This window comes from Diachasma alloeum, unplaced genomic scaffold, assembly GCF_001412515.2.
Source record: "Diachasma alloeum isolate Michigan unplaced genomic scaffold, Dall2.0 Dall_scaffold_00180, whole genome shotgun sequence".
NCBI lineage: Eukaryota > Metazoa > Arthropoda > Insecta > Hymenoptera > Braconidae > Diachasma > Diachasma alloeum.
In genome coordinates this window covers 3,673,613-3,745,701 of record NW_021680346.1, presented here as the reverse complement: position 1 = coordinate 3,745,701, position 72,089 = coordinate 3,673,613, and the positions used below count along the sequence as shown (strand labels likewise).

The following is a 72,089-nucleotide window of genomic DNA, read 5'->3' as shown; positions in this document are numbered from 1 at the left end:
GGGTCAAATGGGGCTCGAATGAAAGCTCTGATGCTCGATTATAAAAGTAAAAAACTATTTTACCGAAGAACAAGTAGGAAATTGCTCTTGTATTGCATATAGTATAGTTATTTTTGTTACTAAGTTAGCAATATACTGTTGAATGTTTATTTTGCACATAATTCCCTTTTATCATATATAATTCATTATTTATTTCATTTTATTAAATTGAATAAGATTTCTTTTCGTGAGAAGACCCGGTAAACCGGGATTCCAACCTCGCTTCACTCGGTTTGATCGCGGTTTACGGGTCTTCTGACGAAAAATTGCATTCATCACACGGTCCAAAAGTATTTTCTGACGAATGTGGCTTTGTAGGCCGAGCCGAAGGCGAGGCCTATAATCACATTCGTCAGAAAATATTTTGTGGACCTTGTGATGAAAATAACTATTTTAACTAATTTTGTCAGATTTTCAACTGAGTTGAATGATATCATCATCATTATTCTTATTATTCTTTTCTTCGATACAACCGATTGTCTTTTTTACGGTTCGATCTCCCCCCTTAGCCCTTCGATAAAATGTTAATATAAAAATTCGAAATTTTCAATAATGATCGTAAAAATCACATTAGTCAATATTGCTATCGTAATCATCTTTCACCTTCGACTTAATAGCATTAAAACAAACATTTTAAGCTATGATTGAATTCATTTGAAGCACGATATTCAACAAAGATATCCCCGGAATTCTGATTTAAAAAAAAACAAAATTTTGGCAAATTTTCAAATAAATCAAAATAACGATCATTACTATCGCATTCATCTTTAAACTCGGTCAAAAGGACATCCAAACCAATTTTTTAAGCCGTCATTCAATCAATCCCGAATATTTTTTCTAGTTATCGTGGGACAATCGATTTTCAAAAAAATTCGAAAATAGAAAACCAATCGATGAATTAAATTTTAATTAATGGAGATTGATAGGACTCAACAATACCTACATTTGAAAAAAAGATTCAATTCCATCCATTCATTAGCGAATAGGTGAAGAAGAACTTTGGTACATACGTACGCACAAACACACACGTACGGAGATCTAAACATTGCATTTTCGATCTGTTTGAATTATACTGGGTCGATATAACCCAAAAAATCCAAAACTTAAATTTGAGCGATTACGAAGCTTCCATTCGGAAGCAAGTTTCGGATTTTTCGTTATAACAACCTATTATGATCCAAAAAGTCCGAATATGCCATTTCCACTCAACTGAATGGAAAATTATTCTCATCAGTACTCCCAAGAATAAAAAAAAGTTAATAAACAAAAATTAAAAAAAAACTATTTAGTGATAAAAAATTTTGTTGCTTGAATTGCGTCAAGCAGTCGTTTTTTGACTGTTTCATTGTGCCCCACTCTCCCCTATATTAATATAAAAGCAATTTCCCACTTGTTTTCCTATCATTAGCGCGAGCATTCCCCATTCATGAAACTCCAAAAAATCGACTTACGAAAACCAAGTCCTCACTACCACTTCCATAACCCTCTGATTTTCTCCTTCAGGGTCAGCCCTCGGGTGAAGCCTTCATCCAAATGGACAGTGAGAATTCAGCGTTCGCATGTGCCTCCCAGCGTCACCACCGCTACATGATATTCGGCAAGAAGCAGCGTTACATCGAGGTATTCCAGTGCAGTGGTGACGACATGCACTTGGTGTTGACTGGTGCTGCACCACTGCCCGCTAAATCGCTACTCTCATCCGGTACGTTGAGCACACACACACCCCCGGCAATAGCAGCGGCACCAGCCGCCCAACCCCCCCAAATACCCGTACAACAGACCCAACAGGCCCCACTATGGGACATACACGCATTAGTCCAGGCACAGGCACAGGCTCAGGCACAAGCGGCTCAAGCACAGGCTCAGGCACAGGTTCAAGCAATGAGAAATCAGGATTTGTGGTTGATGGCTATTGCCAGTAATCAGACTAATAATTCGCCTAGCAATGCTGGATCATCACCAGGTGGTGCTGGTGGTGTTGCTACGAGTAAAGCACTTGCATTACCACCACCTGGTCAGCATCAAATATCAACTTACACAATGTCACCTCATGCTGCATTGCATCAGCAACAGCCACATCCACCATTACTATTTTTCAATGTGCCACAGAGAATACCGATTATGCGCACACCCCAGCCACATCCCACTATCTTGCCACCTATTATTCAAACACCTCCTATCAATCATGCTGCTCTCATGGGACTCAAGAGACCCTGGGATAATGCATTTCCTGCTGATGCTGTTGGCAGTGTCCCTAAACGTCCTGCTTGGCAGACATCTGCTGCTGCTGCTGCTGCTGCTGCTGCATTCCACACTGCTGGACCCACTGTTCCTGGGCTTTATCCTGCTCAATTTTATCCACAGATTTAGGGGGCAATGAATTGGGGGCGGAGAGGGAGTGCTATGGGTTCAAGGGTTTTTGGGGGTCGAATTTTCTACAGGTCTTTATTGAGATAGTTCCATGATGGAGATGATGGGGAAATTAGTTCAGTTACGAAGCGGTAAAACGGTCCAAGTCGATTTTGACTATTGGCCTGTTTTCAATAAATATCTGGGAATCTAAGGGAGGTAGCAAAATTTTTGGCATAACCTTTTTTGTAGAGCGAATTGAAAGTTACAAAAAAAGCTATTACGAAAATTTTGCTATCCCTTTTGGATTCGGAGATATTCTTTAAAAATTCAGCTAAGAGCTAAATCGACGTAAACATTTTACATTTTACTGCTACTGAATGGGGAGATTAGATTCATGGAGTGGGGGTTTTAATTGGGAAGTATCTGGTTTTAAGAGAAAATGTCATGAGACAATTTTTAATGTTTAGTTTTGAAGATTTATCCCCTAGCTTGAGTTCATTACTGAGATAATTCAGTGATGGAGGGAGGGAAATTGACTTCTGGAAATTGTATTTTTGGATTTATAGTTCTTTAGTGTGAATTATCTGGGGAATGAGTGGTTTTAAGAGAAAATTTCACAAGAAAATTTATAGATTAGGAACTATGAATTTCAGACGAAAATGTCAAAAGAAAATTGGCAATATAGAATTTGGAGAAATTATTACTTAGCTTGAGTTCATTATTAAGATAGTTTAGTGATGGAAATTGTCAAATTGACTTGCGCACGGACGAAAAAATTTAATAGAAAAACCTATTGAATTCGTTAGAAAATTCTATTGAATTTCTATTGAACTGTTCTATTAGTTTTTGGCCGATTCTATTGAAATGTTCAATAGAAAATATTCAGTAGAAAAAGTCAATGAATTCAATTTTTGTATATAACTTATTCTATTGAGATATTTTCTATAGAATTTCCTCGGCTCAAATTTTCGAAGTTTTTTCGTTTGATTTCCTTGATGAGAAGAAAAGAAAAATATAATGAAAAAAACAGAAAATTCGAGTCGAGCAAATTCTATAGAAAATATATGAAAAGAATAAGTTATATAGAAAAATCGAATTCTGTTGACTTTTTCTATTGAATGTTTTCTATTCAACATGTCAATAGAATCAGCCAAAAACTAATAGAAAGTTTAATAGAAATTCAATAGAATTTTTTAACGAATTCGATAGGTTTTTCTATTAAATTTTTTCGTGCGTGCAGCGATTGGATTCATGGATTTATATTTTTTTAATTGTGAATTATCTGGGGAATGAGTGGTTTTAGCAGACAATGTCGCAGGAAAATTTGCAGATCAGGAAATTTTGCAATAAGAATTTTTGCAACTTTCTTCTGGAAAATTACTTGTTATCGAGACAATTCATTATTTCACCAGAAGTGAAATAGTGAAGAAGCACAGAGGAAAATTAATTTATCAATTGATTTCCCTCCACTTTTCTAACCCAGTAAATTTTCTCATACAGATTCTCTTATAGAATGATTGTAAAAGTAAATGTTTAAAAACATTTTCTTCAGATCAGGCAATTTCCCCAAAACCAAATTTGTTGACATTTTCTCTTAAAACCCTTTATTATCGGGATAATTAGCCATTCATGGAGATGTGAAACGTCAACTTATTACATTCCACCATTTCAACATTGACCAAACTCCCCTCCAATTTGTAATTTCTCAATCATTGTTTCCTCTCCGGACAGGGAGTACTCCCCAGACCATATACCCCTCGACTTTATTCCCCATGCGACGTACTGTTGACGTTCCTCGATTGATTAATTAACTAAGGCGATCGTGATAAGTTAAAGTTCAGATAGCTGACATTGATAACATTTTTTGCACAAATTTACTTCTATTTTTATACGCACACGTGCCTTAATGAGAACACCTCAATGAAAAAAAGTACTTAGGTCTTCCTGTTGAGACTTAAACTCGAGACGATATCCATGTGGTACTATAATTCCTTTGAATATATATCCCGGAGACTTAATTAGTCTTTAATCTTTTTTAATCTAAAAGAATTTGCAATATAGAATTTTGGAAATTTATTTTCTAGTTTAAGTTTATTATCGAGTGCCTTAAAATTGCACATATCATGAGTGATGTAAATAATCTATTTTTCACCGAGACAAAAAGCACAAAAATTAAGACAATCGAGAAGAAAAAATTAATTATCGGTGTATATTTTGATAAAACATTTTTCTCCAACGAATTATAGAATATTTTCTATTTATTAGGATTAGAGTTTAGAATAAATATTTACTGATTCGACAGTTCAATAGTGGAAATGTTAATCAGAATGAATTGATTTCATTTAATGATCAGTTTATTACCAATATCTCTGAATCTGCATTAGATAGGGAAATTTCAGAGGAATAAAATTTTACCATCTTCCGTAGATTCTGAGGTATTTGGCAAAACTGATCTGTTCTAAATTGAAATTGACTCTTTCTATTTACAATTTTTCTACTGAATAATGCCACAAATATTTAATACCCACTTTCTATAATTCTCTCTTACTTTCCGATCGACATTGAATAAAAATGTCGACAGTAAAACCGTCCTGCAATGCATTAATACGACTTTAACGTCCAGTGCTCTTGGGAATACGATAAGTTTTATTGTGCAGCTAAAACGTGTTCCTTATAATTTCCGTTGCATTCCCATCGATTCATTCCAGTAGAAAGCTGAGTCTCCCATAATTACGTCTTGCATTCCCCAGTAAATATAATATTAGTGTATTGCTATTAAAAAATCTGTTGAAGTGGAAATAACATGAAAAATCACGAATTCAGTAGCAAAACGAAAAACATCGTTTCATTATCATCAAATATCTTGGAATTGAAGAGAGTAAGCGAAATTTTTGTGAAGACCTTTTATGCAGCTCTAGATTTTTCCTACAATAAAGCTTTTTACAAAAATTTGTCCATCTCCTCTAGATTCCGAGATATTCCCCAAGAACTTGTGAATGAAATTAGATTTTTTTTGTTGTTCACTATTACCTTACTTCACAAATATCTGCGGAAGTATTAGATTTAGCGGAAAATGTCAAAAAATCTTTTGTGGAAAGAATTAAGTTCTACACAAAAAATATATTTTGCCATTTTCTCTTAAATCTGTCAGATCGCGAGATATTTCGATATTTCGCCACTTCATCCTCGAAATTCTCACGACGCATGTCCTCTGCCTGATTCCATTATAATTCTCAATTCCGTGTCAATCGACTAAGTGTCAGAGTTATAAATCATCTTAATTAAGATGCAATTACACTTGTCCCTTCAGCCTTGCCCAAATGCCTGACAATTGACTGCCTATGTAAGCTCACTGAATAATGCGACAGTACATTAATTAAGATTCTAAATGATAGAATTATCTCATCTCGAGGCAGGAGAAATTAAAGGCTATTCTGGCAAAAAATTGTATTTTCAGATACGAAACGTGTGACAAAAATCCATGAAAAACCGTTTTTTCTAAGAAATTCTATTGAAATCATATTCTTTTCATTTTTCCTATTTCCATTGCTTGTTCTCTATAGAAAATTGATTTTCAAAATTGAATCGATGTTGATTTTTCTTTTCTGCATCATTTTTCTATAGACATTCTTTGCTTATTTCTCATATCAAAATACAAGAAAAAAAATTAAATTCATGGGCACGAATTCTTACAAAAAATGTATAATTTCAATAGAATTTTTTAGTAAATGTTTTCTATTATTTGACATTAGTTGACCCCAAGGTGAACAATTTTACAAGCTCTTGCCAATGGAAAAATTAACAATAATGCAATGTTATTTCTTCAGCTTCGAGGTAAGACTTGATGAATTATCAGATTTTTGCATGGAGTGGTGTTTTGGCGGATAATGCATTATTATTGTTATTATTGTTGTTAAACCTAATGTAACATCGAGTCTCGTCTCGTTGTGATCACTGGGCTTGTCCGATTTCGTACAAATACTAAACATAAAATGCGTTTTGCACTATTTTTTTACAAATCAAAAATACATTTTTTTGTATCAAATTCAAGTAGAAATGGGTGTTTTCTCATGACCAGTTGAGTAACAAAATTTTGACTATTATCTGCAAATTCCACGGTGGATTATTAATATTTTCTCTATTAATTGATTAAGTGAATAATCGACGAATGCAAGTCTTCCAACTGTGATGGGAAAAAATTTACTATTATTGATTTAATTAGACCAGACACTATTCAACATATTAAAGGATGCAAAATGTCGATTGATCATCCATCGACCTTTTTGATGTTGCTTATAGCATACTAGACGTACAACGAACATTGCAAGAGTTTCAATGTTTTCATGAAAATCCATTGACTCAACAGAAGAGCTAAAAATAGAATTACTCCTCAAGTAATTAGAAACGTACTCTTGCAGTGTTGGAGAAACAATTCTCATTGTACGTTCACATAATTTTTTATGTAATTAATATCAACAAAATCGTATTACTGTTGGCTTTCGCTGGGATTATCTGAGACTTCATCTCGTGGTATTTAATACTGAGAAACAGAAAATGAAAGGGAAATAAATAAAACTAACTCAGTTATCTTCATTAACACTTGAATAACAACGAAATTAGAATATTTTATAACTTAATTTTGCCATTCGTTCGTAATTAATGGGATGAATTGCCCTCTGCCATTAGTTTCAACGAATGAAATTCCCGAAATCATCAGTTTCTGTTCTTTATCCATACACGAGCAAAGAAGCTAGTGGAAGAATACATCTCGAGTTATTCATTCACCTGGTATCGTTGACTGCTAACATGGTGACTGTCAGTGTTGTTTCTACATCCACAAATACATATAATAATTAAGTAGTTTTAATTAACTAGTGGAGTGGTGAAAGGAGACAAACCTCAACATTAATCTTCTTACATTTCCACGAATATCTCGGGAACTACTGGGTTTTGAGAGAAACACCTCGGAAACTTTTTGCGCGGAATTTAATTCTCTGGAAAAAAAGTCTTTTGCCATTTTTCTCTAAACCCCTTTCTTCACGAGATTTTCGCAGTTTTATGCCTCTCACTTCACCAATTCACTGATTCCATTGAACACGTGATTAATTAGCTTTCCATTTGCTTTTGTCCATTCTCTTCACGATTAAAATTTTTTTTGGGGGTATGAAATGGGTTATTGAAGCCTCGGGATGGATTTCAGAAAGGATCAATGAATATTCTTGCTTTTCCACTGCCTCTGCCCCGAGCGAAAGCTAATCAGTTCGTCACGTTCATTCGTGGAATGAACTTGACTCTGCGAACACTTTTTTTTCCCTTTTTCATTATAAATAATGAACTTATGGCAATTGAATGGGACCATAGGCTGTATTGCCGTCTCACAGCAGTGCAAGAAAAAACACTGAAACAAGAAACACAATGACGTAATGCTCTCACACGAAACACACACCTGGAACACATTTTTTTTATTTGCTGTATACTCTCTGTATATCGATGATTATATTAATATGCAAATAATCATGTTTAATAAATGTAATCGTGTCTCGTGGATATCTATGCGCTTGCCGGGTTTTGGTGGACTCTTATCCTTGTTATACCTCGTGGGACGTACTTTTATTTTATTTTTTTCATCATTATTTTTGGTATCAATTCCTCTCTATTTGTGGACTCTTGTGGGGCTTTCCGGACATCGTTTTATTTTTTTTTAGGTCAGTATTTTTTCGTTCGTGTGGAGGTGCATGGGGTTTTCAGAGTGATTTTTATAGTTTTGTGGAAATGGGGGAGAACAGGGGGTGAGGTGGTAAATGGTGATGCAGGTACTTTTGGGAATAATCTCTGGAAAGAGTGCGTTTTGGAGAGAACGTCGAAAGAACTTATTTGGAGATGATTTTTTCACAATCAGGTGCTAAAATGCTTTTATAGTATTTTTGGAATGCAATTGTGGAAAAAGAAATAATGCTTCCTATGCTTTTGGAAATATCTTTGAAAGCAATGAGACTTTTTTGTCGGAAATTTTGTGAACTGCAAAGTAAGTCTTTTGACTTTTTTTGCTGCAACTGATGGTTTGAGAGATATTTGCAAAATTCGCTGAATGGAATTGTGGAAAAAGAATAAAACGATTTTCCTATTATTTTTAAAATATTTTTGAAACCAAGTGTTTCGGTATAAATGTTATGCGACTTTTTTATAGGAAATTTTAGGAATTACAAAAACGATCTGTCGACTTCTTTTGCTGAAATTAATGATTTGAGAGATATTTGCAAAATTGGCTGAACGGAATTATGGAGAAAAAATTAAAGATTTTTCTTTTTTTTGGAAATGTCTTCGAGAGCAAGGGGTTTAGGTAAAAATGCTATACGACTTTTTTGCAGGAAATTCTGTGAACTATAAAAAAGGTCCTTTGACTTCTTTTCTGAAACTGGTGGTTCGAGGGCTATTTTCAAATCAGTTTGGATGGAATACTAAAAAAAAGAAAAATGTATTTTCCATTTGTTTAAAAATCTTTGAAGCCAACAGGTTTAGGAAAAAATTTCATAAGACATTTTTTACATGAAACTTTGTAGACTTCAAGAAGATCATTGATATTTTCATCTGAGCCCAATAGTTCCAGTGGTATTTGCGAGAAACTTTAGACAACACGGTGTTTCTCATTAGTAAAAAAATCAAAACCTAATTTTTTCTCATTTTTTGCATTAAAACTGAACTAGTTAACTCTAATTGAAATTGTTTACACTTTCGGAAATTTTATTTTTTTGGCATGAAATCGATTGTTTTCCATGTTTTAATTTTAAAAAATTGAAATTTTCTAATTATTCCATTAATCTTTCACCAAAAGTAAACTTTCCAATTTTTTCTCAGATTTTTAAATGTTTTCCAACGGTTCAATATCAAGATTCAAATTCAGATCGGCAATGTTTAAATAATAAAATCATTGTAAAATGTCCGGAAAATTAGGGTCAAATGGGGCCTCAATGAAAGCACGGATGTTCGACTGCTAAAGAAGGAAACCATTTCACTGGAACGAAAATAGCCGCAGTACTTGGATATCGTTAATTTGCGAATATTTTCAAATCAAATATCAAGAAATTTTTTTTTAATTCTCAGGATTATCCACGAAAAGAGTCCACATTTCTATCTAAAAAACTCAAAATTCCGAACAATGCAAAAAAATCTCATGTTTAAAAACCGATGTTAAAAATATTTTCAGGGAGAAGTAATTTAGACAAAAATATCAAACAATTTTTTCGTGTTAAGACCCGGGTGTACTATCTTTCGAACGTTATCTCGATGTTTTTTTTTCATCTTTCGTCATCTGAAATTGTCAATTAAGTCCTGTAGCATGCAGAACTTTTGAAAAATTATGAATGAATAATCAAAAAAAAGTAGAAGAAATTCTTAATTTTTTCAAAGAGCATTTTTAATTGATATTCAGACTAAGTTGAATAATAAGAAATTGAAAAATGTATCTGATTTACAGTGACAAATGGCGGTCTGTCACCCAATATCATGGAGGGGAAAGACTGATTTCGTAAATCTTTTCCCACACTGCACAGAGACATTTATTACGGAAAAGGCTCTTTGAAAAAAGTTGTAATATTTTGGAGAATTTTTTAATCACACTTTTATCACATAAAAATGGCAGATGACTACATACCACTGTTTTGAAAATTGAGATACCTAGCTGTCACTTACCATGAGGAGTTAGTGTTTTGTTAACCACTATGGAAAATGACAGCTAATAGATAATTTGCCACAGCGAAATCAGATATTTTTTATTTCTACTTTTTTCAACTCATTCTGAATCTCAATTAAAAACGCTCTTTGAAAAAGTTCAGAATTTTTTCTATTTTTTTTTATCATTCTATCATAATTTTTGGGAATTTCTACATGGTGTATCACTCAATTGACTTGATTTTGGATTACGAAAGATGAAAAAAATCCAGATAACATTTGAAAGATAGTACACCCGGGCCTTAAACTCTTCCTTTCGATGATATTCATTAAAAAAATTATTAAAAAATCTCTTCATCTCTCTTCATAATCCCCTTTATCTCAGCCAACAAACCCCTGTTAATTATCTACACTCATTTCACCTCAGATATGCCCGGAAAGTTCGACATAACTCCCAGAGGAGTTGGTAAAAGTACGTCTAACGCTCCTATCACATTATCTAAACCAATAAAATATAGATAATAAGCGATAAATACTTTACTTGGGTTTGCAGGTTTTTTACGAAGTTTATTGAGAGGATTGTGTCGTAACACTGGTTTTTACTTCTACTCTCCATTCTCCATTATTTATTCATTCATCAGTACTTCTATTTTCATAATTGTCCATTGTGTTTTAAAATATTCAGGCCTAGCTTGTTCCGTCTCGGTGAGAGAGACGGTGGAAATAAACAGGCTTATCACGGAGGTTCCATCATCTCTAACTACATTCCATTATCATCAGCTCTGAGTACTATAGCCACCTACCATTGTCTCACCTCTACACTCTCTATTTTGTTCTTACTAGCGGTTTTTTATTTATTTTTGCCTTGCAAATTAATTTCTGGTGGGTTGGATTGTTTCGTTCAATTATTATTCGTCCAACAGATGAGGGAAATGTATATCAATTTCATATTTTCAATGTTGAACCCCTTTTTTTTTATTTAAGTGGTGAATTAGAAGAGATTCCTTCTATTTTTTCAAATTTTCCAAGTTTTTTCGTTTGATTTTCTTGAAAAGAAAGTAATAGTAGAATGAGAAAAACTTGGAAAATTTCAGCCGAGAAAATTCTGCAGAAAATATCTCAATAGAATGAGTAATTAATAGAAAATTCAGTAGAAATCCTATAGAATTTTCCTATCGAAGCGGATTCGCTAGGTTTTTTTTAAATTTTTTTTGTGTATTTATGGTCATTTGCTAAAAGAATATGATGACATGATGAATTAGGAGAGATTCCTTATATTTTTGTGTATTTATTCAATGCTTGATAAGTTTAATATTAAGATGTGGACTGCATCTCATAGTCAATCGGTTTCTATTATTTTTTGGCCTTTTCTATTGAAATGTTTAGTTGAAAATATTCTATAGAAAAAGTCAATAGAGTTCGATTTTTCTGTACAACTTATTCTATTGAGACATTTTCTATAGAATTTCCTCGACTCATATTTTCCAAGTTTTTTCGTTTCATTTTCTTGAAAAGAAAGTAATAGTAGAATGAGAAAAACTTGGAAAATTTTATCTGAGAAAATTTTTAATTCGAGAACTCTAAAATTTTTAATTCCAGGCCAATTTTTCCCTCAAAATAAGGCAAAATATCTCTTAATTCGAGTAGAATTATACTTGATTTGAGTAAAAATGACCGAGAATGGCAACTTTTCCTTCTCATTTTCCCAAAAAATGTTCTCAAAAAAGTGAAAATTTCAGTTATTTCCAGGATTTTTTGCTCAATAAATTTCAGTACCACAGTTATAAAATTGAGAGATTTTACTGAAAAATAGACGCTTTTAACTTTGTGATGTGCAGTTCAGCATAAATTTTTTTAATTGAATATAGATATTAGAAGGAAAATATTAGATACATATCGTTTTATTTAGATGAATAATGAAGTATAAATCTGTATTATGACATTTTTTTCCGGATTGATTTCCGTTTTTATTATGCCTCGAAATAAACATCTAATATTTTCAATTCAATGTTCCTATTCTCTCATTCTGGTCGGGCTAAAAATCTGACGCATCAACCGAATTGAACGAATTAACAATGGACGAATAATATTTAACGAAAAGAGTCAGAACCCACTTCTCATCCGTTCCAGCTGACCACAAATGGCACGATGGATTTTTTAACGGATAAAATTGTTTTCCACACAAAGAAAACACGACTATTTCATTCATTCAATAATAAAAGAGGGTTTTTCAATATAAAAATGAGGATTTTATCTGGCAACACAGTGCGTGGCGTTTCGTCTGTCTGTTTTTAAAAATAATTTTTAATTGGCAAAAACAAGGCTTACTGTGGTTGTAGAAGGTACGATGGAGTGTTTTCTGGCCAAAAAAAGGATATGCGGATTCAACGGGGAGACACAAATTGGGGGAATGAACTTGGAGAATGTGATTTTTGGGTGAATCTGAGATTGAATGCCTTGTGGAGTGAATGAGGGGGTGTTTTTTTTCTCCTTATTTTGGTGGTTTGGCAGAGGGGCAAGAAATCGCTGGTGCGGTCCTACCTACATACTACGTATTTTATTGTCACAATAAAGCAAAATACACGGTGAAGTGTCGATCGGTATGGTAGCGGGGGATCTACGTACAAATACTAACTTCTGTGCTTACAGGTAGGCCAAGTCCATTCATTATTCCATTAGCGATCAAGGTGTACTGTGATTAATTCATTAATTGATGCAAGAAGGTGAGTGATGGAACATGGTGAGGGAGTTGGCTTGGAGATTGCTCGATTTTTTGTGAATGTCTTATTTTTCTTTCTAAAGCTCGGATAGACTGTCTTTCGAACGTTATTTCGACTGTTTTCCAACCTTACGAAAGAATTGAATAGAAAAATCCAGTGTTTTCTCTGAGGAATTCTATTGAATTTTTATTGGAACTCTATAAGAATTCTGCTGGAATTCTATTAGAATTCTATTGAAAGATTGTATTTGTTTTTTACGGTAATTCTGTTAAAAATTATGCAACCCATATATGACCTCCATGTTCTAACCCTTGTGACCCTTAATCTGACCCTCGTGATCCTCATTACACCCCATGTGACTCTTATTTGGACCCTTGCTCTGACTCTTAATCTAATCCTGTGACCCTTGATCTAACCCTTATTTCGACCTTTAATCTGATTCTTGTGACCTTTATTATGACCCTCATGACCCTTATTTTGAACGTTGTGACACTTAAATTTTATAGTCTTAATTTCGAGTACCAAATTTCCATCACCAGAAGTCAATTTGGATTGTTATAATATAGAGAGATTTTTTTTTGCATAACTTCTTATATTGGAATGGTTTTTATACGAATTCTTGGGTATAATTTTTCTAAGTTTTTTTTCTTGAACTGTATTATAAAAAACAAATAAAAATACAGCGGAAAAAACTTGGAAAATTTACGCCCAAGAATTTTTATAGAAAAACAATCAAAATCTATTGACTTTTTTCTATCAAATATCTTTTAGCCAAATGACACGGTAAAGTTACAAAAAAGGCGTAAAAAACAAATAGAACTTTTCAATAGAATTCTAATAAAACTTTAAGGGAATTCGTGCAGATTTCTAATAGAAATCTAGGTTTTTCTATTAAATTTTTTCATATGTGTGAAAAATTGCGTATTTTCACATAAATTAATTCGAAATAAGTTGAGTTGATTTCACTTCAAATGTCATTTGTGTATAAATATCTCGAAAACTATAAGCACTAACGAAAATTTCCATTCTTACAAAAAAATACGTATGAAAAAAGTTTATAGAAAAATCTAGCAAATTCGCCAGACAATTCTATTGAATTTCTATTTAACTTTCTATTAGTTTTGGCCGATTCTACTGAAATGTTCAATAAAAAATATTCTGCAGAAAAAGTCTGTAGAATTTGATTTTTCTATACAACTTATTCTATTGAGATATTTTCTATAGAATTCAGACATAAGTTGAATGAGTTGTATAGAAAACTCGAATTCCATTGAATTTTTCTATTGAATATTCTATCAAACATTTCAATAGAATCATCCAAAAACTAATAGAAAGTTCAATAAAAATACAATAGAATTCTAGCGATTTCGTTACGCTTTTCTATTAAAGTTTTTCTTGCGTGAAAATTCGCAAAAACTCATCGTTCCCCTCAGACTCGCCAAGATATTCACGAAAAATTGCTCCAACAAATCAACTGTCTGTCTGCCTGTTCCACCTCTTCGCCACTGAATTAATTCTCAATTAACATTTTCTCCTTCATACTTCTTCAAATTACAATCGGTAAATGAATAATACACCTTGATCGTACTCGAGACGTCGTGCAGGACAATTTCGAATGGAAATTTTCTGTCTTTATTCAATTGTTGGTATACCTGCACGAGGTCCAGCCATGGTGGCTTAGCAAGTAGTGATTTTTTATTTTTTTTTTATTTTTTTTTTTCGTACTGTATATAGATGAATCATTGGGTCCATCGGTTAATTGGTTATTGGTGTTTTGTTTTCATGTATGCAAACGTTTAACTTTACATTTTTTTTTATTTAATTTCAATCTATCGGTCCACGGACGAAAAAATTTAATAGAAAAACCTATCGAATTCGTTAGAAAATTCTATTGAATTTCTATTGAACTGTTCTGTTAGTTTTGATCGATTCTATTGAAATGTTCAATAGAAAATATTCAGTCGAAAAAGTCAATAGAATTCAATTTTTCTATATAATGTATTCTATTGAGATATTTTCTATAGAATTTCCTCGGCTCAAATTTTCTAAGTTTTGTCGTTTGATTTTCTTGATGAGAAGGGAAAGAAGGGAGAAGAAAAATAGAATGAAAAAAACTTAGAAAATTTGAGTCGAGCAGATTCTATAGAAAATATATGAAAAGAATAAGTTATATAGAAAAATCGAATTCTGTTGACTTTTTCTATTAAATGTTTTCTATTGAACATGTCAATAGAATCAGCCAAAAACTAATAGAAAGTTTAATAGAAATTCAATAGAATTTTCCAACGAATTCGATAGATTTTTCTATTAAATTTTTTCGTGTGTGTCACATTACCTTGGCGCGTTCTCAATTATTGTCACAAACTAATTGGTGCGATTGAAATTTTCTTTTCTTTTTTTTTCAACTCCGATATATTTCTAAACATAATATTTTGGTATATTTTTTTCATTCATCAAAACTCGTTCTGGAATCGTGCAACTTGAATTGTGAACGATGGAAATTCGTTTATTTGGATTTGTGGGCGAATTATGTGGGGAAATTTTTAGTAATTGTTGTTTCTATCGCAGATGAGATAATGATGCAGCCGCCGGCGTATCCACCACCGGGTATATTTCCACCTCAGACGGCGATGATGCCCCAGGGGCTGCCCCTTCTGGCGCCATCGCCATTTCCAACGGTCGTCTGCTTTCCATATGCATCACTTTCACCGCCAATGGATCCATGGCATCACCGAGTCCACGGACCCACTAGTTGCATAGGTAAATAATCATTTCAATTATTGAATTTATATGAATGAAGGACTATCGATATATTTTATACGCCTTTTCATTTGAGAATCTAGGTGAAAGATTTATTTCATCCACCAAACTATAGTTAAACATTTTCGTCTGAATTTCCCGTGCCAAATTCCGGAAAGTTTTATCGTGTTCAAGTTCCACTGAAATTTCAGGAAATCTTGTCATTGAAAAATCAAATATTCCATTGATCTTCTGCTCAAATGATCTGGAAATCAATAAAATTGTTGATTTTTCAGTTCAATTATTCTGTGGAAATTCAGGGAAAAATTGAACATTCATTTCATTTTCCACTGAAAATTCAATCAAGTTGTGAAATTTCGATCGCACTCCCATACGTTTATGAGTAAACGAAATTGCAAAAAGCGAATCTCTTCGCTCGACGATTTACTTTACGTGCGTCGTGCGGAAAATAAACACTTTACGCCCGCTGTCACGTCTTCACTGTAATTTTTACTAAAATTTAGAAGAAACTAAGACAACCAAGCTACCGTATTTTCACTTGGTGCGTTATGAATTTATAAATGGGGGTTTAAATGTTTGTAATGTTGATAAATGAATATAATGCGTTGAGTCACTTAAACAATCACTATAATTTCACTAAAATTGACTTTATACACACTAGTCTTAAAAGTACTTGGAACTTATTCTGAGAATGACTTGAATTGAACTCAATTGAACACAAGACTTGGCTAGGTCGATTAAAAGGTTTGATTTGAAGCGCGAAATGAATCGGTGAATTGTCACGAGTAGACTGACGTGTTTGGGTTTCTGAATGAGTGACTTGCCCTCAGAACAGTGAGGGTGGGAGAAAATTTCTAAAATTTCATTGGTTAAAATAAGTGTGGGAAAATCCTGGAGTTTAAGGAAAGGGATAGCGAAAAGTATACATTAAAAAAAAGGGAAAGCGCATCTAGGAAGGATGCGCTCTCGGTACGCCTTGAGTGTCGCGCACGTGTTGACCACTGGTGCCGTCCGGTGACCAGAGAGCGGGTAAAATAGAGTAATAAAGTTTGGGGATTTTAGAATTGAGTATTTCAACTCTATGTAAAAGAAAAAGTTATTGTCTAAAATTTTCCCCAGTACGTGATTTTCGTGAAACCCGTCAGATTTGAATTTCTCACGACGGTCACAATATAATTTACAACTAAAATTATGCCTAGCCAAAGTCTGTTTCTTAGTTTTTGAAAGTTGAAAGTGAATGATTTTAAAAGATTTAAAAAATTGTTTGAAATTCTATTTTTCTTGTTTTCAAAATATAGCAAAAAATAAATAATAAATATGATGGTACGCAACACCCGCTAAAACACCCTGAAAAATGAATTTTTCAAACAGGTAGGAGAGGTTGGGGTAAAACGGACACTGTTGACGTTTTTTAAATGTTAACGAGGGGTTGAAATGTTGATGAAATTTAATTTTTTTACAATAGAAAGAACAATTCTTCCCCTTTGTGATGAGCCTAAACTGAGCTCAATTGATAAATTTGTTTCTGAGTTATGAATAATTTTAAAAAAGTCTTAAGTGTCCATTTTACCCCACCCTCCACTATTCTAAAAAATAGTGTTTACATCCGAATGCATAGATTTGGACTTAGGAATCAGAGCATGATGTTTTGAGACCCGTATGTATGCATATATATGTGGGTGTATACATGTGCCCATTTTTAAAATAACAAATTCATCATATTTTACCCTTTTTTTCTACCAATTTAATTGTAATTACTGATGTAGTTTTCCAAATTTTAATATTTTTCGAAATTCAGTTTTGCCATCAGAACTCAAAATATAATTATTCAATTCCATTCAATTAAGGCTTAAAATATTCACTTCGCTGTCATTTCCTATTCTATTCTATTGATTTCTTCTACAAAATTTTCTCAATTGACAATTAAAAAAAACTTTGGAAAAACAGGGATTTTTTTTCAGCATAATTGGCGAAAAACTAATAGATGTTTCAATAGAAATCTCAACAAAATTTTTGTTCTCCGTCTTGATTCATCCCATTTGACTACCCCCAATTATTTCTTAATAATCCACACCCTCACGTTTCAAACAGAAACATTTTTCTAGCTGACGTAGGAGTGCACGCAACAGCGACGTTTGGGCTGCTGGACAGACCCATGGAGTCCCTCCTGATAAATCGTGAAGACATGGATCAGCGGCAACAGATGCTGACGCTCCAGGCCGCCAACATCTAGAATTCTCCCATCATCTAACATTGAATGCTCCAAAGATTCAGTTCGATTAATCCTCCTCTGCCCTCACCCATCTTCAACCACACTCCCAGTCTCCACTCGAGTAATGAACACTAACGAATTATTAATGAGTAATCAACGAAGGGAGAAAGTGACAGAATAATCGACGGATCGAATCCTGCCCCGTAGTTCCTGACGTGTTCAAGCGACACGCTCTTTCTAGTCTAGAGACGAAACCAAACTGTCGCACTTTCCCCTCAATCTATTGTCTTGAGGGAAAATAAATGAACAGATTGTTCAAAAGCTCCTCTCAATTTATGAGTTGAAATCAGTAATGAAGGGGTAAAACGAGGTAATTCAGTTGAATTTGAGATGATTTTTTGATAAATAACTTCGAATCTACGAAAAGTGGACGCACGAAAAAATTTAATAGAAAAACCTAGCGAATCCTCTAGCCAATTCTGTTAAAATATTCAATAAAAAATATTCTACAGAAAGAGTCAACAGAATTTTTCTACACAACTGATTCTATTGTGATATTTTCTGTAGAATTTCCTCGACTCAAATTTTACAATTTTTTAAATTCTATTTTTGGGTTTTTGCAAAAAAAATAAAACAAAAAATCTTAAATAATTTGAGCCGAGGAAATTCTATTGAAAATATGTCAATGGAATAAGTTGCATAGAGATATTGAATTGTACTGAACATTTCAGTAGAATCGACCAAAAACTAATGGAAAGTTGAAGAAAAATCTAATAGAATTTCCTAGCGAATTCTCTAGGTTTTTCTATTAAATTTTTTCATACGTGTGTTGAACAAAATATTTGGAGAAATGATTTTCAATGGAATTAATTGGACTTGAATTCTATTTTTTGATGTGAATAGTTTCATGAGAGATGCCTAGGCAGATATCACATACGGGAATATCTAGTGGAAAATTTTTTCACTTTCTCTGGGAAATTTGATTGATTTTTTATTGCAATTCTATGTGAATTTTATTCAAGTTATGTTGAAATTCCATTAAAAATTATGCAACTTCATCATGTCATTCAATAATGACATGATGGACATAAATTTTCTCATCCTTTCCACTATATTTTTTTTTGTTGCTCGTAATGAAATCCAAGAAAAAAACTTCAACTAAAACTTTTGGGAAAATTTACACCCAAGAATTTTTACAGGAAAAAACCCCAACGACTTGAAAAAAATGTCTATTGCAAAAATTTTCAATAGAATTGGCGTAAAAATAGATATAATTCTGTAACAGAATTTGAATAGAACTTCAATAAAAATGAAGTACAATTTTTTGGAAAAAGTGTAAAAATTTTCTATTGAATCTTTTCCATCTCGTCTTAGGACCTTTTTATTAATCTCCTAAGGCGCGAGATATTATAGATTTTTTATGAATATCTTCAGGCAAAAATCAGATGAAAAAATTCAATCCCAATTGAATTCCAAGATATTTATCAACAGAATTATCAAAGAACTTATCCTCAATTGAAATCAACTCATCCATTTTTCCCATTTATTCCTGAAAAAAAAATCAATGAAACACTGAGCATAATTTTACTTATAGATTTTTTATTTAATATATAAAAAGATAAACTCCAAGTTTAATATATTCGAATCATACCCTCTCATACCCCCGAATAATTCTCCCACCCCCAAATTGATTAAATGATTAAGTGAAACAACAAATATTACAAGAGTCTTCCCTTCAGAATCGACAGTAACAAATATTCATAATGTTTATTTTATTAATGGAAGAACAATCATGTACATAGACGCAACCCACGCTATTGCCATTTGTCTTAAAGTACTGCTACTTTACAATAATTACCGAAGTGCAATGAATCAATGATGGTGAATGTCGAGATAATTCACTGAACCACGACACGAAAACACAAAAAAATGAACAAAAAAGAGACGTTTCGTTAATTAAGATCCCGTGATTTTTAGTATTTAAGTCTTCATATAATTGAATCAATGTTAATAATCGTGATTACAATTGCACAAATATTTTATTGTTTGAGAACAACGAATGCTTTACATATCGGAAAACGATTGCAATGTGCAAACTATTGGTGCAGAAGCCTCAATGTACCTCGTGCAATATTTAAATATGGCCGTTTCATGTTTAAAAATCATTATTGATATTTTATATTATTCACTGTCATTTCATTGGTGGCCCGTGTTTTCAACTGGACGACATTTCGACTGCTCCATTTTGAGTACGATATATCAACTAATTTTATTTCGATTGCTACATTTTGTTTGCAATGTTGAGACAAAATTTTTCATGAATGCTGCGATTTAAGGATATCCAAGTACATAAACGTAACTCAATTTAACAAGTCAATGAATGAAACTATTTTTTCCATTCACTACTTGAATTTTTAAAAAACAATGATTAATTCATTCTATTTTTAATTACTTCTATATTCAATTTTCAGAACTCAACTTGAGGATATCCAAGTACTTTGGCTATTTTTTCTCCGGTGAAATGCTTTTCTACTTTTGTAGTCGAACATCAGAGCTTTCATTTGAATTCCATTTTACCTCAAGTTTGCGGACAGTTCACAATGATTTTATTATTCAAATTTTGCACATCTGAATTTGAATCTCGATATTGTACCGAAGACATTAAAAAATCTTTGAAAAAATTAGCGAGTTGACTTTTGGAGAAAGATTGATGAAATAATTGAAAAATTGCAATTTTTGAAAATTACGAGCATTTTCTGTAAATTATTTATAAACAATCAATTTTTTACCATGTAAGTTATTTGTTCGGAGTCGTGATAAATTTGTTCACATTCAGAATTTTACACAGAAATCGACTCCATGATTAAAAAAATAAGGTTTAATAATTTCAATTATTTATTTTTAAACAAAGAATGGTGAAAAAAAATGGTAATATTCATGATTGAAAAAATAGCTGAATATTCGTAATTTTTTTCAAATTTTTCGCACGCAATTTAATTGACAAATTTGATGATTGAAAATGGTTGAATCTATAGGGTAGTCTGTACTAAAGTTGTGAAATATATTTGGATATTCTTAATAGATAAACGTATCTCAACTGAATTTGACAAGTCAACTCACACGTCAATAATTCATATGTTACAATGACTGAAACTATTTTTTCCATTCACTACTTGAATTTGAAAAAACAACAGCTCAGTCCTTCTATTTTTAAATACTTCAATATTTAATTTCCTGAACTCAACATAAGGGGAGACTGCGGTGGAATTGGAAACCAAATTGCACGGCTGCAAGGCTGTCTCTATAATGCAGATGACTTTGGTACTTATTTTTTATACTCAAAAAATGAGAAAAAATCGAGTTTCAATTTTTTTCTTCTTCATCAAAATCTTCGAAATAGTTCCCTTCCCAGAATTTTCAACGGATTGACTTCAATTTTAGTTTCCATAGATAATATAGTAATGAAAAAAAATCTGAATTTTTTTGAAAATTTCAATTTTTTGATTTTTTTTCTCAGAGTTGATAGAGACAATCGTATTTCAGTATGGTGCAAATTGAAGGCTATTACATACCAATGAACTACAATTTAAAAAAAGGTTTATCATTAATATAGCAGTTTAGCAAGACGAATGGGCAAAAAAAAATTTTTCAATTCTCTTAAAAATGCCTCCCCTCAATTTAAATGTTATAGTTGAAATGCCGTTAGTTGAAAAGACACGTATCCACTTCATTATTCTCGAAAAATTCGAATTAAAAATTAAGTTATGATGGAAAATGCTCAAGAACAACATAAGAACAACGATGGATAGAACACAAAGTGTCATGACATCATTATCTTTATTGATATATCATCAATTTCATATTTTATCATCTAAATCACGTGATCGGCTTGAATATATGTAATGAAACCACTTATTTATATGAAAAAAAACGAAATTATATATAGAGTTGTATATCATATTAATATATTTTATAGAGAATATAGTTAGCCAAATAAAAATGACAATATTGTTCATGATTGAGTTATCAGAATCGACGTAATGAGGATTTTATAGTGGAACTGAAACGAGTTTGAGTGCATGATGAGTCATTGCTATGTAGAAATTTATTTTATGTATTTTTTAAGGAAAGAATATTAATATATGATGGATGAAGCAGTAGTGGAGTGGTAGTCGTAAATGAACCGTTGAGAATGAGAAAAACATAATCAAATTTTTAGGGGAAAATACCAAGACATTTCTTTGTTAAAAATTCATCGAGTACAAAAACTTGGAATTTTGTTCTCAAATCATTTGTTATCGAGACGATTCGAATTAATAAAAATTATTGACGAATTGATTCCGTGGAAATTGATTTTTAATTTCAAAGTCAATCGTTGTAGAGATGTTTACGAAAAATGAATTTGAGGATTGATTCGAAATGAATCAATGTTTCGAATCTTGTTTCGAATCTTGTTAAAATCAATAAATCAATAAATATATAAATTGAAAAAATAAAAAAAATGATTCAATTGAGTAAATGAATAAATCAAATTAATTAAATTATTTTCATAATGAATAAATTTACTGTAGAATTTTAAGACGTTTGATGAACTGCTTCAGCAAAAATCGACTTTTCATTTCTTGCTAAGGTGTCTCGATCATGTTCCCGGGAAAAATGTTGAGAGATAATTTTTGTCTTTTGACATTTCCCTCAAAAATCAGTGGTTATCGAGTTGATTTGTTACATTTTGTGAAATATCATTTTTGGAGAAAATAACATCCTTTTTTTCTACAAAAGAGGTTTTTTGACATTTCTTCCTGAAATTACGAAATTTCAATTTACTCAATTGAATTAATCAACTCATTTTCCAAAGTTTATTTTTCTCATCTTAATCAGTACTGAATTAGTTCAATAACGAGGTAATTTAGTATTGATTGGTTTTAGAAAAAAAATCATGAAACATTTTTGTTGGACATTTGTGGACGTCCGCATGAAAAGGGACCACTTTGTCGATTCTAGTTTCCGAGATATTCACGTTTTTGTCTCAGCAACTCCCATTTACACTAATGTTAAAGTGTTTTTTTCATCTGCTCCGGCGACGTCATTTTTCACCCTATGAGGATCATTTTGGGCTCAAAATGTGCGGAATGTTATAAATATTATCAGAGTATACCTAACTCCATATCGACAAAGTGGTCCCTTTTCATGCGGACGTTCACATTTATCGATCTGCGAAATAGTTTTTTTACCTTGTTCTCCAAATCTCTTTTCTTAAAGATACTTAGAAATTAATGTAAATGCATTGAAGACTTAAATCTGCACAAATTGATAATTCGCATAAAATTAAAAATTCAATGGTCTCAATAACGATTGGTTTCAAGAGAAAATTTCAGAAATTACATGGGAAAATGTCCTACAAACGTTAAATATTATATTCGGTGAAAATGACATTCTCTTATCCACAAAAGAGATCTTTTGACATTTTTTCCTAAAATTACGAAATTTCAATTTACAAAATTGAATTAATTCACTCATTTTTTCTGAAAGTTTATTTTTCTCATCTGCATCAATATTGAATTATCTCAATAATGAGTGGTTTTTGAAAAAAGATGACGAGACATTTTTGTTGAATATTTATCGATCTGCGAAAAAGGTTTCTTGACATTTTTTCCCAAATCCCTGCTCTCTGAGATACAGTCAAGGCTTTATATAAGATACCTTAAGGGTAATAGGAGAGTGGAATTCCGGGAATCCCTATACCCTCACCACGCGCGCTTGTAGCGCGGAGACAAATAGGGATCAGCGGTTTGAAATAAGATACCTCGCTCGTTGAGCCCGAATTCTACGGAATATTCATTTTACTGAATGGATATTCATAACTAATCAATTTATACGAGTTTAATGTTTTGAATTCTTATAGCCCGTGGTCCCTTTTCTCTCTAAACATAACTCTGCTTGATAGAATGGCAGTTGACGTTGGGGGATTGTTGGGGGGACTTGAGAATAATCACTTCTGGACAGCTGAAGTACAAATTATTGAAAGGACGTAAATTAATTGAATTTTAATTAGGCTTTATTCTGTTAAGATAATTCTGCGTCATCATTTTAATAATTATAGCGTCGAAGAAAAGAGGTGACCCTTGGGATCGTTTAAACCCTTCTGATTACTTCACTTGACTCTCACGTTTGAACTTTTGACCCTGAAGGTCATTTGACCCTGATGATCACTTCGTTCGTCCCTCCTGTTTGACCCTTAACTCCGTTTGATCTTTATAATCACTCTTTTTCTGTTGAAAAATGATCGAGGCCACAGGTATCTTATAGAAGCCCACGGCACTGAACATTCGGGAGGCGATAAAAGTGCCGAGAGTGGGGGGTAGGCCTCGAGCGCTCGGAGCTCGAGGTATCTTATAGAGAGGTATCTTATATGAAGCCTCGACTGTAATTCACAATTCATGTAAATAATAAAAATTAACCCCTCAAGAACGGTGCCCTATTTTGACACTAACTTCCAATATACTAAGAAAAGATATAAGGTACACAGTAAAAAATCCGGTGTGGTCTTCTTGGGACTCCGATTGGTATTGAATTAACACCAGATTTTACATGCGATGTCCTATGGTGCAGTGTAATTTTAACACCGCAACGCCACACCAAAAACGGTGTGGACTCATTGGGACACCGATCTGTGTCAATTTAACACCAAATTTTTTACAGTGTTGAAGTATTCAAACACGCCCGAAAAAATTTAATAAAAAAATCTATCGAATTCGTTAGAAAATTCTATGGAATTTCTATTGAACTTTCTATTAGTTTTTGGCTGATTCTATTGACATGTTCAATAGAAAACATTCAATAGAAATGTCAACAGAATTAGATTTTTCTATATGACTTATTCTTTTCATATATTTTCTATAGAATTTGCTCGACTCAAATTTTCTACGTTTTTTTCATTCTATTTTTCCTTTCTTCTCATCAAGGCAATCAAACGAAAAAACTTCGAAAATTTGAGCCGAGGAAATTCTATAAAAAATATCTCAATAGAATAAGTTATATAGAATAGAATAGAATTGAATTCTATTGACTTTTTCTACTGAATATTTTCTATTGAACATTCAATAGAATCGGCCGAAAACTAATAGAAGAGTTCAATAGAAATTCAATAGAATTTTCTAACGAATTCGATAAGTTTTTCTATGAAATTTTTTCGTCCGTGAAGTCAAGCGATTAGTCTTTACAACAGAGTTTTCACACATTTGTAAAGTTCTATATTTTCGTAAATAGTCAATTTTGAAATCAGACGTGCATTCACGCGTCCATATTCAATTGTCTCAATCAACGATTGGTTTCAAGAGGAATCTTGAGAAAAGACATGAGAAAATGTTATACAACGGTTCACCACTCCCTTATTGAACTGAATGAATACAAAATTCAAGTACTGACAGATACTAATCGTCAATTCTCAATAGCAACCCCATATTGAGGAAACTTATGGATCAATTCACAATGAAATTATTACTGATACCGCAAATTGCATAATATTTCATTGGTCACGAGCCAATGACGGTTGTTAATTTATTTCTGTTGAAAATTGTTCTTGAGATAATAATATTCATGGAATTATATCGAAATCTGGTAACACAGATATAGTTTTAAGTCAATTGCTTAGCTTGTCGCGCAATCATATGAATGGGACGAATGAAAGAGAAGAGGGTTGAGACCAGGGTTAGGCGAGTAAAATACTGCTGGTAATCTACCTAGTTTTTGATAGGTAAAAAAAATGAGTCATCCCCCCGTGAAATTTTCGACCCTTTTCACCGCTACAGAGAAGCCATGTCGAACGTCGAAGGGTTGAACGATCGTAAATCAGAGAAATAATCGAATAGTATTTTTCCGGGCTGCTGCGATTGGGTTTTTTTACTCGTGTGGTTGGCCAGTCCGAGCCGAAGGCGAGGACACCAACACCGCACGAGTAAAAAACCCCATCGCAGCAGCCCGAGACAAGATTTTTTGTAGTGATTTTCAAGTTTTCGAGTTTGGGAAATATGCAATACCAATTTCCAGACGAGAAATCGTGAGAGGCAGTAGAGAAAAGGTCTTTTCCGTACTGACCTTCACGTTTCCCAGTCCGGGAATCGATATTGACCCTTCCCCGACCTGGCAAAAGTGAAAGTCACTATGGAAAAATATCGTTCGCGCCTAGGCCACTGGGGTTTTTAACGAGTTGGCAACCTCACATTCGTGAAAAACCCCAGTGGCACTCGACGTGGAATATACTATTTCGTTTTACCTCGTGAGTGTCAAATTCGCAGGGATCATAATACGCACCAAAAAATTTAATAGGAAACCTTTGCGAATTCGCTAGGCAATTTTATTGGATTTCTGTTAGTTTTTGAATGATTCTACTGAAATGTTCAATCGAAAATACTCTATGGAAAAAGTCAAAAGAATTTGATTTTTCTATACAACTTATTCTATTGAGATGTTTTCTATAGAATTCCCTTGACTCAAAGAGAAGAAAATCAAACAAAAATCTTAGAAAATATTTCAATAGAATAAGTTGTATAGAAAGATCGAATTCTATTGAATTTTTCTATAGACTATTTTCTATTAAATATTTGAGTAGAATCGGTCAAAAACTTATGAGGATGGCGCCACGAGAAACTCAACGTAGGTGGCAACACTGAGAACGAGACCTCTCATTTGCATCCGTTGGATAGGAGAAGATCGCAAAATTGATTCTTTTATTTGTTTTGGCTATTGTCGTTGAACAACGGATCTTTTGTGTGTAAAATATGGGATGATTGGACACTCATTCGACTGCAAATTGGACCACTACTACCAAATTCATCCAAATTCTCCTAGCGGGATAAAGTGTCACGCGTTATCCTCCTAAAAAGTTCAATAGTAATTCAATAAAATTTTCTAGCGAATTCGCTAGGTTTTTCTATTAATGTCTTTCTGATTTGTTCTCTTCCCACCCCCAACCTCCTGTACCGCATTGGGCAATTTTTTTACTATAAATTTTTTTTTTGATTATAATGGAAGACTGAAAAAAATTATTGATGGTTTCACATGGTTTTTATTTGAAGGGAGTTTTTACTTCGGGGAATTGTTTTGGTGATTGTTTTTGGAGGGGGGAGGCTTTTCTAGGAAAAAATCTTGCAGAGAAAAAATTTTCCTAGGGGTAAAATATCCAGGGAATCTTTTTCCGGTGAACACGGGAAAAAAATCCGAGAGCCCGTGAGCACTGATAGTTACGTTAGGGGCTTTTTGAACATTTACTTACCGTTTTCGTCATCTACAGGTAAATTACCAATATTCTACTATGTATCGTAGAAAATTATGATTTTCAGTAAACGACCCAACCCTGGTTGTTAGGGAGACAAGCATTCTTGTGATGTGAAGTTTAAGATTACAATAATCAAGAAGCTTGTAGCTATGTTACAGGGCGGTTATACCGTAAAACAATGTGCAATATTCAGTTATATCGATATTTATAAACTTTATTGAAGGAAGCTAGCATGTAGTGCAGCTTCAGCATGAGCCTCTCTGTAAGCGTATTAGAAACTTGAAAAAAATCGTTGCTACGAATTTCGTGTGCCTCGTGCGGATGAAAATATTTCGATCCTTCGAGACACTGAATCTAAATATTGAATGCATTACTGTCAGTTTGATGTTCTCAATTAAATGTAATGATCAATATAAGATAATATATTAAATACTGTGTTGAAAACCATTTAGAAATGTTTGAGAATATTATTGAAACGTTTTATCCTATATTTATTATGACGGCCGGTGCAGCAGCCAAGTAACGAACGATAGTTTTTGTCATTCAAGTTTTTAGTTGAATTCGAGAGAGTTCATCATTTTTCGGTAGAGGCGAGACGAAGATGTTAGAACTAAGTAAAAAATTCAATTTTTATTTGTAATACAGTGAGGTTCCCTTTATTTTCCCGGCTCGGGACGTGTCCCTGAGTGAATTTCATGTGAAATTTGAATAATGGAATTTCTCCCACGCCATCACTGTGGGGCGCATTGGAAACGGAAGGTGGGTAGTGGGTAGGGAGAATCGTAGTAGTGGGAAAGAAGCAACATCACCTACGACTGTCACCATGTGGCAATCATCCCGTTACTGAGACATTGCGCAATTCTATGCGCATGACGTCAAAAACAAGGGTGCAGAATGCATGAGGAGTGGGAGAATTTTTTTGAGGGAAAGCAAGTCCAGAGGAGAAGAGAAGACAAATAACGGAAGCGGAAAATAAAGGCAACCCTACTGTATTTATGCTCGTTCTCGAAAAATTCATCGAAATGATAATTTTCATTTTTTTTTTAATTGACCAACGTATCTCTAATAATTTCCAATGATACAAGCGTAAATCCCAATTATGTTTTTGTGTTTCAAATAAAATTAAAACTTTCTAATGACTAAAAAAATGAAAAATGTACAGATTTGGGCGTTATGCTGTTATGACCTGCATGTATAACAAACAAGCGTTACTCCCAGAATCCGTTCGAAAGTTATTCAATTATGAATTAGCCACGGGAGAACAGGGCAAAGTGAAACTACACGGTAACAAAAAATGAATGCAGAACGAAATTTAGCCGACTTTTTTTGTGAATGACTTTTTTCAAAATTGACTATTTCCAAAATTATTGAGAGCAATTCAAGCAGCAAATGACTTCGAAAAAAAGGAATACTATAATTCCTTTTACAGTCCAAAAAACCTAGACCGTAATCAAGTGACGTCACTTGATAAAAATTTAGGAAGTATGCCTGAGAAATTTCAAACAAATATTTTGCAACTGTGTATATGAGCTATTCCATACCAAATAAGTCAACCGCTGACCTTTACCCTCTTGGATTTTGATGGCGATTTTTTCTGCGTTTGGGGGTCTTGAAAAACTCAAATTTTTTCAGATTTTGTTTAGCAGCCCCGTTCGGGGATATGATTTTTTTTCATTTTTTCGTTTTCTTTCAATAACTTGAGTTCTATTCATCTGATTTTAATTTATTAGGGGTCAAATTTTTTTATTTTTCACCACCTATGAGGAGATTTTTAGTAAATTTTTTTTTCCAATCTCTAGATACTCAAAAAAAACGAATTTTTGAAAAAAAAGTTGAAAAACTTGAATTTAGAAAATTACGTCACGGTTGATTCTTTTGATTCTTTTCCAGTAATTCTGTGAATCAAAACAAGAATTTTGAGTTGTCATACATGTTGGGTTTCGTCCTGGATCTATTTTTTGTTAATTTTTTCTTTTCGAAATTTCACGAATTTTGTGAAAAGATCCCTAAATTGCATTGTTTCACTCTCATTTTGCATTGACAAAATATACACATATATTTTTCAAATCTGTATATTTGATATAAACGTTTATTTTTTATATATTTTTTTTCTATTTCATTGGTTTTATCGAAGTAATTCTCGATTTGAAACCCCTCCTCTAGCCTGCCTCCCCTCCTTTCTTTTCCTCTCATTGTTATCTGCGGTATCATGGCCGTCTTACTCTTAGCTGTGCCCCATTCGAGCTAGGACTGCACGGGAAACCATGTAAAACCCCAGTCGCACAGCCGGTCGATTGTGCAGTGTCCTAATATATCCATCTGTCACACTGACTAGATGGAGACACTAGGCCGCTACACGCTACACCGTACCTACCCGCCCGCAATTTTTGTGCGAGCGAGGTGTTCCTAAGCGGTCACCCATCCAAGTACTAACCCAGCTCAACGCTGCTTAGCTTGGATGTCCGTCGGAGCAATACCTCACCCACCTAACCATTACAGTCAACATGTATAATAGTATATTTCGATACAAGTGCGACGAGTTAAAACACCCCGTCGCACGTGTATCCGAACTATTTTTTTTCTTAGTGATGTTACGTTCAGCGAGTGCCGAACTGTGCCATTTTTCGTTTACTAGTAAATGAAAAGTCGAAACTTGTAAACGAAAAGACTTAAAATTGCAGAGGATTAAAAATATTGTTCGTAACTCGTGAAAAAATGTTTTTTGCACTCGTTACGAAATATACTATTTCATCACAATGTGGCGGAAATTGGACTTTTAGGCACGCGGAGCGTGCCGAAAAGTTCACTTTTCGTCACAGCGTGATGAAAACGTTTATTAAGTACATCTATATCCAATTGGATACGCCCAGATTTGCTCAGTACTATTTCATATGTCACTTATCCACTTCTCTTCTTTCGTTTGAAGATGTTATGAGCGATATATTCACATGAATTCAATTCACAATTCAGTTCCTTCTTCCTTCTTGGTACGTATCAAGTACTGAGAATTTTGGCAATATCCTGAATTTGTTATAGAATAGAGAGGATGGGGAGGTTGGAGACTAATAATTTTTAAATTCATATGGCTATGGGGTATTCCAAGTGAACTCAACGTGGTCAAAACCCTCACCATCGTCGATCTTATTGCCGATTTTTGCTGTAGTTGTACATGAAATAAGATGTCTTCTCAATTTTTTTCAGATTTTTTTACGCATCCTGTGAGCAGCCATGTTTTTTTCAAGTTTTTTCTTCAAACGTCCGTAACTTCCGTAAAAATCAACCAATTTGAGTTTTTTTTTTCAAAATACGCGTCTTCTGGCACATTTTTCATCTAAGAATAGGCAACATTTTTGTTTTTGGTTCTTTCGTCGATTCCCTTAGAAAAACCGAAAAAAACAAATTCAAAAAACGACCCTTTTTCAGAAAATCTTGGATACTAGTTTGGAGCTAAAATCCAGGCAATGGGATCTCCACTTTGGTGGAAAAATTTTTTCTTTCCAATAGATTCACTGAAATTTTTTGAAAAAAATAAAAAAGGTCCAACCTTCTAAACGAGTTGTTTTTGCTTCCGAATGGAAGCCTTGCAATCGTTCAATTCTTACTTTTTCTAATTTTGCTTGAAAATGGTGTAGAATGGTCTGAAACGAAAAAATACGAAGTTTGAGCACCCCGTGGGTGTTTGTGTGTGTGTAAATGGTCATCGGGTGGTCACTTTTTCGTAAATTAAATAAATAAACGGCTAAAACACTTCCAACAAATTTGAAATTTTGGCAGATATTTGTTATTGAATTGGATTACCTCTCTGTAAAATTTCAGCCCGATCAGTCCATTAGTTTTTGAGAAAAAGCAATTTGTTTTTTTTGTTTTTCGTGAATATCCCAAAAACTATCCAAACAATTTCAATTTTTTTTAAAATTAGTTAAACAATTCATCAAGCAGGGACTGACTTAAACTTCGTAAAAGTAGTAAAAAGTTCGAGAAAAACAATTTTTTATGCCAATAAATAGCTATTCAGGTATTGGGCCATCAGGCCTAACCTATGTACGAGTAGCTGAATTCGTTGTTTCACTATTAAGTTTCGTATTGTTACACGTGTGAGATATTATCATAAGGGAAACTATCGAAAATCCTTCATCGTACGTGAATAAAATAATCAGAAATTTTTGTTTCTTCAAAATAAATTTTTCCTCTAGAGAGAAATTTTAGAGTTTGCACACCTACCGACTGGAATCTGAAGAGTGTTATTTTATTGAGAAAATTTACTGAATGTTTCTTCTATTTGCATAATGTCATGATGATAATCCATATGTCATAATATTCGTACCAATGTATTATTTAATGAACGATATTTATTATTAAGTGTAGATTTCCGTGGCAATAACTTGTGATTCAACTACTGGGACATGGGGATTCAGGTATTGGGACATGGACGTTTTTTGGATTCAACTACTAGGACATAGCTCTTACATAATAAATTCGTTCAGTTTGATGTTTGTTTCATATTTTTATAGCTAAAAATAATTGTTTTCGGTCAACTAAAGTTGGATAATTCTCTAGAATAATTACTCTATGACCAATGTAACCGAATTTATTTTTATGCACGTTCTTTCATCGACTCTTCCTTAAGGGTATTGTGGCGGGGTCCATAGCTGGAAAAAAAGCAGAGAATTCAATGAAAATTGCTGAACAGATTATTCGATCCATTTCGAAGCCGTGTGCAAAATGTCAAGACCCCTACTTAAACAATAATAATGGAAATAATTTTTGAAGTTGCTGCTTATACACGCAGTTGAATGGGGCATTGGTCATTTTTGTGAATTTCCTACGTTATCGGTAGATCAATAACGTAGGAAAAGCACTAAAATTACCGAATCTGTTCAGCAATTTTCATTGAATTCTCTGCTTTTTTTTCCACCTCTGACCCAGCCATAATACCCTTAAAGAGTTAGCTACCGGGACATTCACCTTATACCCCTTAATAGAAAGTTTTGCACATATTTCCATTTTGCCTTTTTTTGTCTAAAATCCTTGTACCCTCTCTCACTTCCGCAAAAATCGATATATGAATTTGAAATTTGGCGTGGAGTTATAACTTGTCATCGTAATGTTTGGTATTGAACATGACTTGAATCCCATAATCTTTTCCTCATATGCAATTTTGTATGAAAATCTGTTTATGCAATATATCCAAAAATCTCTATAACCGAGTATATCTATTTGATTGATTAAGATAAAACACTTTGAGACGAGTTAGTTTAGGAGATATTCAAGTTTGTATCTAAATATGTTTTCTTAAATATCTCAAAAACTACTCAACCAATTGCATTTTTTCTTTATTAAATGCGATACAGAAGGTTAGAAAGAGTTTGGATCGGGGGAGGGAAGACATGAACTGCAAAAATGGAGAGAAATATCCGAGAGTGAAAAAAATTTATTATGCCGAAACCATTCGGAAACATACCATCAATTTATTGATGGCGAAGAAAGCATCAAAACATCACTCAATGGCATGCTCACTATCATCTACTCGCTGTCATATGCTCGCTATCCCTGCTTGTTTGAGTTTTTTAGGGGTTTTTCTGACGAAATCGACGAAAGACCGAACAAAAAAAATATTGCTCATTTTTATATGAAAAAGTATTTTGAAAAAAAAAAATGAAATCGGTTGATTTCTACGGCAGTTATAGGCATTTCAAGACGAAACTTAAAAAAATCATGGCTGCTGACAGGATGCATAAAAAATCTAACAAAATTGAGAAGTCATTACATATAAAACCACAGGAAAAATCGGCAATATGACCGACGATGCTGAAGGTTTTCACCAGGTTGAGTTCACATGGAATGCTCCATAAATTACTTCCAATATAATGGAAGTGGCCAAAAGGTTTGATATGCTCCTTATGAACAGTATAAAGTCGATTTAAATGTATACCTATATTTTTCAAAGATATACTAAAGGTCAGCCAACGCAATTTAGGGATGTTTTCACAAAATTCGCCGAAATTCGAATTGAAAAAATGGAAAAAAATAGATTGAGGACGAAACCAACATGTATGACAGCTCGAAATTCTTGTTTTGATTCAAAGAATTACTGAAAAAAAATTTTAAAAATCAACCGTGACGTAATTTGCAAAATTCAACTTTTTCAAGTTTTTTCTTCGAAAATTCGTTTTTTTGAGTATCTAGAGATTGGAAAAAGTTGTTTACTAAAAATCTTCTTATAGGTGATGGAAAACTAAAGATTTTGACTCCTAATAAATTGACATCGGATGAATAGAACTCGAGTTATTGAAAAAAAGGAAAAAATGAAAAAAAAATCATATCCCCGAACGGGGCTGCCAATAAAATCTTAAAAAATTTGAGAGAGTTTTTCAAGTTCCCCAAACGTAGAAAGAATTACCATCAAAATCCAAGGGGGTGAGGGTCAGCGGTTGACTCATTTGGTATGGAATACCTCATATATTTTCGCGTTTTATGCGTTTTGAAATATCTCAATAATAACATTTTAAAATCCTCGTAATATCTCGAAAAGGTTCCACTGATACTAAAGAAAAGTCGTCATGCTCGGGGAAATGATTGTAAATAAACCAAGGAAATCTCTCTAAAGGATGTCACAGGTTTTATTGACAATGATTCATCAACATCATTTGATTATGGGACATTCCATGTCAACTCAGCCACCCGGATTTTTTTTTCTCCAGAAAAAATGATTTGATTGCCGCATTTCGAACTACTATATATAGACAGCACTCCTGCTAAATTTCATTGCCTCATGATTTTTTGTTTCTGAGATAATGACTACCCAACTTTAAATTTTCAAAAATTCATAACTTTTGAATGGCGCATCCGATTCGAACAAATAAAATAGAATTTTGTTGTTTTCGTTCATACTTTCAGGAAAAAAATATTCCATAGGCGTGAAGAAGCTTCTACACCTAAATTTCGATGATTTTTTACGTTTTTATTTTTTTTCGGCTCTAGGGCCGTCCGGTATTCGACTGGAATATTTTTTTTCTCATAAAGGACGTCCATATACGATGTAAAAAAAATTCGTCATCGTGGGAGAGATAACCAGTGGACCGGAGAAAATTTTTGTTTCCTAAATTTTCGTGTTTTTACGCCTTCTAGGAGAGCTGCCTTGTTTTTATTGAGAAATTGATATTTCAACCCATACCTTTGATGAATATGAGTTAGAAAAGAGATGCGTCACGATGGAAAAGAGAAACAATGCGTCGGGAAAAAAATTTTCTTCAAAATTTTTGCGTCTTTTCGCTTTCTCTGAGAGCTATACTGTGTCATCATCATCGGAAGTTTGCCTAATCATGACCAAACAAATGAGAAAAGAAAACAAAAAGAATCAATTCATTGATTTAATATCATCAGTTTTTCCTGAGGCTCTAGTTTTTGTGAAAACTTCAACTTCCTCATTGAGTTTTCATCGTTGTACAATTCCTCGCGAATCGATTCGCATTTTGCTGTCTGTTGTATCGAGGTAAGCAGTTTTCACGTTATTTATTGGAATAATCCTCATTTTCCCGATAATTTTGGATTGGATTTAATAATTTTGCATTTCATAGAATGCCGCGAAGTGATAGGTGTGCGAATCCAATGCGGATTCCTGGCCAGAAGGGACACAATGGTTTGGATTTGCGGCTCATTTCCTCGGCAATACACAAGAAGTTTCCCTTTCTACCAAAGTCTACGAAAATCTGTGGCCAGTGCCGGAAGATGGCTTCGAATTATGTGATTCCACCCGTCTCAATGGTGAATCTTCATGATACACATCTTCGATGTTCGGACACCCCACCCGAGATGTCAAAGCCCCAAGCCGAAACACCCGAACCAAGCCCAGATGTGATGAACAGTTCTCTGAGATCAGATCGGTCTTTCCACCTCGACGATTCGCGCATTTCAATCGATGAAGAAGCGGACAATGTATCTGAATTCTCCAGTTCCCCCATGCATTCTGATGCGGAAGATGACCAAAGTGACGCTGATCCTTCTTTATCAAAGCGCTATCGATCTTCGAGAGAAATAGAATTAGAAGAAATGCTGGATGGTTTGAAGAAAACATTTAATGATCTGGAAAAGTACGGTGAGCGCTTGCAAATCTTGACAGTTTTTCCACAGTCGTGGAGCGAGTGGAAAATCGCTTCTGAATTTGGCATTACAACACATTTTGATACATGGCGTCAAGAGCGAAAAAATTGAGAGAAATCAAAGGAGTATTTGCCTCATCAATTGCGAAAGCAGGCCATTCACTTCCAAAACAAACGGTCGAGAAAGTACACAAGTTTTATCTAGAGAATAGTCGTGTCATGCCAGGGATGAAAGATAAAGTATCCGTCAAAATCAATGGAGAGAAGAAAGTAGAGCAAAAGCAAATGATACTCGAAAATCTGAAACACCTTCATAGGAACTACAAAAATACTCATCCAGAGGTTTTGGTTGGTTTCAGTAAGTTCGCTGAGCTCAGACCAAAACAATGTACTGGCGGGAGCAAATGGCACTCACGTCATATGTGTTTCCACGTATCATCAAAAATTGCAAATTGATGCTCGAAGCCATCAACATTGCCACTCTAACTAAAGATTCCCCCTGCCCACTCAAGGATTACAAAGATTGTCTAGCACAACTGATGTGTACAAATCCAACCCCGGCCTGTTATCTGGATGAATGTAACGACTGCCCTGGGGTGAAACTCTTCTCATGTGAATTGAAGAAGCTCCTTTCTGATTCTGTTGTCGAAACTGTCCAATTTCGCGTGTGGCAAACTACTGACAGGTGTACCTGGCAGACACAAATGCTTGCGGTGGATGACCTCGTCGATCTTCTTGTCGAACGATTAAAAGTATTAAAACCCCATCACTTCATCGCTAAAGAACAATCAGCTTTTGTTAAAGATCGAAAAGAGAATTTGAATAACGGCGAAGTACTAGTGCACTGTGATTTCTCAGAAAATTATGCCTTTGTGGCTCAAGATGCTGCTCAATCCTTCCACTACAGCAATGACCAATGTACAGTCCAACCCGTTGTTTACTACTATCGCGAAGGAAACGAGATCCAGCATCGGAGTTTAGTTGTTTTGTCAGATACCGCACGATACCGCAGCTGATACTCACGATACCGCAGCTGTTTACTTGGTACAGAAAATTCTAATACATGTGAAGAATAACTGCAAAGATGTCGAGAGAATTATCTATGTCACCGATGGAGCTGCACAGCTTTACAAGAATCGTTACCACATGGCTAATCTTCTGCAGATGCAGAGGCCCATTTCCATGCTACTGCACACGGTAAAGGAGCATGTGACGGTGTGGGTACTGTTTTCAAAAGAGAAGCGAGACGTAGAAGCTTGCAAATCGTCCATGGTGAACCCATCCTGACGCCAGATGCTTTGTTTCGATGGTCGAAAGAGAATTTCAAAGGAATTGATGTGTGTTTTTTGACCAAGGACGAACATGAGAATATAAAAACTGAATTGAGGGAAATATTTGATAGTGCCAAAGCTATTCCAGCCATTCAAAAGCACCATTGTTTCATTCCAAAACCGGGAGAGCAATTGTTAATGAAACGATATTCGGCTGCGGAAAACCAAGAAGTTTTTCCGAAACGAAACAAACAACAACAACAAAACGGAAAGCACTTAGAAAACAGTAATCGTGATGAATAGATGTATAGTAAATCAGTGCAATTGGGCAAGTGGTAGTTGGAGACGGTAAATAATAGCCTATCATTGTAAAAATGTAAAAAGATCGTTACAGTAAAATAAAAATTGTTTTTCCATGTTTCGCACTTCTTTGGATGAGTACTTTGTCTTTCGAAAGAGGTTCATAATGTTGTTGATAGTCCCTCCCATCTAGCAGAAGGGAAAACTGGCGATTGAAAGGTGAAAGAAGCAAAAAAAGATTGAAAAGAAGAAAAAGAGAAAAGGAGAAAAAATAAGAAATTTGCGAAGAAATCACATTTTTATGGTGTACTGCTTGTCTCTTCCATGATGGCTTTCCTTTTCATCGTTATGAGCAAAAAATATTAATTGACACGTTTGTTTATTTGGATAGCTCTCATAGATAGCGAAAAAACTCAAAAATTTCAGAGAAATTTTTTTTCCCGACGCATTGTTTCTCTTTTCTATCGTGATGAATTTCTTTCCTAACTCATATTCATCAAAGGTATGGATTGAAATATCAATTTCTTAATGAAGACGAGGCAGCTCCCCTAGAAAGCGGAAAAACATGAAAATTTAGGAAACAAAAATTTTCTCCGGTGCACTGGTTGTCTCTCCCACGTTGGCTTTTTTTTTACATCATACATGGACGTCGTCTATCTGAAAAAAAATATTGCAGTCGAATCCCGGACGGCCCTGGAGCCGAAAAAAAATAAAAACGTAAACATTCATCGAAAAATAGGTGTAGAAGCTTCTTCAAGCCTATGGAGTATTTTTTCCCTGAAAGTATGAACGAAAACAAAAATTTTCTCCGGTGCACTGGTTGTCTCTCCCACGTTGGCTTTTTTTTTACATCATACATGGACGTCGTCTATCTGAAAAAAAATATTGCAGTCGAATACCGGACGGCCCTGGAGCCGAAAAAAAAATAAAAACGTAAACATTCATCGAAAAATAGGTGTAGAAGCTTCTTCAAGCCTATGGAGTATTTTTTCCCTGAAAGTATGAACGAAAACAAAAATTTTCTTCTTTTATTTGTTCGAATCGGATGCGCCATTCAAAAGTTATGAATCTTTGAAAATTTAAAGTTTGGTAGTCATTATCTCAGAAACAAAAAATCATGAGGCAATGAAATTTGGCAGGGATACTGTCTATATATAGTAGTTCGAAATGCGGCAATCAAATCATTTTTTCTAGACAAAAAAAAGTCTGGGGTGGCTGAGTTGATATGGAATGTCCCTTATATATTTTACATTGGTCTACTCTATTTATTTCAAGGTTGAATACGTCTCAATAATAACTACAAAGCTTATGTAGATAATCCTTACTCCGTACGCTTTTCTCGAACTGAGGGTTCAATCTCAAGTTCAATTAAAAGCTCCGTATCACAGCGGTCAGTGGAAAACTGCTCTATAGAATTACCAGCAACCCAGCCATCTCTGTCAACCATGTCACCGATATAACAAAGTTTTACCCATGTAGCTGTCAAGTTTCTGAATGCTTGTGGTTCAATTTCGGTGATTTTGTTACCCTCGAGAGAGAATAATTCATCAACTCGAAGATCAGTGAATGCGTCACTTGTTAGAACTTTCATGTCATTGACTTCCAGATCGAGCACGTTTAGATGTAGACCAGAAAATGCTCTCGGTTCAATATGGTTTATATAATTAGACTTCAATACGAGGTACCGAAGTTTAGGGCAGTTTTCGAAAATTTTGGATGGGACAATCCTTATGCGGTTGTAATCAAGGTGCAATTCTTCGAGGTTTGAAAGATTCTGAAAGACACCAGCAGTCAGATGTTCCAATTTGTTGTACCGCAGATCAAGGAAACTGAGGTTTGTTGTAGAAAAGATGCCCGGTTCTAGTTTCTTTATCTTGTTATTAGACAAATAAAGATTGGTCAAATTGGGTAGTCCACTGAATATATCGGGCGATAACACTTGGAAATCATTATACTCCAAATCCAATGTCTCCAATTGAGCGAGACCATCAAACATTTCAGCTCATAGACTGGTTAGCTCAATAGACAACAAATGCAGATCAGCCAAATTATGGAATCTTTCAAAAGATTTTGGTTTTATAGCGCTTACCCCACCTATTACTAACAATATTTCAAGTTTTTCACTAATTTGTGAAAATGTATCAGGAGAAATGGTGGTAATGTTGGAGTTGAGTAACTGCAGTTGATAGAGATTTGGAAAATGGGTGAAAAATTCATTTCCCAGTGCTGTAAAGTCAACCTGATCCAACCCCAGCATTGTGAGTGCTTCCAAGCTTCTAAACGGATTCGGATTGACTGGAAACTTTAGACAAATCAATTCGAGGGCCGTGATCGTAGACAAGTTCTCAAATAATTCCGGTGTTAAATCGATGAATTGCGGAGTGCAGCCTCTCTTCCAATCCGGATAGCTCGATAGTTGAAGCTGCCAAATATTCACTCCTCGGAACGCATGTGGGTCTATGGCGGAGTACCCGCTTACATTCAATTGGAGCGTCCCATCATCTCCCATTTGCTTACTCTCTGCATTTGGGCAGATTAACATTATTGATGCAACAATAATTATTGTGATTAGTAGGAATTTGTTCATGTTGCGAGGCTTCTATCTGAGCTGCTTCAAATTAACGGCTATCTGTTATTATTGCTTTTGAATGTCGTATATGGGCCATTCCACCAAATATCATAGGAGAATCCGACCTCAAAATTTTCGGCAATTTTTTTTCGGTTCTTCTCAATACTTATGTATAGAAAGAAGATTTCTCGGCTAGCAGAGGTCCCGCGGCTTAATCTCTCTATATTATAAAAATCTAAGTCGACTTATGGTGTTAAAAATTTGGTGCTCGAAATTACGACTCCGAAATTAAGGGTTACAAGGGTCATGAGGGTCAGAATAAGAGCTATAAAGGACACACGGAGAGAAATTTCCTAGAAAAATTCTAGTACGAGTATTGGAAAAAATCACAATCCACCGGCTGTGAAAATTCTAGTGCTGTTAAGATAAAATTTTTTGGTATTTCTGGTAAAATTTCTGGGAATTTCTGTGAAATTTTCACAGACATACGGGGAAAAATTTACATTTTTCCCAATAAAGTTTCTGGTTCCAGCACTGGAATTTTTTCCTGGCCGTCACTTTGTGCCTCTTTCCCCGTGCTAACACTCGAATTTTTCTAAAAAATTTCTCTCCGTGCAGAATAAGGGGCACGAGGGTTATAATGAGGATCAGATTAAGTCTCATTAATTAAGGATCCAAATGAGGGACAAAAGGGTTAGATTAAGGATCACAAAGGTCATATTCAGGGTCCAAATAAGGGTCATGGGGGTTAGAAACCAAGGGTGACAAGAGTCAAAATAGGGTATCGATATCTTTTTATATTGTAAAAATCCAAATTGACTTTTGGTGATGGAAATTTGGTGCTCGAAGTAAAGACTCCAAAATTTAGAGTCAGAAATGGAGGGTCAAAATAAGGGTCACGAGGGGTATAATGAGGGTCTCGAGAGTCAGATTAAGGGCCATAAGGGTCAAATAAGAAATATGGTGGTTGGAGAGCGGAGCGAGTAGAGGGTCCAGTCTAATATAATAATAATCTGATATTTTTTCATAAAATTCAGAAAATTTTCAATCAAAAACATCTTTAAAAAATGCCTGCTCATGTGCCGTACAGCTAAAAGATTGATCGAAAAAAGAATAAATTCAAAATTGGATCGAAATGATTACTACGCCTTCTTAATAGTCCATCGAATATTTCTATCTTGTTTTTCAATATCAAGTAAAAATATAAATAAATCCTTAAACCACAAAAAATTGATTTTTGAATTATCCATTTTTTGTTTCTTCGTTTTTTTTTCTTTTCTGAAGTTCACACCCGGCCATCTTTTTAAAAATGATTTTAATCCGAAATTTTCTGAATTTCCGATCAGCTGTAGAGAAAAAACTGGAGAACAGGCTCAAATCAACGTTTGAAGTTTTATTTTTCGATTTTTAGCATGAAGTTGAAATGGGGAACAAAACAGCCCGTGTCAAAATTTTACCGGGTTTCCCGACGTAGTTTCAACGTTTTGAACCTACATTTCTTTGATGTTCAAGTTCTCCGCCGAATTTTCAGACGCCTCACTTGAGATTGAATGTCAGTTGAGTTTAAAGGTGAGTTGAGTCTAAGGGTCAAAAGAGTACGAAGGGTCAGGCGAATCCAAGGGTCTGTTTTGTAAGGGTCAGAGAATTAAAAACCTCAGTTGAGTTCAACTGTCAGTTGAATTTAAGGGCCAGTTTTGTGTAAGCGTCAGTTGAGTGTATGGGTCAGATCAGTGCGAAGGCCCTATTGGGCCTGAGCGTCAGATGAGTCTAAAACGAAGATAAGGGATCGATTCTGAGTGTCAGGTGAGCCAAAGGTCATTTGACTTTTAGATTGAACTGACCCTTAAACTCAACTCAGCCTTTTATTCATCTGACCTTTCGATTCGCCTGATCCTTCGTACTCTTTTGACCTTTAGGCTCAACTGACTCGTAGATTCGCGGGATCCTTCACACTCAACTGACCCTTAAATCCGCCTAACACTTTGTAATTGTTTGACTCTTAGACTCAACTGACTCTCAGATTCGCCTGATCCTTTGGACTCAAATAACTCTTAGACCCATCTGACTCTTAAACTCAACTGACACTTGGACGCAATTGGCCTTTAAATTAAACTGAAGCTTTTGCGTATCTGATTCTTACTCAACAGACCCTCAAATTCGCATGATCCTTCGGACTCAACTAATCTTTAGGCCCATCTGACCCTTAAACTCAACTATCACTGAGACGCATCTAACCTTTGAACTTAACTGAGACTCTACTTATCTGACCCATACTCAACTGACCCTTCGTACCCTTTTTACCCTAAGATTCGTATGATTCTTCGAACTCGGCTGATCCATCCATCTGGCCCTATGCTGAAGGTTTTACGCTTATTGATAACCCGTCTGGCCCTCATACTCATCTGATTCTTATACTCATCTGACCCTTAGATTCATTTGACCCTTAAACTTAATTTACCCTTAAACTCAACTGACACTTGAACACAACTGATCCTTAAACTCAACTGAGCCTTTTACTTATCTGACTCTTACTGAACTGACCCTTCGTACTCTTTTGACCCTTAGATTCGCGTAATCCTTCAGACTCAACTAAATCTTACACTTATCGGATCTTTACACTCACTGACTTTTATATGAAGGGTCCGACCCTTAGACTCCTTAGACCTATATGGACTCTAATTCAAAAAAAATTTTTTGAAAAAAATACAACTCGCCACAAGCAACCGTACAGCTCAGAAGTATACCGGGATATCCTGCGATCACTGAACTGGAGCAGTAGCGAGTAAAACCAGAAAAAGGATGGGTGACCGAAAGGGAACACGGCAGAACTACAAGCAGGGATATCTCGAGAACCAATCCGACCGATCCATTTTGTTATTTTTTTCCCGTTTTTGTTTCACCGAGTTACTAATATTTATATTTTTTCCATTCTTCCACCGATTAATTTATGCAAGATTTAATTAATTAATCGATGTTAGAATGGAACTGGTAGTGTGAAGAGGGTAGGGGGAGGAAGGAAGGAAAGAATGTACGGTGGAGGAACGTTGAGGATACGTTTAGTTTCAAACTAATTTCAATGTACAATCTGGAAAAAATGGAAAAAAGAGACGGTATTTACGTTTAAAGTAGGTTGAATCGGTGCATTTGAGCCTGTACACTGGACAACGTATTTTCAACGTCCTAAACCTATCAGTGGACCTTGAAACTATATTGGGAGACCCGGTAAAATTTCGATTCAGGAGGGATGAGAAATTCAGGAGTTTAGCATTCTTGAATTCGAAATTGCTGTAATTCTCAAAAAATGATTGGTAATTACAATTGAAATATCCAGTTTAGGTATCAGTAACTCATTAATACTTCGATATTTATAATTCTGCTGAATCGATTGGGAAATCCATGAATTTTCATTATCATAGATGGGAAGTTGGCAAAATATTCAGTGAAATTTTCAATCGCCCCCACTAATTATCGGTGATGAGAATAATCTAAGAAAATGCCATCTAGAAATACATGGGTAATGGAGAATTTGATTTCGAAATTTATCGATTATTTGAATGATGAATATTTTGCATATAGAATTACTGGGATGAGGAAGTAATTTCAACTTCAATGGATTACCGATTATATAGATAATCCATACTATTTTTCTCAGTTACTTGATTGTTTGAATAATTTCCTTTAATATTTAGAAATTTCAGTCTGCATTTTGGAGTTCAAATAATTACATGAGAAAGAATTCAATGGGAGGAATTAGCGGTGCGCAATTTTACTAGGATTCTATTACACGGAGAGAAATATTCAATGAAAATTACGTATCTTTTCCGTAACTCCGCAGCGAAATGTGGTTGTAGGAAATTTTACGGAACTGTCACGGAATTTTTCCGGAGCGTTCTGTAATTTTTATCTGAATCTCCTGTGATGAATTACGATACCGTCACTTAAATTTTCTGAGTCGATTCCGTAATCGCTAAGCGAACTTCGAGTTCCGTAATTTTTACTGAACATTTCTCTCTGTGTAGAATTATGTTGCGATTTTGTTGAAATGTCAACCGTAATGTCTAAGGTTTTCACATAAAATATTTTCGTTTTCGAAAATGTTCAATACAATATTTGCCACGTGTCTCACAAATTGCTAGTAGAGCTTGATGCGTTTGAGGAAATAATAAAAAATTTTATCACCAAAATATTCCAGAAAGTTCTTTTTAAACTTTATTGCAAAAATGAAGGAAACGAAGCTGATAATAATAGCTGAAGGCGTTACATTACCTGGAAGTTTTTCATTTCCAATTTTTTATAATTAATTTCGAAAGCTTAAACGTCGCGGAATATTCTGAGCTCTTCTCTCTTAAATCGAACAAATTAGCACAGTCACGCTGAAAAAATGACTTATTTCCTTCATATGTCTAGTTGGACTTATGCCCTTTGGACATTGCCAAATTCATGTCACAAAGGAACTGATAGCTACGATCTTTTAGCAGAACGGTGAATACATTTTCCGTACTGACCTTCACTTTTCCCAGTCCGGGGATTGGTATTGACACTTCTCCGAACTGGCAAGAGTGAAAGTCACTACGGAAAAATATCGTTCGCGCCTAGTGTCACAGGGGTTTTCGACGAGTGTGAGGTTGACACGAAGCCGAGGCGTGCCAATCACACTTGTCGAAAACCCCAGTGACACTCGACGCGAAATATACTATTCCGTTTTAGCTCGTGAGTGTCAAAAGTCGCAGGGATCATATCTCACGCACCAAAACATTGAATAGAAAAACCTAGCGAATTCGCGAGGCAATTATATTGGATTTCTGTTAGTTTTTGATCGATTCTACTAAAATGTTCAATAGAAAATATTCTATGGAAAAAGTCAAAATAATTTGATTTCTCTATACAACTTATTCTATTGAGATAATTTCTATAGAATTCCCTCGACTCAAATTTTCTAAGTTCTTCTATTTTTCGCCTTCGGCTCGGCCTGCCAAACACACACTCGTAAAAAAACCCAGTGACACTCGGCGCGAAATATACTATTTCTTTACCTTTTCTTTATACGAAAATGATTGAAACAACAGCAAGATTATTCACGTTCTTCCTAGGGTAAACGGGTCAATTTTTGGACGGGGGTTAGTTTCTAAAATGAAAACTGTATTGATTATTTCACCTCTCCATAATATCACTTGTGTATAATCATGTGATCAAATTATTTTCTTCCATTGATCAACATTTGATAACTAAAAAAAAATATGGCCCAGTCGTCCAGAAATTGGGGGTTTCGGCTACATTCAGCTATTTCTCAATTTAATTATTCTTTGTTTTTTTATTTTTACTTTAAACTATTTTTTCTGCCAATTAAAACATTCTTGAAGGTATGGAAGCCATCATATCCCTATTTAGGTGATTCTTTCATTTTAGATCCTACCCCGAAACTCGAATCTCCTTTAACCGTCCAGCAATTGGCCTGGTCACCCTATTCCAATTCAAATTTACGTCCTTCAATTATTCTCGAAATAATCTGTGGTGGAAGTACATGTGTGGTAACTGTATTCGTTAAGAAATTGGTGAAATCAAAAGGGGTCTATACATGTATGGAAAAATCGTATAGAAATTTTCTATACGGATTGAGTATAGAATTTCTATAGGATTTTCGTATATGATATTCGGATATTTCTATACGGATATTTTTTATACAAATTATTTACTATACGACCCACTGGCGCATGTATAGAAACATTTCGTATGGAGTTGCGACATTTCTCTACGTTTTTCTCTGGAGCGTTTAGATCTTTCGTATGAAAACAAAAATTTATGTAAAAATTTATGTATAGAAATAATTCGTATAGAAAATATTCATATAGAAATATCCGAATATCATATACGGAAATCCTATAGAATTTCTATACGCAATCCGTATAGAAAATTTCTATACGATTTTTTCATACGTGATATGCCTAACCATTTTCGCATAAGCGCTTATATTATTCATGGTGTTCTCCATATGGAAATGTCATGGAAGAGATGAATTCATCGATTGGGAAAAAATGATGAGCTTATATTTGTTTAGCACAGTAAATACAGCTCCATGAAAGGTGGGAGTTCAGTCCTATCAGCTTTTCAGTGACAAGTTCTAAATTAAGGCGGAAAATTCGTAAATGTAAAAAAAAATCATTTCCATTGATTTTAGAAAAAATGTTCTGGAAAGAAATTCCACAATACTCAAGTTTTCATAATTGAACAGAGGATGCAAGTCAAGAAAAAGGGTTCCTAGATTTTAAAAACTCTTTATTAGAATGGATTTTTTTCCGTGCGCATGATCAACATCAGGTCTGTTGGTTGCGTTGGATTTTAGATACGAATTTGTAAGATTACCGAAGTTAATTAGTAATTCAAAAATATCATCCGAGAATTACTCGAATAATTTGTAATTTCGAAATCGAATCTTGCAATTATAAAAATGTAGAAATTTCTCGTTTAATTAAAAATTGAAAATTCTAAATCTCAGATAAAATATATAATCCGCGGCAATTTCTTTTTCCTTTAACAAGAGAATTCTTCGTAAAACCGTTTCTCAGTTACTGAAGGAATTCAAATGGGGATTACAAATTACATATGGAACTTTCAAGTGCATGTTCCATTCCTGATGAAATTGTGATATATTTCTTATTCTGATTACTATCGATTATTATTATTCATCAGAATTGCTAGTCGCGAATGAAAAATTAAAAATTCTCGGTGTAATGAAGTCTTTGTGAAGGTAATTAAATACAACACCTATATTTAGTAATTTCCAAATAAGTTTATCGCAAATGCAATTCAAGATTACCATCCCTGGATTGAAGTGATCATCATTTTTGAAAAATCAGAAAATTTCCGATCAAAAACTATGTTTTGATTTTTTTTTAACATTTTTCGACATTTTCACTGAAGACGACAGTTTATATAGCGTACCAGATTTAGTGATGTTATAGGATATTGTTGAATAAGATTTTGGAATAGGTAGTTAGACCGGAGAATTTCGAGTGTAAACGTTTAATCACAGGGAGTGCCTCTAATTTAATCGTGGGGCCTCTGTTAGCCGAGAAATCTTCTTTACAGGATATAAGTATTGAGAAGAACCAAAAAATAATTGTCGAAAATTTTGAAGTCGGACTCACCTACTTTATTTGGCGGAATGGCCCATATATACCATCAACTACACAATGCTCAGTCTCGGCTTTTACTGAATACAAAATTTTGATCATTGTCATTTTATATATGTTTGGGGCCGACGGCTTTCAGCTGTAACACTCTGTAGTTATCGTCGAGACTTTTCGAGGCTACTAGAGGCGGAGTTCCACGCATATTACGTGGTCGAATACAGCTGGATACTTCAGTGTAGTCACGATTGCTGGAAGACCAATAGACGAAAGAGAATAAAAATTCCGTGAATCATGCACGTAGAAAAATAATTCCGTTAAGATAGCACGCCGTGCGTCAACTTGGAAAATGTTATAGGTTCATATACGGATAGTCAAGGTGTACGTTACCGCGGCGGATGTCTTCTGCTCGGATCTGATTTGTTAGAATAGCAGAAAGGTTATGCTACGGCAACTATCTTGCCGATTTGCTACTTTAACAATTGATTTTCTCATTTAAGCAACATGTTTAGTTAGATTAACCAATTAGTTGCCTTGGTAATTATCAGTATAAATCCGAGAGAAAGTGATTGCTAATTTTGCTTTCTTCATTTTATAATTCATGGTCAATTATCCCCGTAGATGCAACTCAGAATGCATTCATCACCGAAAAATCCAATTTCATTAACATAAATTATGTCCATTTGCTGAAACCGGGGATCGAACTCAGGGCCTTACGAATACTGACCCTAATGCGCTAACCACTAGGCTATCGCGCAATACTTACTCGTCGTAAATATCATATCAAGGATGTTCTTCCATTTCGTGAAACAATTTTTTTCAGATTTAGAGAAAATTGTATTATTCGTTTACTTTTTTTATGGAAGGACATATTTAATATAATTAGTATAATAATTCAATGAAAAAATACAACAATTGTTTTGACAAAATGAAATGCACAACTTTTATGAGTATCTTTTTAGCGATTATTTGACTTGAAATGATTATTTCAAGTATATTTTAGATCTTCCTTGAAATAGTACAAGAGCGAACCAATTGTTAACGAAACACGGGATAGAATGAGACCTTGTAAATGAAGATGAGATAGTTATTGAAGGGTCAATAATAGGGTTCAACGCCGAACGATGCACAAAGGAGGTTGAACATCCTCCACGAGTACTGCACTCTCTTCGGACTCTCAGTGAGCACCTCCAAGACACAATCGATGATTTTTCACAAGAGTCCGAGACGTAAAAGCCCTCCAACTCTCCAATATGATGGGTCCCAACTGACAAACGTAAAAACCTACACCTACCTTGGTATAGAATTCTACTATTCTGGTAAATTCAAACACGCAGTTCAAGAACGCATCAACAAATCCAACCAGGCAGCAGGCCTGGCTAGGAGAACACTTCTATCTGCTAACCCGAAATCAACATTGGCAGCAGAGAAAATTTTTTCATCCACGATATCAGCAATTTTTCTTTACGGATCCGAAGTTTGGACTGATGATTTGGATGGTTCCATAGCCAGGGTAGAGGTAGTACAATCTAACTTCTTTAAACGTATGCTAGGCTGGCCTCGCTCAACACCTCACTACATGGTGAGGATTGAAACGAAGAGACCACCTCTAGCAGTGGAGATCCTGAAGAGGAGGTTAAATTGGCTGATCAAGTTATTAGAAATGAGAGAGGACAGACTGACCAGGAGATGTTACGAGAGACTGATTGTTCAGGCCAGGAATAATCCGAATTCTAACCGTCCAAACTGGGCCGCCAAGCTAAAATTGTCATTGAGCAGCCTCGGTTATGAAGACATCTTTAATTCCCAAGACCCAATCATCCTGTCTCAGTACAGAGACACCATTGTTTCTTCTCTCAAAACGAAACTATGGCAAGTGGACATGAGGCGCGCCTCAGTATTCAGTTATAGTCACATATATCACCACCTTATCATGGACTCACACTACCTCCATCTGAACACCAACATGAAAAAGCTGAGCCTCATTAGCCAAATCAGGGTGTGTTCAACAGAGAGAACATCGCTTTATTGGATGGGCCAGAAGATCCTATTGGACGACTCGAATATCTGTCCGCACTGTCACCTTGGAGAACCAGATAACTTGTTGCATTTTTTATTTGTGTGTCCATTATTCGATGGTTTTAGAGACTTTTTTATCGATTCCTACTCAATTTACTCCGTCCTCAGAACAAATTCCATAGAAAAAATTGAAAAACTCTTTCTCTTTTTAGTCAAAGCTATAAAAATCCGAGCAAACAATGCATAAGTCTATATTTAAAGATATCTTCCATGTTTCTCATTGCGTTCAATGCCACTATTATCAGCATACCGATCAATAACTAATTATGTATAAGATATTTAGGTCTACTATCTCCTTGGTTTACAAAATTTATAAAATTATATAGTGTTATTTTTACACCATTTTTCTTTTAGTGAAACTTAAGCCACCCCCCTTGTACCAAATGTGAAAAGCGGTAAGGTGCAATAATTGAATAAATGAAAATAAAATAAAACAATAATAGGGTTCAACAATAATTTGATAATGAACTAACTCATCTTCGAGAGGTCATGCGGCAGAATTTTCTGATTCAACTTATTAGAAGATAGGATGCTTCAATCTTCAATTCTATATAATAATCGCATAAAAGTTACCATCTCTGATATGCATTCTTTGATATTTTTTACATCCATTTTATCAAACTGCAGTGGAAAAAATTGAATTTTTGGGTATTTTTGCAGTTTTAAAGAAAAAATCGACGATTTTGAAGTTTTCCGGGGACATCGAAAAATCGATTTTTTTGCTTTCTCGATGATGACCTCTTCCGACACTTTATTCATTCCTCATAACCAAAATGACATGACATTTTTATCGAAATGTAATAGCAGGCATCGAATTTGTAGGTATTTTCGTAGTATTGGAGAGAAAATTGACGATTTTAACATTTTCCACGGATTCATGCAATGATGATCTCTTCGGCACTTCATTCACTTGCTGCAATCGAAATAATCAAAATGACACGATTATAATTTCATCAAAATACAATAGCAGACATCGAAGTTATGGGTGTTTTCGCAGTGATAATAGAAAAAAGCAATTTTAACGTTGTCCACGGACATCAAAAATCGATTTCTCCGTTTTTCCGATGATGACTTCTTCCGTAACTTCATTGATTCCTTCTCATTAAGATGATACGATAATTTCGATAGAATTTGTGGATATTTTCGCCGAGTTGAAGGGAAACCCGACGATCTAATGTTTTCCACGGTCACCGGAAAGTCAGTTTTTCTGTCGACGAAAAAATTCGTTCGACTCCCGGTATCGTTGCCACGACTCTGTTTTCAACTGTAAACTATTGATGAGCACCCTATCACCCAATGAAAAAAGTTTCAACAAAATTGAAACATGGCAAATATTCCAAAAATCGATGTTTGTGGGTAAGAGGCCCAAATTTTGATGTTTAATTTGACAAAAAAATTCATTTCACACTCGGTATCGCGGCCAAGATTTCGTTTTCGGCCTTAAACTGCTTCTAGGTACCCTATCAACTAATGAACGAGGTTTCAGCGAAATTGAAAGATGGCAAATATTCCAAAAATGCATGTTTATGGGTGAGAGGCACAAATTTTGATATCCAAGTTGACGAAAAATTCTTTTGACTGTCGGTGTCATTGCCACGATTTTGGTCCTGAATGTAAAATGTTCCAAGGCGAAAAAGTTGCATTCGAATTTTGCCCGTTCCCTCCCATTGCCGCAGCACGTAGAAAATATTGATCCAAAATTGTTTTTTTTTGCTCTTTTATGATCATCTTTCTCTCTACATTTCTCTTTTCCCTCTAATCTACACTGAATCTTAACACTAGGATATTAAAAAATTTTAATTAATTTATACTGAAAGATGAAGTTAGGAGACAATAAAATAAAATAATGTAACATAATTTAATCTAGGGACGGACGCGAAGCGACCGTGCGCTAGTTTATGAATAAATGTTTAGATTCAAACAACAAATGTTTAGTTGTAACAGTAAATCAAAAATCAGCGAATCCAGGAATATTGCATCAACGAAACGACTTTAGTGGTTTTAACGTATGATTCACAGGGTTAGCAAATCAATTTTAACTTTTTAATGGCGGTTGGCCAGACAAATGGTCAGTGGCTCGCGTAGCGGAGGCTCAGGTACCAGTTACAAATTTCCAGTTATCTTAGCAAATCAGATTTCAGCGGCCAATTATCTGCGAGGCCAACGAATTTATTTTTTTGCATGTTGATAGTTCTTAAGATGGAACAATTCACCCAAAATTCTTGAGAAAAAAAAATTAAAGCATCTATCATGGAGAATGGAGACCAGGAGGTGGGCTATATTCTCCATGGCATCTATATTTCACCGTTCATTTTCACAGCAGGATAATTGAGGAAGCCATATAACATGAATATATGGTTTTTGCAATTTTAACTCGAAAAATGAAAAATGACTTGGAAAAACAGGAGACTAATTTTTTTTACTCACCCTTGGCATTCAAGTTAATCTAATTTTCGTGAGAAGGCCCGGTAAACAGCGATTCTAATCTCGCTTCGCTCGATTAGAATTAACAATTATTTTTTGCATTCAATTTCGATTAATCGAATATAACTGGACATCGCTGATTTAGTACAAGGTTACGGAGAAATACGGCAAGATGGTAGTGTAAAAGATGGCGCATCATTGTTTCAAGGAAATCAGCCACCATCGATTGATCTGTCAGGCTGATGCGGCCAATCCATACTCTGTACGCTTATCTTGTACTAGGGGGTCGAGATGTAGGTTGCCTGCCGTAGTCACTGCCGTTTGAATCATCAGAAGTACTTATTACCGTTGATGATGATAAAGCTCTCTATAGAAACATCCACGCCCCAATCTCGTATGTCAGCGGAGCCATCCTCATAACAAAGGTCTACGCGACCAGCTGTCAAGTTTCTGAATGCTTGTGGTGCAATTTTGGTGATGTTGTTATCAACGAGAGTCAAAAATCTATCAACTCGAAGACCAGCGAATGCGTCATTTGCAAAAACACTTATTTTGTTGCCTCTCAGGTCGAGCTCCTCCTTCAGATGTAGACCCCAAAATGCTCTTGGCTGAATATGCTTTATATAATTGAAATCCAATTTGAGGAGCCGAAGTTTAGGGCAGTATTGGAAAATCTGGGAAGAGATGTTACGTATGTGGTTGTGACTGAGGTCCACTACTTTCAGGTTTGAAAGTTCATGAAAGACTCCAGTAGTCAGATGTTGCAATTTGTTTCTTTTCAGATTAAGATAACTGAGGTTCATTCCGGAAAAGATGCCCGGTTCAAGTTTCTTTATCTTGTTTTTCATCAAATAAAGAGTCGTCAAAGAGGGTAGTTCTCTGAATGTTCCAGGCGCTAACACTTGGATATGATTCCACCCCAAATACAGTATTCTTAACTCATCGAAACCATCAAACATTTCATGTGATAGATTAGCTATCTGACCATTAGACAAATGTAGAACTTTCAAATTGTGCAATCTTTCAAAAGATTTTGGTTTTATAGCGCTTACCCCACCTTCTATCCGCAATACTTCAAGTTCTTTAGCAATTTTTGAAAACGCATCGGGAGAAATGGTGGGAATGTTGGAGTCGATTAAATGAAACTGTTTGAGATTTTGAAAAGGGGCAAAAAATTCATTTCCTAGTCCTGGAAAATCAACTCTATCCAACTGCAAAAACTTGAGTGCTTCGAAGCATCTGAAAGGATTCGGATTTACTGGAAACTCTAGACAGACCAGCTTGAGGTAAACGATCTTAGATAAGCCCTCGAACGATTCTAGTTTTAAACCGATGAATTTCGGAGTACAGCCTTCCTCCATTTTGAAAACGTCGTTAAGATGAGTCGAGAGATGTTCACTCCTCGGAACGCACGTGGGGCTATGGCGGCGAAATTCATTACATACAGTTGAAACTTCTCATTATCTCTCGTTTGCTTGATGGCTGTTAAGATGGGTCCGCCCCAAATTATGAAATCTCCAATACGCTCCCGCAACAACCAACAATTAGTGCAGGTTATTGATGCAACAATGATAACTGTGATCAGTAGGAACGTGTCCATGTTGCGAGGCTTCTATCTGGGCTGCTTCAAATTAACATCTACCTTTTAGTATTGCTTTTGAACCTCGTATATACACAATGAACCACACAACGCTCAGCCTCGGTTCTTACTGAATACAAAATTTTGATCATTGTGACTTTATATGTTTGCGGCCGGCGATTTTCAGCTGTGATGCTTTGCAGTTCTTCGCACATTACGTGATCGAATACAACTGGATATTTCAGATTAGTTACAATCGGTGGATTAATAGTAGACGAAAAATAATAATTGCGTGAGTCATATGGTGTTTGTGGATTATTGAACACAGAAATAAGCAGAGGTTCGAGCCTATCTGACAGAAGACCCGTGACCGTTACCTTTCGCATTAAATTTTTTTATTGTTACTTTATTTTATCTACCTTTCCGCCTACGCCGTGACGAAAAATAACGTTCTCACCACGAGAGGTAAAATAAAGAACCTTTAGCCACGTGTTTACCACCCTCGCCTTCGGCTCGGTTGGTAATTCTGCACGTGGGCACGACTTCGTTATTTTCCCTCCCTTGGTGGGAAATATACTATATCAATAAAACTGCACACGGTAATAAAAAAAATGAATTTTACGAAATTTCCAAATCTTAAGGATAATCGGGTGAGGAGGAAATGTAGGAGGTGAGGCGGAGGGGTTTCTATTGTTTTCCTGCAGAAAACCAATCGCTGAACAAAAAAATTTTTCCCATTCGGATTCAAAATTCAGGCAATATTAGGGAGTATCTCCGGTTAAAAATTATTTTTGGAGCTAATCAAATTTATTTGTATCTTCCACGCATTGAATGGTTTGCAGATTGTTTTTTTTTTAAAGTAAATGAAAAAATATTAATCCATGCGAAAAAGTGGCAACATCGTCGGGAGTTTTTTTTTCACCAGGAGCTGACACCACTGGCTCGAGGGAGCTCCAATCACAACGCTTCATCGCTCAAGAGACGTTTAAATTGACCGCGCTACCCCCACCCGATCGGTACTTCACGATCGTTGCTGCTCGTTTGGGCTGCGTGCGCAGAAATTTCATTTTTCAGTACTTTTTTCGCTATTATTAATAAACAATGCTCCTAGGCGACAATCTTTTTCACTCAAAAAATCATTGATCACATGTTCTAAATGTGTCTAAAGTTGCATGACTTTGGCTGCTTTTTTTCCTTGAGTTTTGCAGTTTTTTTTGTAATTTCCATAAGATCGCGGGTTAAATGACCACTTTTTCAAAAATTCATAATAAATTAACCATGTTCCCCAGCAGTCTGAAACTTTGCACACGCCTTTTCCATCATTTAAAGAATACGTAAAAAATAAAAAATAAAAAATTTGCTGCTTTTTTCCTAACCCTCCGGGCTCGCCCGATTATCCTTAAATGGGCCAGCGTCACCAAATTTGTAAATTGATAGTGATCCGTGACTGGTGAAATTTTTAATAACGTAACAACGTGGAAATTAATATTATTCCGTCACTTAAATTATTGTTATCTGTTGCGTTAAATGAATAAGGAAATAAGAAGCGTAAATTCGATAGAAAAAATTGATCAAAAAATTTGTAAATTGATAGTGTTTCATGATTTAAAATATTGTTATTTGTTGGGATGAATAAATGTCAAGAAAAAAAATGATTTCGATGGAAGAAAAAATTAATGCAATATTTTTTTTTAATAGAAAGTATACTATATAAGAAAATACGAAAAACAGAAATATCGATCATTTGAAATAATAATTCTTTTCAGTAAAATATAAAAAAAAATTCTTCCAAAGATACTGAAGTGTTGTTATTGATGACATAAAGTACCAAAAATTCTATAGGGGCCAGAAAAACGGGCGACAATATGTTTGGCACCAAGACTACGGCGCCAAAAAGTTCTGTTCCGCGCGGAGAATCCCATCTCTGGTTGCCGAATGAAATGCCTTACACAAAATCCTCATCATTCTACACATGACCACAACGATCGATGGCCAGCATTTGAATTGAATTACCCACACCCCAGCTATCTCTATCAACCTCAGCCTCGTTGATGTAACAAAGTGCTACCCATCGAGCTATCAAATTCCTGAATGCCTGTGGCTTAATTTCCGTGATGTTGTTATTACGGAGATCCAATATCTCACCAACACGGAGACCAGCGAACGTGTCGCTTCCCAAAACACTGATGTTATTATCTGTCAAATCGAGCGTGTGGAGATTTAGACCCGAAAATGCTCTCGGCTCGATGTGCTGTATAATATTGGAATCCAAATTGAGCATCGCAAGTTTAGGGCAGTCTTCGAAACTCTGGGAGTCGATGTTAGTTATGTGATTGAAATCGAGGTCCAAATAACTCAGATGTCGAAGATTCTGAAAGACTCCAGTAGTCAGATGCTCCAATTGGTTGTACGACAGAGCAAGATGATGGACGTTCAATCCAGCAAAGGTAAACGGTTCTAGTTCCTTTATCTGGTTTGAAGTCAAATAGAGAGTTTTCAAACTGGGTAGTCCACTGAATGCATCTGCAGCTATCTCTTGGATACCATTTTTCTGCAAATTCAGGTGTTCCAACTGATGAAGACCATGAAGAATTCCAGATGATAGACTAGCTAACTGACCTTCATGCAGCCCCAGACCTTTCAAATTACGAAATCTCTCAAAAGACTTCGGTTCAATAGCGCTTACCCCACGTATTATCCATAATTGCTTGAGTTGTTCAGGAATTTTTGAGAATGTTTTGGGAGTAATGATAGTAATTTTTGAGTCGATTAATTTTAATACATTGAGATTTGGAAAGTCAGCGAAAAATTCGTCACCCAGTTTCGAGAAGTCAACTCCTGTCAATCGGAGATCTTCAAGTGCTTCGAGATGTTTGAAAGGATTCAATTCCACTGGAAACTCCAAACATTTCAGCTCGAGGGAAGTGATGTCAGACAAGCCCTCAAATGATTCTGGCGTTACATTGATGACCTTCGGCGTGCAGTTCCACGAATTCAGATTGCCCCATAACTTGAGCTTATGGATTTTCACTTCTCGGAATGCATATGGAGCTATGGCGGAGACATTGGCTACAATTAATGAGAGACTCTGAGAATCTTGTTTTTGATTGACGGATGTTATCACCTCGGAGTCGACGCAAACTTCGAAGATACCAAGATTATCCAGCGTGCACTGTGGACCCTCGTCTGCGCTGATTGAAGATATTGACGCAACAATCCAAATCGAGACGAGTAAAAATCTATCCATATTTCAAATGGTGTTGCCGCGGCTGATGAAAATCGATGACTACCACTTGATACTGCGTTTGAGAAGTATGTGTGCAGAGCTAATTGCAATTTACTCAGCCTCGGCTCTGACTGACTACAGAACTTTTATCATCCCCATTATATAGATGTTTGTCACTATCGATACTTTGTTGTAGAGCTGCTCAGTACAGTATCGGTGAGACTCCGAGGCTATTAAAAGTTACCGAGAATGGATGATTCGTCACCCGTTCCGTGATTATTCAAAAGAAGTTTTCAAATAAGTGTGATGTACATTCTAATTGTCACAGACAAAGGAGAGATTTGTGGGGAAATAAAAGACGGAGCCTACGGTTACGAACACATTATGGATATTTTTATGACATTTTAGTTCCACTGAAATTTCAAGAAATTTCGTCATTGATAATTCAAAACTTCATACAAACGTCACCCATTCTGTAGACTGATGAAAAGTAGGTTTCAAATAAGTTTAATAAATGAACGAATCTGTCAATTTTGTACATGAAAAATTGTCTGAAAAATTGAAAAAAATTATTTTCTTTTTTCTTTATCGGAAAGTATAGTCCAAAAGATGAAAAATGAGCATAACCGGAACTCTCTAACTCAATTATTGGCAAAGATATTGAAGATTCATTATTTTTTTCCTTAAAAACTTATTTTATCAATTCTAATTACGAGCCACTAAGAATAATTTAAAAAAAATTCAACTCATAGATTTTCTGTTTGAGTCAGATGAAGGGTCATGAGGGTCAGAATAAGGGTCACGAAGGTCACAAGGGTCAGGTTAAGGGTCCAAATAAGAGTAATAAGGATCACAAGGATGAAATTAAAGGTCGCAAAGGTTATATTAAGGGTCACAAAGGTCACAATAAATATTATGGGGGTCATATGGGGGTTGGCGAGCGGAGCGAGCAGGGGGCGTAGCCCCGTAGTAATAATAGTAAATGCAGAAGGCTATCATCCTTGGGTCCCTTCTTCTACTTAGGCAGCATGATTCTGGACTGCAGTGGAGCTCACCCTTCGGTTAGAGGTAGCACAATTGTAGAGCGATTAGGAAAAGTTTGCATCGTTTATCTTGCTGGGCGATCTTCGAGGTGAAGTCGGAGCTTTCGAGGATCGTTTAACAATCTCATTAACGGGAAAAGAAAATAATTATCAATATCCTATAAAAACATGAATAGAATCCATTTTTCTATACAACTCATTCTATTGGAATATTTTCTGTAGAATTTCCCGTGCTAAAATTTTCAAGATTTGTTTGTTCAATTTTTCATCAAATGAGAAGAATAGCAAAATTGAGCAAAAAAAATTGGAAAACTCAGGTTGATATGTCTCATTAGAAAAAAAAAATGTATAGAAAGAGGAAATTCTACCGATTTTTCAATAAAATACATACAAATACATTCATTTTCTATAAATGAACAAAGAATTTGAATTTCGTGAATATTGTTGAATAAACAAATTCCAAAAGTGCAATTGACAGCCTTGCACTTCAAAGATGATTCTATTCACTGAGAATCAACGAACAATTAAATATAAATGGAATTCATTGACGTAAGTTCCGTATCCATCGAAATGATAAAATAAAAAATTGAAAGGCGTCTTTGTGAATAATGAAGTCATCAAAAGAATGCACTGCAAATATCAAACTCATGAATAACATAATTCCAACTTTTGTCTCAAATCATGCGTCATCTTCAATATTTGCTCTTTAGTCTTTGTACCCATTGTTTTTGAACATAAGCGATAGAGCAGGAATCGTTGAAAAAATCTCCCGTATGTGCCTTATGTGTTAGAATTGTGTTTCAACAGGACGGCATGTTCCTGACTTGAGATGGCACATTGTCGTATCGATAACATTCCTTCATGATAGCCTCTAGTTTTTCTTTAAAACTCAGACAATAGAGATTCCTTCAGAAGTTTTTCATTTTCGATTTTTTTAAGGAGAGAAGAAGAAAAAGAAATGTCAAGTAATTAAAAAAATTATATGAAGATTTTTACACTCATCAAAGTTAGAACTCGTGGGGAAAATTATCAATGATGAATAATATTTTTTTTGATTTTTAAATTTACTTTTCCTTGTAAAAAAATTCCTACTCAACGACTTTTTAATTAGCACGTTAATTTTTTCCGTTCTTATATGAAATTTTTGCAGATATCCCTGGAAATTTAATCACAAATTCCTAGCAATTTCATCTTGACAGGATTTTTCATAGCCGGCGGATTGGGATTTTTTCTACAACTAGCACTAGAATTTTTCTAAAGAATTTCTCTCCGTGTTTTGAAGTTTCATGATAACCGTCAATCATTTCCAAAAAAAAGAAATCACATATACAATGCTTTCATTCAGGAGCAAAAAAGGATATTTTCCCTTTTCAGTTAATTGTAAATTGCGAGAATCAAGCTGAGTTGATGGGTTGAAATTGTTATTAGCGTAAAGAAAAAAACTTTGACTCTCAGTGGAGGACATTTCAAATGTTCTTGAGCGCTCGCGGTTTTCGATAAACATCGTTCAACGAAATAATAATGAAATTGTCAATTTCACTAAAAGTTCCCTGATTGTTCAAATTTTTGTGTAGCAGAAAGACAAGAATTCTTTAATTTACTGGGATTTTCAATGAAATGAAATTGTGGGGATATGTTCTTGAAATATATACGGTTCTATTCGTGAAGCGTTCAAATTTGTATTCCATTATCGATTATTTTTCTGTGATTTTTGAAAAAGTGGTGGCATGAGACTCTGTGCTGATGACATATTTTTCATATTTTCTCCTCAACAATCTACGTGGTTCAGCATTTTGCGCCTTCGAGAGGATACTTGTAATCACTCAAAGAACATAGTCCTAATATTTCAGCTCTGCAGTCGATTTCCTTCTACTCCCATATACTTACTGCGGAAGTCGTAGCTCTCCACCTTTGGGGCTGTGGATACCAAGAATAAAACGGTAGAGGTTACCATTTCTCTACGCGTCACTGGCGTGTTTCACGACAGAGATACCGCGACTATTCGAGCTAGAACGCTATAGCTACCTCCATATCCTAAAACATACCTCCCCTCTGGGGCTATCTCCCGTGCGTGATGTCACACACGTAGTGGGGGGCGATATTCCCCTTGCTCCCTGACACCTGGAGATGTGGTGAGCTAAAGATAGTCCACAGTCTATTAATTTCCTAAATGTAAAAAATAATACACATGGAATACACTATATTTTAAAACGAGAACCCGTCGAAAGATAAAATTCTAAAGTAATCGAATAAAAAATTATTTGAACATTTTCGGAGATTGAAAAAATAATTCCAACAAAACCATATCATTACCATTTAATATGACTACACTTGATGAAAAACCCCAATAATAATAAGACCAAATAACACTTTCGCTCGTAATAATATTTACCGGAATATTTACACTGTTACCCTCTTGATTGAGGATATTTGCGGTCCATGTTACATCCAGGAAAAATTACTGGACAAATGCATTCTGACAAAAAAGATGAACACTGCAAAGGAACAATGGCCATGCACAGGGAAATAATGACAAATGGACGGTAAAAAAGTTGCAGAAAATTGGAATAAAAGTAATTCCCAAATTGACTATAAAGACATTTCTGTGTTACAAAAGCCATGGTTGAAACAGCAATCAGACTCGTACAGTACAATCATCGATGACAAACTGCTCAACTGAAGCAGCTCTATTCCAGCTTTCCACCTCAACTTGGCTCGCATTACGGTAACAACACAATACCCACTTAGCAAGTAAGTCCCCAAAGGCCCGTGGCATGATTTCAGTCATGTTGTTTCCTCTGAGATCTACTAGACCATAAACATGGAGGCCTTTAAAAGTGTTATTATCCAAAAAAGTTATGTTATTATTCTCCAGATTCAACGAATCGAGACGTAGCCTACGAAAAGACTGTGGATCGATGTGGTATATGTTATTATCCTCTAAAGACAAACTGTTAAGTTTACGACATCCTGAGAACATTCTGGAGTGGACGATTTCTATGCGATTGGAGCGGAGACTCAACTTTTTCAGATTTCTGGAACGATTGAAGACTCCACCCGATATATGTTTCAATGTGTTGTTCGCCAGGTTAATGTCACGGAGTTTCACCCCGAAAAAGGTTCCAGCTTTGATTTGACTGATTCTGTTGTTCTGCAATCGGAGGATTCTCAATTGGGGCAGTATACTGAAAGTATCCTCAGAGAATACCTCGATCCCATTGTCTGACAAGTCCAGATATGTCAGACCTCTGAGGCCGTCAAACATGTCAGATGATAGATTGAACAACTGACCTCCGTTCACCGTAAGTTCCATCAAATTATAAAGTCTTGCAAAGGATTTTGGCTCGATGACGGTTATTCTGTCTATCACAGATAGTTCTTCAAGTTTGTCGCTGACATTGGATAATATAGCGGGAGAAATCGTTGCTATGTTGCCGTCAATCAATCTCAGTTCTTCAAGTTTTGGAAAGTCTGCGAAGAATTCTGGAGTAAATCTCGTAATTTCATCGCATCTTAGCCACAAAGATCTGAGTTATTTGAGATTCTTGAAGGGATTTGGTTCCACTGGAAATTTGACGCAATCCATCTCGATGATAAATTCCCCAAGCAAACCGTTGAATGATTCCGTTGTCAACTCAATCTTTTTTGGAATGCAGCTGTTCGAAATCTGATAACTCACGTGAAGCTTGAGAATTTCTACGTTTTGGAACGCATCTGGAGCGATTGTAGAAAAATCGTTCATAAGCAATTTCAGATATGGGGCATCTCTCACTTGAGTGATGGATGGAATGACGTCGGAGGATCCACAAATTTCGAAATTACCGGAGTCATCCAACTTGCAGTAGTTATCTCCATTTACATCGATTGACAATGTTGATATAGTAATATAAATCGTGAAGAGTAGATACTTTCCCATGTTCTGGGGTGCTGACTTCAGGAAATTTCAATGAACTACTGCCACTTGTGATTGCGAGAATTTGTTATATATGCAATTGACTACGGATCACTCGGCTTCAGTTCCGACTGAGTGAGAAATTTTGATGGTTCCTATTAGCTGTTCGCTTTCACCGGTTATCAGCCATACCACTTCCCAGTTATCAGTGGCACTTAAGTGCCACTGATAACTGGGAAGATCAGTCAGTGGCACTTAAGTGCCACTGATAACTGGGAAGATTATTAGTTATGCAAGAATAGCCCGATTTACTTCAATCAATGAAAAGAGGTTTGCACACAGAATAACTTGAATGTAAATTACGCTTCGTTAAGCGTAATTTACGGTTTGCCAAATGTAATTTACTTTTTCGTATTCGTAAATTACAATGATTTTTTCCTTATTTTACGTTTACTCAGTCGTAATTAACCACGGAGATCTTATTTTATGCTGTCGAATGGAAGCTTTGTATTTGGCTGAATTTTAGATTCTCTAATTTTTTTTCTTATCGTTGTTTTACATCGCTTCGACCCGGTTAGGGTATACTGCGATGATGATCAAGACTTTAAATGGTTAGATCGCACCATTCTACTCGGCCGGGATTTGAACTCGGAACCTTTCACATGTGAGGCAATGAACTTACCCACTGCGCCAAGCCAGCGGGCTTATTCTCTAATTTTGATTGTAAATGGTCTAGAATGGTATGAAACGTGAAGAAATGATATTTTTAGGGTCATCCACGCAGATGTATGTGACAACTTGCGTTTTTGGTGATTAATTTTTAGAAAATTCAACACACACATATGAAATTTGTAGATAAAAATCTAAAATTTCAGCTCATTGTAGCTATGATTGAGATCAACTTTGGCGCGCGGTTTTAGCCCGATCGGTCGAATAGTTCCTGAGATATAACAACTTGTTTAAATTTCGTTTTTCCACAATATCACGCAAACTGCTGCATCGATTTCAATTTTTCTTTTATCAAAATATTCGTCTCGACGGTTTCTATCTAGATCAATCAAAATATATGGGGCATTCCATGTCAATTCGACCGGTTTAAACCTTGACCATCTCAAATTCGTTTCATTTTTTTTTCATAATTCTACTCGATGAAAAATCCACCCTGATTTTTTTTCAGATTTTTTAAATCAACTCTTAAATTTTTTATCGATTTTTGAAGTAGATTAACGAGAGCCCCATTTTAAAAATCTGAAAAAATTCACAAAAATTTTATGCTACCAAAAAGTTGTATCCAGCTATTTTTTAGAAAAAAATTACATTTTATCTATGCAATTTACGTTACCGGAAGTGCTGAATCCAAATCCGACGTCGATTTTTACAAGTTGTAATCAGGTCTTTTTATTTATAACATTTTTATTGTTTAATCGATCATATCAAGGAAACGGTTGCAGATAGAGAAAAAAATTTCAAACAAAAGATGTTTGTTATGTAAAAATACACATTTTTTATTATATAACTTTTTCTCCTAACTGCGGTAGATAAAGAGTTATCATGGACGGGAGGGAAGTGGGCAGCACGTTAACACTTGCGCGGATATTGGGGCGCTCCGATGCGTTTATTGGCAAACTCGATCAAGATAAAGGAGAATTGAATTCCGCAGGATAAAATTCATATATTTTTCCATATATACAAATTTTTTGTCATTGAGCACAGTGAGTACCGCAAATCTATTTCCATAGACCTATCAATCTTAGTTTCTTGAAGGACAGATTTGAACTTCAGCACTTAATCATTAAAATCGCATAAGATGGAGAAAAAATTCCATGGAGATTCGCCGAAATCTACATTTTAGGGCTTACTTCGACTTGATTATTGACTTGTCTCGATATTCATCAAATATTCAATTCCTTACTGGGCGATTCCACGTGAAACCGGGAGTCGAAAAAAATCGTTGACACCGATTTTGTTCAGTGGGAATCAAAGGCGATAGGAATTTTTTTTACAAGCGAAAAAAAGCAAAATTTAAAAAAAATCATAACTCGTTCAAAAATTTTCATCTTGGACTGAAATTTCAACTGAAGCCTCATCTCATGATATAGAATTGAGGAACAAATCATGACCAAAATCGGAATTCAATTTATAGAAATAACTAGTATTTGCAAGAAAAACTATAATCTGACAATAATGAGTTTTTTTTTGAATCAATGCAGCTATTACACGATTAATTTTTATATTCACTCTAAAATATGCCGTAAAATACTTAGTTGGTAATATCAAATTTTTGTAATTTTTTTCAAATTTTCCAGTAGGGGCCTTCGTCAATCAACTTAGAAAATTCATAAAAAATTAACGGATCAAATGGCAAATCATCAATAATATGTCAAATTCAATGATGAACATTTTTCGTTTGAACCATTCTCCTCTATCTCGATCGAATTTGCCAATAAACGCATCGGAGCGCCCCAACATCCGCGCAAGTGTTACCGTGCTGCCCACTTCCCTCCCATCCATAATAATTCTTTATCTATCGCAGTTAGGAGAAAAAGTTATATAATAAAAAATGTGTATTTTTCTATAACAAACATCTTTCGTTTGATTTTTTTTCTCTGTCTGCAACCGTTTCCATGATATGATCGATTAAACAATGAAAATATTATAGATAAATAGATCTGACCACAGCTTGTAAAAATCGACGTCGGATTCGGATTCAGCACTTCCGTTAACGTAAATTCCACAAATAAAATGTAATTTTTTTCCTAGCGCATACAGAAATAGGGTTAGCGTCGGGTGTACTATTTCTATTTCCACCCTAAAAAATAGCTTGAAACAACTTTTTGGTAGCATAAAATTTTTGTGAATTTTTTCAGATTTTCAAAATGGGGCTTTCATTCATCTACTTCAAAAATTGATAAAAAATTAAAGAATTGATTAAAAAAAATTGAAAAAAATCAGGGTGGAATTGACATGGAATGCCCCATATGTAGATATATACCCGTTCATACAAAGTTTTCGAGATATTTCCGATTTTTAATTTTTTGGCTAAATTCCTTGTACACGCGATAACTCGACAAAAAATTGATTTCACTTTTGTCAGTTCGGGGAAGGGTCAATACCAATCCCCGGACTGGGAAAAGGGAAGGTCAGTACGGAAAACTACTTGACCGATTTCATTTTTTTTTTCAAAATATTCGTCTTCTATCTAGGTCAACCCAAATATGTATATCCATTCATACGAAGATTCCGAGATACTTCCGATTTTGCATTCACAAAAAGATCATTTTTTAATTATTTCATCAATTTTCTTCCAAAAGTAAACTTTCTAATTTTTTTCATTAAAAAAAATGTTTTCTAATGGTTCAATATCGAGATTCAAATTCAGACCTGCAAAGTTTAAATAATACAATCATTGTAAAATGTCCGGGAACTTAGGGTCAAGTGGGACCCAAATGAAAGCTGATGTTTGACTACAAAAGTAGAAAACCATTTCAGTGGAAAAAAAATAGCTAAAGTACTTGAGTATCCTAAAGCATGAACTACAAAGTTGTTGTTGGTAAATTGCGCATTAGTAAATGGTAACATACGTTTCTATTAAGGTCGTAATTTACAATTTCTTGAGCGTCAAATATGTTTAATGAAACGTAAAAGACGCCTCGTTTGTGCGTAATTTACGGTTTTATTTTGACCGTGAAATACGCCCTTTTGGAGCACAAATTCCTATTATCTTAGCGAAAAAAATCAAACAGATATTATATTGGTATTAAAGATAAATTATGCTTAACAAAACGTAATTTACGTTCCGATTTTTCTGTCTGTATATAATAGGTTAATAGGGAAAATTGAGCTTCAAGCAAGTTCTCTATTGGGAGGAGTAATTACTATTTATTCTATCATTGGACGTTTCACTCTGAAAAAAGTCAACCACTTGTATCAATTTGTCTGCTTCGCTAATTCATTGTAATATTTGTATTTTACATCGATTGACGCGACCAGAGTCAAATTCTTCATCTCAATTTCGTAATCGGCTCCAACGCGTGGAAATAATGCATCATCGACGAGTTCATATGCTTCCAGGAAAACAGTTCTCTCACAGATTATTTAGCATGCCTCCTATAAATTTTATCTTCATGTGCTCGAGATATACTTGAGACGTATTGATTCTAATAATTTTTTTGGTTGAGTGACTGGATCAAAAACATTTTTATCATAATTCTTAGGTCTGTCTACACTTGTTCATTTCGTTGAGTGTTTGAGAAATAATAAAAAATGTTCATACTTATGATTTTTTTTTAATCTGGTGACTTTCGGCCACCAATTGTGTCTTTTTCGGCATAGCGCTGGTGACATCTCATAAACCCGAGTCGGCAACACTTTGTGTGTCTACTTTTCAGTTTTCGTAATACGAACTATTGGAGCTAACGTATTTATTTAGTTTTTCATCACGGTGTGACGAAAAGTGAACTTTTCGGCACGCTCCGCGTGCCTAAAAGTCCAATTTCCGTCACATTGTGATGAAATAGTAGTGATATAATCCCACGAGCTAAAAAACATTTTTTCACGAGTTACGAACAATATTTTTCATCACAATGTAGTGGAAATTGGCCTTTAGGCACGCGGAGCGTGCCGAAAAGTTCACTTTTCGTCACAGCGTGATGAAAAATATAGTTCGGATACACGTGCGACGGGGTGCTTTAACTCGTGTGATTGGCAGAACTTCACACTCGTTGCCACCCCGTCGCGCTTGTATCGAAATATACTATTTAAACTTGTGAAGTTAGCGGTATCAATGCAGCTAATTTCCATGTGGACATTTAAAAGTTTCCATTTTCTGTGTTTATTCAGTCAAAAAACACTTTGATTCATCAACATTTTAAAAAGACTCATGGACTAGTGGAGTCACCTGTGCAAGTGTAATTATTTGTCATGTGGACATCGTATTTTGTTCGTTTTCAATCCTATGTAATCAAAGGAACACTGTGATTGAATATAATAGATCCAAAATCAGATCAAAAAAGAAAAAGGCAGAAATTAATAAGGTATATTAAAGACAGCGTGGCAATAAACCACCAAAAAAGGCGCCAAGAAGTGGTAATGAACGAGTTCGAAAGTACAGGGCGCGAAAAAACATGTTATCAAATGCAGTCAACGCAAGTGACCCAATACAGACTTCCGCAATACCGACTGTCGAGTTGGAATCATTCAGCAGCAATCTCAAAAATATAAAGTCAGAGATTATAGGGAAAGTCTCCTATTGCAACCAATTATTACCAATTCGCGATCGCAACGTAGATGTGGGAGCCACCAAGTGGTCTCTAAACTAACTACTCTTGGGGGGCAACCAATGAGATCCCTCGGAGGGAGCCAATGATGGAGCTCAACAAATGAGATTAAATAGAATCCAATGATCTCATTGGTTGCCCGCCAAGAGTAGTTAGTGGAGAGATCACTTGATGGCTCCCACATCTCCGTTGCGATCGCCAATTGCAACTATGATAGTCAGATGATCGAATGATAGAGGCGTATGGATATCTATTCATAGTAATTAATCAGAAATTTTCATATCTTATGAAGGTTACTTTCACAATTAATCATGAATTCTGTATAAATATTGTAAAATATGCAGAGGTAAATAATCAAAAATAAAAACTTTCAGAACTGTAAATATAAAAATTTTAAATCTATAAATCATAGACTAAAATTAATTTCGGTTGTCTTCAAATGTAATCACGAATTTTTGTAAAATGCATTGAAAAACATAAATTTCGAATCGCTTTTTTACTCCAGGCTATTCCCGCATCTTTGGTATTTTTTATTAGAACCGAACGTCATTTTTGGAACAAACCTTAATCATTTGGATCTGTGGAACAACCAATGGGAGCATTTGATTCCTGGAGTCTTTCATAATCTTCCAAACCTGACAGAAGTGAACCTCAGCGGTAACCGCTTAAGTAACATCCCCTCTCACATTTTCGAAGACTGCCTTAAACTACGGATCCTCCGATTGACGTCCAATTATATAAACCATATTGAACCGAGAGCATTTTCGGGTCTACATTTGGAGATGCTCAACCTGAGAGACAACAAAATACAAGTTTTGGCAAGTGACACATTTGCTGGTCTTCGAGTTGATGCATCTTTGAGGCTTGATGAAAATAATATCGTCGAAATTGCGCCACAAGCATTCAGAAACTTGACAGCTGGATGGGTAGGATTTTGTTATAAGGGTGGCATCATTGACATATATGGCTGGGGCGCAGGTGATTCCATAAAGGAGTTTTCCTTCGACAACTGTCAAGAGGGGTACTAGTGATTCGAACAACAGTAAAACAGCGGATCTATATTGCGACCTCTTACAGTACAAGAAAAGCGTATGGAGCATGGATTTGCGACATCAGCCTTGTTGCTGTTATCAAATTTCTAGATATATTCAATCTTGAAATAAAGAGAGTAGACCATTGTGAAATATAGAATCAAATCATGTCGATGAATAATTGTCTATAAAAGCTGTAACATCCATTTCCTTGGTCACTTTGTAATGAATTCCCCGTTCTTGTGATTGGGGACTCAAGTATTCCATCTAGCATTCCTTTAAAAGGCTAAAAATACAATCAGAAAGTCAATGAAACCTGTAAATTTTATGAGAATTATTACATAGAAATTTAAAAAAATTCAGGTCAGAATTGAAAATTTAACTGAGTTTTGAGATATTCGTCTTGTTTTTTACGAATATTAATGAGCTCCCTTGAAGTCAACTAAAAACTTGGGATTTCAGGCCAACTTTCACCCTGAATTAAAGTGGCACTTTTATGGAAATTATTATCAGATTTTAAGATAATTTAAGATAAAATTTCAATTTTTTTATGTATAAATCTAGTAACTATCGCTGTAAATAATCCTGAAGGATTAATACATTCAATAAATTGAAAAAAACAATGCAATTTTTCTGTAGCGGGGTAAGGGTCTCTATATTTTAGAGACCCCGGCCTGTGAGACAAGTGTATGGACCCCGTACTGAAGGGGCTAACCAATGGAATTTCGACAAATAATAATGTGATGAATGATGTAAGAGCCGCAATAATTGGAATGAGTTTTGTTCGTTTCAGATGAGTTCCATACCGACGTCCAATGGTCGCGATTGGCTAAATCCTTAGTTCGGCTTGGCCACTAGGACATCCCGTAAGGGAGAAATCCTGTCAATAATCGCGTAGCTCGATAATATTTTGGCCCAAACAACGAAAATCTCTAGGTCCCCGATAGCTAACTTACTCAAACTCCTAACACATATCACAAAAATATTACCCGAAAAAAATCATACCTACCCGTCAATATATTCGAAACGTGAAACGATCACCAAAAGATAGCTAATACGAAATTCTGCTTGTCAAAAATTATATACGATAAACGCTCTGGGTCTTTGTCTGACCCACGCTTAATCCTACGTTCTCGATGGTCTCTGGATCGCCTAAGGCATTCCCAGAATTCCTTACAGAGAAAAGCGTACGGAGTATGGATAGGCCACATTAATTGACAGTATCACGTCATATAATCCTGGTAAAAATGATCCGCGAAAATTTAATCCTGCAAAATGATCCTACTCAAATTAATCCTGATGCAATATAATCCTGAACAAAATGATCCTGGATGATTTGATCCTGAGATTGTTTAACGATTATATTGCGATCAATTTCCAAAAATTCTGATAACTCTGTGTTAAATATTTTTAATTTCCGCTTTTAATTGATGGAAGTTGTATTCTAGAATACAATTTCAATTGTGGCAATTGTTTCTTGTAAGTGACGATTGTTCTTTTTTCTCTCATTTTAATTTTTCCAGGAAATAAATTCATGTCTAATTTGTGTGTAAATACCGAACGTATTTGGGTGACGCTGTGTAGAAAATTTAATGTTAAACTACTGAATGTTGTTAAAAGTTATGACAGAAACAATATCTTAAAGTATCTCAAGAGAATCGCTTATAATATTAATTACTGAATTGTGCAAGTGTTTCTTTCAACAATTTAAGTTGTCTGAACACAATTTTTTCGATGACGTCATTGATTTTTCATGTTTGTTTTTTTGTTAATCAAGTTTGACGATACGATTCGAACAATTATTTTAATATTTCATGAGTGCATGTTTGTTTTGAGATTTGAGGGCTTGCAACATTTTTCACGTTTTGATTGCAGTACCATGTCTGCATGTTTACGTTTCAAAAATAAATGATTGTAATTTGTTGAGTATTTTACGTCGCATTGTTTTCCCCATTTTTTCCGATTTTTTTGCGTCAAATTTTGTTACTAAGTTTTTTGCACTGGGATTATTTGTATAGGATTTTTTTTTCGGGATTTTTTGACGACCACCAAATTGGTTAAGATCATTTTTTAAAGGATTTTTTGACTCCGACTAATTTGTTCAGGATTAATTTTCGAGGATTAAATGACGTGGAATATTAATTGGTCTTGCTGCTATTATCAAAGTATTGATATTCCATGTTGGAAGAAATAGAGTAGACCAATATGAAATATATACTGAAATCATATCGATGAATCATTGTCAATTAAACCTTGTGACATTTATTTCCTTGGTCTATTTATAATCATTTCCCCCTGCATGACCATTGTTCTTTAGCATCAGTGGAACCTTTCCGGGATGATTATTGCCGAACCTGTCGCAGTCGAAAAATACTATGAGGGTTTTAAAATATTATAATTGGAATATTCCGAAACATAAAAACGTACGCACTTTTATAAATCTTTAGTTGAAATTGCCCTATCAAATTTCGGAAATTTTTATCAAATGACGTTTTCACTTGAATTTCAGAAACTCTCGTTATTGGGAACTCAAGTATTTCATCTAACATTCCTTTAAAAGGCTGAAAATGCAATAAAAAAATCCATGGAAAATGTAAATTTTATTGCAATTGTTACGTAAAAATTCAGAAAAATCAGAAAAATTCACGTGAGATTTGAAAATTCAACTGAGTTGTCAGAAGTTCGTCATGCTACTACCAAAGAATTATGAACTCAACTAAAAACTTGATTTTTTATATCGACTTTCACCCTGAATTGAAATGGCACTTTCCTGTAAATTATTACTCGATTTTCCATGAAATTTCAATTTTTTTTTCATAAGATTACATCAATCTAACGGAGTTTTAGGTATTAAGGAGAGACTACTATGAGTTTTTAAAGTGGCGGGCGATTGGAATAAGATATCTCATACATTAAACATCGATAATATATGTCTAAAAACGAAAAATTAGTGAAAAAAATTAATTGTTTATTGTTCGTTTGCTCCGCAGACGCTTGAAATGTTAAAATCAGTCCACGGCCTGCAATTTTTTAGCTACAGAGGTTTTTTTTTGCAAAATATTTGAAAAAATGTGTGCGATAGTAATTGCGAGTTAATTTTTGGAAATTCGACTCCTTTTTTAATAAATTAATACAGCCCGATTAATAAACAAATTACAGCATTCATGAAAAAGCCCGAAAAATCTTTCTGAAAGAATCGAGAATATATTTTAAATATTTTAAGCATAATTTTTCCGTGTAATAAGGGCGATTTGATAGTGTGAAACTCCGCTAAGATATTGGGGCCAATTTGGAACAAAAAAAAATCATTGAAAAAAACTTGAAATTTTCACAGAATTATAACTCCCTCAATTATCAATACTTTTAAATTTTTTTTCAAAATTTTTGTCCAATTGCCAACTTGTCAGAAAAAAATTGACATGAAAATCCCTAGCATCAATTTTTATGGCCTACAGATTTGACGTGAATCTGTTCTTTTATAATTCATAATTGTGTACCACCCACTGACCATCAGCTAGTGATGAACCAACTATCGGCCGAGTAAACAAGTCAACTCCCTCTTGAGTCGCCATCGAGTAGTCATTGATCGATCCACGATAAACGAAACAGATGATTACGAGTCCGTTTAGCTCAACATATGACAAACACGGAATTCTCACTCTTCTCGTAAAGCAACAAATTTTTTATTTTTGGTGCATAAACAACTTTTGCGGAATTAATTTGCCCTGTATATAAAATTAGACGTTCGTGTACTAAAATAACCAATTAACTATTAATTTTATCAAATCTAAGAATTGAAGAAAACAATAGATTTAGAAGAATTTAGTGTCGTTTTTGGTTTTTATTCGGTTACGAAATGGTAAACTTATAAATTACGATTGGATAATGAAATTCTAAATTTTAGTCCCGTGAAGATAAATTAACACAACCATTTTTCAAAATGTTGAATTTTTATTTGACAGAATGTGCAACAGTGATTATGACGGAAATAGTCATTTTACTGAAGAGGAGAGTAGAGTAATTATCATTTGCGTCGTACATTAGTTCGCATTGTTAATTTTAATATTAAGTGATAAAACATATTGGAGTATGAAAAATATCGATGGTCTTTACCACAATTTCTGTTTTTCCAACTGGTCGTATTATATGAAGCCACGGGATTTCAATGAGAAATTTTTTTCTCGCAGTATTCAAGTTCTCAAAAACAAATAAAAATGAAACTAGTAAAATACTGAACTCAAGCTTCATTAAAACGAAAAATAGATAACTATTTACAGTATTAACCACGATAAACGAAACAGATAGAAAAATGACTCCTCTAGCTCAACATATTACTCTAAAAAATATTAAAATAAAAGTAAAAAAGGAACATTTGAGCCAATAATGAAATGGTGAAGCTCTTCGGATCAATGATCCCTTCCTAAAAATAATTTTTCCCAGTCTCTCCCATAACTGAGAAGATTCAACAAATAAAGAATAAAAAATCATCAATTGCAAGAATTTTGAAAATACAAAATTGAAAGAATACGAAAAATCACTTTCAAAGAACTCCTTTCGACTCTTTGTTCCAACTTTACTCTCCACTAGAATCATATCGTTTCTCACAACATAAAACTACGACATTCTATTTCGACTCAGCCACTTCTTAATTACCAATATTGCACTTGCGCTATAAAATTCAGAATGTTGAGGATATTTAAGAAATAGTGAGCGTGGAATAAATATTTGTGTAAAAAATGCTCGACCTAAAATGAAGAAATACCTGAATGAAAATGAAAGTACTACTACTGCTAATCTGTTCTATTCTAGGAATTTATCATTTATAATCACAGAAGACATTGATTCATGAACGGTTTTTCTCTTCAAATAAGCGAGATATTTTGCATCGCTTCAATCAATTTCACCAATTGTTTCAAACAAAGTACTTATCCATGTATGTTAATCTCTCGGGGTATCATAAAGCCTTCACCATAAAGATGGAAAGTTTGTTTGAATACAGTACAACATTAGTAGTACTGTAACTACTATTTATCTGCCCTATTCTATGAATTTATAATTCATAATGACAGAAGATATTGATTCATGAACATTTTGTTTCTCCAAATAAAGGAGATATTTTGCATCGATTCAAATAATTTCACCAATCGT

The 72,089-nt window shown here is 34.8% G+C and overlaps 4 protein-coding genes across 5 annotated transcripts in view; 1 reads left to right on the top strand and 3 right to left on the bottom strand.

The window, feature by feature from the left end:
* The window catches only part of LOC107045160 (RNA-binding protein fusilli), a 74,662-nt gene extending 72,063 nt beyond the window's left edge, over positions 1–2,599 (top strand). The window contains exon 10 of the mRNA XM_015267320.1: positions 1,543–2,599. Coding sequence (XP_015122806.1) covers positions 1,543–2,409 — 867 coding nt within the window. The 3' untranslated portion in view covers positions 2,410–2,599. The remainder of the gene's footprint in view (positions 1–1,542) is intronic.
* A 51,547-nt stretch (positions 2,600–54,146) lies between these two features.
* LOC107044288 (insulin-like growth factor-binding protein complex acid labile subunit) lies at positions 54,147–55,818 on the bottom strand. The gene has a single exon (XM_015266099.1). The coding sequence runs from the start codon at positions 55,718–55,720 to the stop codon at positions 54,440–54,442; it is 1,281 nt and encodes a 426-aa protein (XP_015121585.1). The 5' UTR covers positions 55,721–55,818; the 3' UTR covers positions 54,147–54,439.
* A 3,559-nt stretch (positions 55,819–59,377) lies between these two features.
* On the bottom strand, positions 59,378–60,658 carry LOC107043771 (leucine-rich repeat-containing protein 15-like). Its single transcript, XM_015265408.1, has 2 exons — positions 60,565–60,658; positions 59,378–60,213 (listed from the first exon to the last, which is right to left on the bottom strand). The coding sequence occupies exons 1-2, from the start codon at positions 60,656–60,658 to the stop codon at positions 59,378–59,380; spliced, it is 930 nt and encodes a 309-aa protein (XP_015120894.1).
* A 10,667-nt stretch (positions 60,659–71,325) lies between these two features.
* Positions 71,326–72,089, bottom strand: part of LOC107044134 (piwi-like protein Siwi) — a 12,377-nt gene continuing 11,613 nt past the window's right edge. For both annotated transcript variants that reach the window (XM_015265918.1, XM_015265909.1), the window contains exon 13: positions 71,326–72,089. This exon is cut by the window's right edge and continues 645 nt beyond it. The gene's annotated coding sequence lies outside the window, so the exon portion shown is untranslated.

Excerpts from the sequence above, each read along its gene's own strand:
- LOC107043771 (XM_015265408.1), bottom strand. The coding sequence starts at position 60,658 with ATGGGAAAGTATCTACTCTTCACGATTTATATTACTATATCAACATTG. Across the intron at positions 60,214-60,564 it reads CTGCAAGTTGGATGACTCCG|ACTTTCCAAAACTTGAAGAA; the intron begins GTAATTTCGAAA and ends AATTCTTCGCAG.
- LOC107044288 (XM_015266099.1), bottom strand. The coding sequence starts at position 55,720 with ATGGATAGATTTTTACTCGTCTCGATTTGGATTGTTGCGTCAATATCT.